Raw genomic sequence first — 72,089 nt, forward strand, 5'->3', positions numbered from 1 at the left:
TTTTGCCGAGGTACGGGTCCAAAGACTAGGTTCTTTCGGGGTCCAACCACCGGTATATGCTATTACTTTATTCCACGATGGACACCATTCACCCCTATAGGTTTGCCTAGACTGGTACGCCTTACAAACACTGTCCATATTCCCGTCCGTACATACATATACCTCGTACCCCCTCCATGAGCTATTTTTTCCCCCACAATTTATGACAGCACATAGGTCGAAAGTAAATGATGTGGTCTTACCCCAAACATAGTTAATTACGAGTTGTTCACATGGTAACCTCGTATCGGCTATGGCTCTTTTGTAACTCGGTTTCGATATGTTGTTGTTGCTTTCCTGACCCTCAGTTATGCTAAAAATTATTCCTACTATAACCCCTGAAATTATTAATAGGATCCCTGACAGCTTACAGTTTTCCCACAGCTTCATCTCGTTAACCTCTCTTGGACTTTAAAGGAACAATAAACACACTCTTGGAAATTTAAATGGTTAAACACACAGTACACTTAATGGGAATATGAAATTAAGAAAAAATATATGGTTAAACTCCCAAAAAATAGAAATGTAGGGAATAAATGGTTATACGTTAATGAATATGACAATATAAAATCACAATAACAATATAAAAATATGGAAAAATACTGAATATGAAATATGAAAACTGTGAATATAAAAATATGAAAAATAGTAAATATGGAAAATATGAATATTAAAATTGAAGAAGAATCACAATAACAACAATATATATTGATTATAAAGAATTAGAAAGATAATTAAGATATAGAGATTACGATAAAAATTAATATGAAAATGTTGATAACCCTTGATTATAATGAGTATATGGTTATCACTATCTGTACTCCTGTGAACACCTATCTCAATATACTCTTGACGAAAATCTAAATCTAAATTGTCCAAACCACAGCCTTTTTTGCACTAGATTGATGCCTGTGTCCCACTTTCTGCTCCAGAGATACCCTCCCCCTCTTGGACCTGAGCCCTCAGGTCCACAGCAGTCTCTGACAGCGACCTGTTTGGTGGATCACAGTTAACACAAGAAGACAAGTGATACCAGGTGTCGCCCTTGCCAGATAGACGGACACAATGCGATGTCCTTGCTGTCACTTTCAGAGTTTCCGTCCAGCGTGGCTCATTCCACTTCCTTCGAAACTTCTTCAGGCGCACCCACTGTGAACAGGACTCAACAGGTTCTCCAGCAATGTCAGAGGGAGTCTGCTGAGAGAAATGTTGAATCATAGCAGTCAGTTTGTCAAAATATACACAATGTGACAGTGGTACACAGGTGTCCGGCTTCAGCGGCGTCGACGGTCCTGGAAAAGATCTACCTGTATGCAATTCAAAAGGTGTAAAGCCAGTGATTCTGTTAACAGAGGAACGTACAGACATTAGAGCCAACGGAAGAGCTGATAGCCATGATAATTTGGTCTGTGCACAGATTTTAGCCAATTTAAGTTTCAGCGTTAGGTTCATCCGTTCGACCTTAGCTTGCGATTCAGGATGATAGACGGCTCCAAACGCATGCGTTAGACCCAGCGATTTCTCTACGATTTTTAAATGCTCATTTTTGAAGTGCGTTCCATTATCTGACCGGATACGCCGGGGGAAACCATAATGCGGGATGTACAGATTAATGAGACACTTAATGACTGCAGTGCTGTCTTCTTTCCCACAAGGAAAAGCCTCAGGCCAACCTGTGAATTGGTCAACTATCACCAACAAATACCGTTTCCCTTGCACCCTCTCTACCATGTCTGTAAAGTCAATCACGATTTCCTCTCCTGGGCCTCGCAATGGCAAAAATGTGCCCTTTAACTGTTTTAAAGTTGGTTTGATGTTATGTTTTTGACAAATGTCGCATGAAAGTACAAAGTTAGACACCATAGCCGTCAAAAAAGGATGCCACCAATATTGCAATGTTTTCATCATCTGTTTTGAACTCACGTGCGACATAGTGTGTGCTTGGTTCATGATAGAGCGTGACAGGCTCATGGGCAATGCTGGTCTGCCATCTGGGGCCTGCCACAGACCATCTGGTGTACACAGGGCCCCATACTCTGTCCACGTTGACAGTTCTTCTGGTGTGCATTTCCCATGTTCGGCCACAAGTGTTTCTCTGCTGAAAGATGGTAACAGTTTCACATATGAACAGTCAGTCTGTACCATCATGGTCACCTGATAGCCTGCAGCTGTTTTGGCAGCCAAGTCAGCAGCCTCATTTCCCCGTGCTACAGCACTGTCTGTTTTACAGTGGCCCTGACATTTTATGACAGCAACAGCTGCTGGAATTTTCAATGCGTCCAACAGTGCACGTGCTTCTGCATCATGTGCTATAGGCTTACCAGACGTAGTGACGAACCCACTCCTTTGCCAAACTGCGAGTTCGACATGGACAGCACTCACGACATAAGCTGAGTCACTATAAATGTTGACTTTGCCAGACCCTGCAAGTTTTAGTGCTTGTGTGACCGCAATTAGTTCTGCTCTCTGTGCCGACTGTTTGCCTTCTATTTTCTCTGCTTCCCTAGTAGCGTAACCGAAGTCTGTTTGCTGCACAACAGAATAAGCCGAGACCAAAGAGCCATCATGAGCTCTAAAACAGCACCCGTCCTTGAAAAGTGAATCACGTCCGAGGCTTCAGGGATAGGGGTTGCAGTTAAGTCCTGGCGAACACGAGATGCCAGGTCAGTGATTGGTGCACAGTCATGTGGTTCCCCTTTGGTGAACAAATCTGCCATGTTAATGCCGTCGTGTTTATATGTTATGTTTGGCGCCGTTAAACATTTGGACAGTTTTCTCTGCCTCAACGGTGAAAATGTAAATGATTCAGAATTGACAAACGACATGACAGAGTGCGTGGTCAGGACCGTTAACTGATGACCCATCACAATGTGTTATGTCTTTTCAATAATCTTTGCCAATCCTGCAGTGAACCTGGCACAAGCCGGCTGGCGTTGTTCAATGGTGTCCATTAGGACACTGACATACATGAGCACACGTCTAGCACTAGACTGCTTCTGAAAAAGTACTCCATGTGCGCTATTCCCTGTTTCAGAAACGTCTAGGAAAAATGCCTTGCTGTAATCAGGGCTATGCAGATATGCTGCATGTGACAGCTCCCCTTTCAATTTAATGAACGCGGTTTCTGCTTCAGGGGTCCATGTTAACTTCGCCTGCACATTTCTCATGCCTTGTTCCTTGACCATGTCTCGTAATGGCTTGGTGACCGCTACATTCATAGGGATATAATTTCTGCTGAAACCTGTCAATCCCAGAAAGGAAAGCATGTCCTTCACATTGTGTGGCTTCGGGTGTGACAAAATGCCATCACGTTGGCGATCAGACAACGTTGTGCCTTGGCCCGTGATTAAACGGCCCATGAAAGTAACAGATGGCCTGCTGACCTGCAGTTTTTCTTTACTAACCTTGAACCCAGACGCATGCAGCTGTCTCAGAATGGCGCCCGTTGCTTTTAAGCAATCTTCGTTGGTTACGGCTGCTAGCAAAAGATCATCAACATACATTATTAGAACGCAATCTACAGGCAACACACAATTTATCAGCTGATTTTTTAGGACCTGATTGAATATCCCTGGCGATAAAATAAAGCCCTGTGGAAGTCTGTTATAAGAATATTGACATTTTCGGTAAGTGAAAGTCAGGCATGATTTACATTCTTCTGAGATTGGTATACAGAAAAAAGCGTTGGCCAAATCAATGCATGTGAACCATTGGTGAGCTGGGGTCAAATTTGAGATGGCAGTATATGGGTTTGGTACGGCCATTGTTGGTGTCGTCACCAGGCTGTTTACTCGACGCAGATCATGGACTAATCTATATTTGTTTGTGCCTGGTTTTTTGACAGGAAAAATCGGGGTGTTCCATGGCGATCGCCATGGAATAATGACACCTTTCTCCACTAAACCTTGAACAGTGGGCGCAATGCCTTCCTCTGCCTCCCTTTTGTTAGGATATTGTGGGACCCAAACTGGTTCTGTCGATTTTAACTGAAATGTGACTGGCTCAATGTTACAGAGGCCAACGTCCGTTGGACCTTGTGACCAGAGGTCGTCCGGCTGGCTGTTAATTAACTGCTCAGCTCCGGGACCGTCTGTCAGTTCGCGACCATGGCTTCTTGTAATTTCGAGATGAGTCAATTGGCCCCTATCGGCCGTTTTTTGTGGTACCCAATATGAATCTGTCATACGCGAATGCAAAACCCCAACAATGCCAGAGGGCTCCCAATCGGTCACCAAGCGCAACCTTTTTGTCATAGCTCCTAACTCTCGAGCTTCATGGCCTGGATGCAGTGCCATAGAAATGTGAGGTTCAGCTGTGTCTGCCATTTCATACCATATCTGTTGTTCTGGTGTCAGTGTAACTGGAACTACTACACCCTCTTGTCCTAAATATAGACCCTCCCCTGTGAGTGTCCACATTTGGCCCTCAATGTCATGGAACATTTCCTGGTATGTGACAGTGTCATTCCGGTCATAAAACATTGTACAATGCAGGGGGTCGATGGGAGGCAAATAGACAGCTAAGTCTTTAATCCAGGGCCACTGACTCTTATACAGTGCTCTGGCTCCTGATTGTGAATTATCTAGTTCCACCCAATATATGTCTGCCATCTCTTGCAAGGGTCCTCCCAGCAAAACCTGCTGGTGGCCCTCTCTACTGTGTGCCTGTGAACAGTCGACTTTAGTGCCGTCCGGGAACGTGACTGTGACACCTTCTGGTGAGCATAAAATATTTGCACCCAATTTAATCAACAGATCTCTGCCCAATAGGGGAACAGGTGCTTTTGTGGAGTATAGAAATGAGTGTGACAGGGACTGATTTGCCACTTTTGTGGTAAGAGGAACAGTAAGATGCCAATGTTCTAACCCTCCAGAGAATCCCATAACTCCAACAGTCTTATCACTTAGATCTTTGTCAGTGATTGTGCCTCTCGTTACTGTGGAGTATGTTGCTCCGGTATCTACCAAAGCCGTTAGTGGTCTGTTGTTAGCCACTAAAATCATGTAAGGCTCAGCCAGACCTCGCATGATTGTTCTCTGTTGGCCTCGTCAATCCGCGCCTTCCCCCTGGCCCCAAGATGGGTTCAAGGGCGCCTGAATCGAGTGGGGAGGTGGGCCTTGTTGCTCCGGGTATTTTGGAGTTTGTGGTCCTCTGCCACGACCACTGGGCCCACCTCTATGAGGATCCCATCCCCCCGCAGGTGGTCCCATATACTGGCTGTTCCCTGCCATGAGACAGTCTCTCCACCAATGACCAGTCCCCCCACACTGTTATCATACCCCCCTGTAGCGCACCTCTTCCCCATTTGGTTTTCCCCTAGCCCATCCGCTATTGCCCCGCGGCCTATAACCTCCCCGTGGTTTCATTAATTGAAAATTAGGGACATGTCCTCCCTGAGCATAGCCAAAAGTTTCAGGTGTGACTATGGGAAAAGTTTGGGTCTTTACTCCGGGCTGCCCGTCAAAGCCGCTGCCCACAGGACGTTGTGACATTTGTTTTGTTTTTTTACTATCTAACTTAGCCATTTCTAATTGTGGTTTTAACAATTGTTGCTTTGTCTTTTCTAATTCCTCCTGTTCTTTATCCTGCTTATCGACTGATCTGTCAATATGGAACACTAGATGTCTTTCCCACATTTCGTTGCTGGCAACTGGAGTGTCAGGTTTACATTCCATTGCCTGCTTGACACCATTGGGGGCCCCTGTCGTTACGGCAGTTCTAAATATATTACGCGTAATTGGATTATTTAGACTATTTTCTTCTACCATCTGCTCCCATTCAGCTGCGCATCTAAAATAGTAACTTGCTCCAGTCTCACCAGGCTTAATGCGGAACTTAATGTTTTGGTATACGGTTGGGGGTGTTGGAAATTTTTCTCTGAGGGCCCTGGCGATCGCTGTACTGACAGTGGTATACCGTGCGTCATTGGGTTCGTCTTCAACGTTTGCATCCTTCTCAAACTCTGCCATCTGCGAAACAGTAAAAACTTGGCCTAAAAGGCATCTTATGTCTCCTACCGCCAAGGTGGTGCCGTGGCACAATGCCATCAACTTTATAAGCCATCTGCCTCCACAAGATGTAATGGGGGGCTATTTTGCCAGCACAGCTGTCATGTCACTATGGCTCCAGGGCTGGTACTTTGGTACCCCTCGGTTGCCCTGTAACAGAGGCATGTTAGTTGCCCCTCCTGACATTAGTTGGGCGTTTGGCACATTAACATTCCTTTCATCATACTCACTACCTGGGCGACACATGCTGTCCCATTGTCTCTCTTGAGAGGGAGTGAATTGACAGGCTGGAGTGGATTGACAGGCTCTGGTACGACTCCTAGTACCCTGTGACACTGGGGTAGACATCATAGTTCCTTTAATAACTACGTCCCTACATACCTGCAGTGGCCCTCCATCCTCACTGTTATTACATGCTTCCTGTCCCTTCATGTCTCTGCCTTCCTCCTCATTGTGCACTACTTGTGCTCTTTGGTTTGTTATGCTATCCTTTCTTTGTAAGGTTTCCTGTCTATTTACCATTAGTTCTAATTGTGCTGTCAACACGTTTATTTGATCCTTTAAAACATCTAGATCTGGCATGTCTACCTCCACCATCGAATCTTTCACATTCACTTGCACTTGCTGTGAAGCTGGTATGTAGGGCAGGGGCAACAGCTTATTCAAATCAGGATATAAGGGGGCGGTCTCAGTATGACGCGAGATACTGGCTCCTGCACTTCCTGACTCTCTCACCATTTCTTTCTCTAACTCCTCCGACTGCACATGTCCTGTGCCCCCCCTAGGGGAACTCAAAGCAATTGCAGTCAAAGCAATGCGTGTCCACAGGCGTAATTCTTCTCTCAATCTCTCTTCCTCCTTTTTATGCTTATTTTTATCTAACCACTTCACATCTTTTCCTCCTTCTACATGTTTGTTTAAACTTGCATGCGCTTTTTCCTCCATTTCCCTGATTTTTGGAGTGATCTTAATCAACACTTTCTCAGATTCCTTCCACACATTCTCCATGCAAATTTGACTCCATTTTTTTTTCCAGATTTTCCTGTCCTTCTTACGAGTTTTCGGCTCTGATTGGGCCATTAGCATATCAACAATCTTTTCCCACTGCATAGCTACAGGGGAACAGCCATACTCCGCACATTTCCTCTCAAAATCAGACATTTTACACTATAATATTACAGTATACAATACACACTTAATACAAAATTTATCACCTTTTTTATACTTTTAAAAGTAATATTCAGTACACAATATACTATTAGTATACACAGTTTAATCGGCTTTTAGCGTACTATGGTGTCGGTCACCCACACGCTTTTTAACGCATTTATCCCTGTTTATTCACTTTTATAAAACAGCAAAGGCTTCGATACTTGCCGTAATTTTAAAAGCGCCCTTTCTTACGCCGCAAGGCTTCGATACTTGCCGGTGGTTTAAAGGGATTTAATAACTTATTCACTTTTATAAAACAGCAAAGGCTTTGATACTTGCCGTTGTAGCACTAGTGCTATCAAAAGAAAACACGAGGGAACTGCATGTGGTAACTCTCAACGCAGTACGTTTATTGAACTCAAAAACATCACAAAACACCAGAACACCACCGAACTAGAGACCCGGCTCCGCCTACTTAAAGGGGCCTAAAGCTTCTCTCTCAGTGAATACTGTAGGTGAATTATGTCAGCAAGTCCATCGTGTGTGTGGCGCTTGCATCTGCCACTACACCGTAATTTAAAAAGCGCCCTTTCTTACGCCGCAAGGCTTCGATACTTGCCGGTGGTTTAAAGGGATTTAATAACTTATTCACTTTTATAAAACAGCAAAGGCTTCGATACTTGCCGTAATTTTAAAAGCGCCCTTTCTTACGCCGCAAGGCTTCGATACTTGCCGGTGGTTTAAAGGGATTTAACAACAATAGTTTTCGTAACTATCGTGACGCGGGTCTCTCACCCCGTCTTCCAATATATATATAAAAAATATCCTTTTATTCTGATCAACAAATATCAATGATTTTACTTTTTTTTTTTAATCAAGGGTACGAATATACTTCAAACTCAACACATAAATTTGGAATATCCAATCTGCAGAAGTTTGATTTAAACAGGTCTCTGCTCACCTTATTTTTCTGTCGACAGTGTGTTGAATTAAAAGTTGTCTCGTCCCGATTTTCGGTCAATCCCCGAGTATGGTTCTCTTTAGATGCCTTTTTCTCCAATCGCGTCCGGGGTCACCATCTGATGAACATTAAAGCAATGTTCTGCGCGTTCAAAAATTGGAGAAAGGCCAGTTCAGAAAACGTTGAAATTTATTGATCAGAAGTCTCAAACAAACAGCTGTTTCGGTGGATTCTCAGACTCAAAACAGTCTTAACAAAGAATCGACCCCGAGAAACAGTCTCACATGGTATATATGTATTTCTCGTCGAGTCTGTTCTTTAGCTGGGGTCCAATCAGATCGCCTTCCCTTTGTCTGCATTCCAGCCAATCAGCTCACTGCCTTGTTTTTCAAACCCGACATCTGTAACAAATTTGCACACAAGACCCTCACCCATTCCATGGGGCTCCCCGTGTAATCTAATCTTTTCACACACACATAGCAATATCCTGTGGAAAAGCCCCACAGTATTCAGCGCTAAATTCTTAGTTAATTCAACTAACACACTGGTTATATTTTCAACATATTATGCATAGTTAGTTAACAATAATAAAATTCTAAGCATATTAAATGTAAAGGCACGTTTAATACCACAATAAGATCCTTCAGTGTACACATTTCTTCCCCAAAAATAAGATGTGGTTCTTGTTACACACACACACATAAGCAGATCATGCAACCCCCCACTTACTGACCACATTCCGATCTCTGGCAACATCTAGCAACTGTAGAACTCTCAGATTCAAGCTTTTGTTCACAATCATGTCATGTAGGAAAATACATCTGATTTAAACAAAATCAATCATCCATTTTTATGTCGATCCATATATTGATCTTAATTTCCCACAATATCTAGAATCACGCCATATGAATGTCCTTCTTGAAAGTAGTGCTGAACAGACTCCATTATTTTCTATGAAAAAACACACCTGACTGTTTATCTTGATTGACAGGGGTTCCGTCCAATCAGCAGTAACTACCCGGTCACACAAAAGACCTACCTTTTCCGGTTTGACCGAATTGTCGTTGTGTTTTCTGATTTGTTATTTTGTTTCCGGATTTGTCGTTGTGTTTTCTGACTTGTCGTTGTGTTTTCTGATTTGTTATTTTGTTTCCGGATTTGTCGTTGTGTTTTCTGACTTGTCGTTGTGTTTTCTGATTTGTTATTTTGTTTCCGGATTTGTTGTTGTGCTTTATGGTTTGTTAATGTGTTTTCAGATTTGGTGTTGCGTTTTGCGATTTGTTGTTTTGTTTGGCACTTCACGGCTTCCGTAAAAATGCATTGGTAAAGCGTACGGGCTATCACGTGACGAACGAACGACCCGAAGACTTGTCATATAGAGGTAATCAAAGATTCAGGTAATAAAATCAATTACTGCTTTGTTTGTTATAGCATTATAATTTTGTATTGTTTGTAGTGTGATCAATGTTTGTGTAAGTAGGCCTAGTAGATGTGTTTAGGGAAGTAACACGTAACATGTAAGTTTTATTTTTCTAAAATGAACGAAATGAACTAAATGACTCAAAAAAAGATTCGTTAATTTTGCTGAACGAGACTCAAAGATCCGAGTCTATAAACTGATCCGAACTTCCCATCACTACCAATAATTAAGGGATTAGTGGAGAATTAATCCTTCACAACGCCCCTTCCCTGAAGTTGGATGCCTGCTACTTCAAAGTCCAATAATGCATACCTCACATAAGGGATTTCTGGGCCATTTGCAGCTCTCAGTGTCAACAGAGGGGCATCACCCAATCTATGGCTAGGAAAAGTTTCTTCTAGCATACTCTGCCGCATTAAAGTTACTTGCGACCCTCTGTCTAGCAGCTAATAACTGCATTAACTCATCTACTGCACTGTAACTTTAATAACTGCATTAACTCATCTACTGCACTGTAACTTTAATAACTGCATTAACTCATCTACTGCACTGTAACTGTAATAACTGCATCTAATAACTTTATGAGAAAATACTTTGTCTTTGAGATTAAAACGCCTTATCAATTTGGTATTTTAATAAGTTGTCAGTTATAATCATCACAATTAAAATAAAAAACATTTGAAATATATCAGTCTGCGTGTAATGAATTAATATAATTTACAAGTTTCACTTTTTTAATGGAAATAGTGAAATGCATCAACTTTTTGATGATATTCTAATGATATGACCAGCACCTATGGTTTCCGTAAGCCTGCCCTCTAGTGGTAGTTCTTATTTTCTGCACGGTTGCGCATGGATCTGCAGTTGCGTGTGTGTGGGATTGTCCAATGCAAACCGCGAAAAGAAAGTCTCAAACTCCAAATGAACCGAACAGGATGTATGAACGCGCGTCACAGGATCCACAAATGCACAACTTCTCATTGGTATGAGAAATCAATATACATGAACACAAAATAATACATTGCGATCAGTAGAATTTATTATCAGATGTAAAAGCTTCTTTCCAGCTGGGGTTGCCTCTCAACATATATATGAGCGAACAACTGAAAAACACACTTCCGGGTTACAGATATTTATAATATATGTGACGTCGATTCTCTCTTCAGGCTCCTCCCCTTCCTTGGGCGGGCGTTCAATCCTCTGGAACCAATCACCTCGGGACATGTTAATCTGACTCCATTCTCCCCCAACCGTTGGTTCCCTGCAAAACATTTTGAAAATAGCCGTCCTGCCGAAAAATGCGATTTACGCACACACACACACACACGTTATTTGAAACTCAGCTTCCGCATTCCTCAAAGCTCTCGTTTCACACTCCTGCCAACTAGTTTTCAAGACAAAAACCCTATATTTGACAGTAAAACAACAGTAAACATAAACTTATAATGCATAGAACATCGTAACCCCAACAGTAGGCCTATCACGTTCACGGATGACTGTGCGTGCATTTGTTAATCATTTTGAGTCGAAATTCATCCCATAGAAATTCATCCCATTAGCCATTCATGGTCAATGCATTGCAGTATATTGAATAATATAAGCACTAGTTTCCCATATATGGAAATGCATTATGTAATATATCGCATTACATTTTGAAGTATATTCCCATATATTTTTGTTCCGTAGTAGCAAGGATACTCGACATTTAGATATTCGCTTCTGCTTCAATAAGTTTGCTTAGATATGAATATGTTTCTAAACATATCGAAACCAGACATTTACAAACGTTATTTTATTATCAATGTAAGGAACACAAGTAATATGGTTATGTGCAAGAACAACAAGTCACTTATGAGATCAAATAGTTTTTTCTTACCTTCGACAAGAGTAGGTTCTGTGCCCAGCAGCACCGCAGGCGGCTACAGTGTTTGGGTGTGCCGCTTTAATTTACCCGTGTAGAACGTTGAGTCGTATTAATTCCGCTTTTGGCGCTCGCATGTAAAATCATAATTAATTTATACTTATTTTTTGGTCAGCACAGGGGTGGCCAGGGACATTTCTACAGAGGCACGGGCCTCCCTAGGCCTCCGTGTAGAACCGCCACTGGTCCAACTTAAGTTCAGGTTTCATATGAAAGATTCGTTCAAAATGAACGAATCGTTCATGAGCGACACATCACTGTGTATGTGATTCGCAACAACTCAGTTGCTAATCCATTTGATAACGGTACGTGTTTCCTTGCTAGCGAAGATCATGGCGTGCTCAAAACCTGAAAAAAGTTGAAAAGTCGATTCTGAAAATCGCGAATTTATATCAGAGTGTACTGACAGTTATGCATTTGTGCTGCCGGTGGAGAGCACAAAACCAATGTGTTTAATTTGCAACAAGACGGTTGCAGTTGTCAAGAGTGGTAACGTGAAACGTCACTATGACTCAAAGCATGGACACTTTGACAACAATTACCCCCCTAAATCTGAGGTGAGGGCCAGAAAAATCAAACAACTGCAATCATCGTATCAAGCAACATGCAGTGTAATAGTTAGATCAGCCACCCAACAAGAGCGTGCAACTGAAGCCTCATTGAGAGTGGCATGGGTCTTAGGAAAACACAAGAAACCATTCTCTGACTCAGAGATTGTGAAGGAATGCATGAATGAAATAGCAAATGCCCTGTTTGAGGGAACTCAAAAAGATGACATCATACAAAAAATAAACCAAATATCTTTGTCTGACTCCACTGCTGTAAAGCGAACTGAAGTCCTTGCTGATGATTTGCTTGACCAAATGAAGTCTGCAATAAAACAAACCATGGACACACAAGAGGGGATAATATTTATGAAGCACTGATGCAGATGTTGAGAGACAGAGAGATAGATCTGAAGAATGTTATTTCCATTGCTACTGTAACCGAGCGTTTATGTGGGTTCGCCTGAAACTTGTGGTTTATAAAATAAGAAAACGGATGCTTTCTTCTGGTACATAACTCTTTGCCTTTATTAAGAGATCGCACATGTAATAACCTCACACTTCAGTTCCGAATGCGCATGCCCACTCCCCAACTACGGCGAGCCCCGAGGGGAAAACAGTATTGCACACACACACTTACTACAATGCGATTGGACTCAGTATTCCAGAATAAGAACACTCAAATAAAATCTGTTACATATGTCCCCCCCTCCAGAATAAACGTCCTCGTTTATATTCCAGAACAACAAAGCATAAAAACATACATGGCCTATAGAAACAAATAACAACTCAATGCACCTTTTATAAGTAGTACACATTACATGAACCAAACACAGCAGTGCAACATGACACCATGAGAATTATGTAAGGCACCTTTTCTTTTTCCTATTTTAACTGAAACAAACAAAACAAAAATTTCAAACAGTGCTCAACATAGAACAAACCCTGAACATGAGCACTCACAATGAGCATAACGTTAACCTCAGTACATAACAAAGTCCCTGAAACGGCCAGGAGGTTTTAACATCCTCCCTACCTACATATGTATCTGACCTCTTTAATGAACAAAGGTCATCAGGTGAAACCCTCAGGTCTCTCTGAGGAGACACACACTCAAGTCCATCTGATGTTCCAGCCTCCAGGGAGGAGGACATTGGCAGAGAAGTGGGCACGTTAGAAAAAGTCTGTTTTTGCGGCAGCGAAGGAACAGGCAAAGTATAAGGCCGCAGCCTATTATAATGCACTATCCTCCCAGTCCTACCTACATATGTATCTGACCTCTTTAATGAACAAAGGTCATCAGGTGAAACCCTCAGGTCTCTCTGAGGAGACACACACTCAAGTCCATCTGATGTTCCAGCCTCCAGGGAGGAGGACATTGGCAGAGAAGTGGGCACGTTAGAAAAAGTCTGTTTTTGCGGCAGCGAAGGAACAGGCAAAGTATAAGGCCGCAGCCTATTATAATGCACTATCTGCGCTCGCTCCTCAGAGTCCAAAGCATTGACAATCTGATACGTTAGTCCCAATTCACCACATGAATCCATAACTTTCACGATCTTGTACGGTCCCTTCCAATGGGGTGCCAGTTTCATGCGACTTTCCACAGGATTGTTCAGCCACACCCTAGCACCCACAGCATACGGCTGGTGACGCACTCCTTCGTCATGGTACATTTTCTGACGGTCATGAGCTGCCTCGCTATGCATGCGTGCACCGCTAAAGGCCGAGTCCAGCTTTTTCAGTAATGAAGCAACAAAGTCAGCATGAGATACCATCATCTGCGAGTCCAGAGCATGTGTAGGTAACAGAACATCAGCCGGGACCCGTGCCTCCCGACCATGAGTCAAAAAGTATGGTGTGAAATGAGTGCTGGAGTGGGGTGATGTGTTATAAGCAAATGCAACATGTTTCACATACTCATCCCATTCTCCACCATGGGTCAGAAGTGTCTTAGCCAACTGATCAATCAGTGTCCGATTGAACCGCTCAACCATACCATCCGATTTTGGGTTGTAGGGAGTGGTACGTGTTTTGTTGATTTTCATCAAGTTACAAAGGATCTGGATCACCTGCGCCTCAAACTGACGACCTTGGTCTGAATGCAAAGTCTCTGGAACACCGTGAATAAGAACATAGTCCTCAAACAGGCAGTGTGCTACAGTCTGTGCGGTCTGATTCGGCAATGCATACAAATTGACAAATTTAGTCAAGTAGTCCTCCACAACCAACACATAACGATTACCTTTGGAGGTTGTAGGCAGCTCTAAAATGTCCATAGCCACCCTCTCAAATGGCCGCACAGTTTGTGAACCGCCCATAGGTGCTCGATGGGACGGAACTGGACCACGACGAGTCTGGCATGCCTTCCATTGCTCACACCACGTTCTAATGTCCCTGTACATAGAAGGCCAGTAGCTGAAATTTCTTGCCCGCTCCCATACACGTTCAGCAGAGAAATGTGCAGAGGCTGGGGCCCCATGCAACTGCAAGAGCAGGTCAGAAATCATTGCAGAAGGAACAACAATTTGGATCCTGGGCTCACCCGTAAGAGAACAGATGACAGAGCGACACAAGAGTCCATCAATGATAGTGAGACGACTTAACTCAGTCCAAAGTTTTCTTAAGCACTGCGAGGCTCCTTTTATCTGTCCCCTTGCCGGTCTTTGCAAAAGCTCCACCCATCTCAACACCGTTCTGATGTCAGGATCGGCCTGCTGCAAAGCCATAATGTCAGATGTGGTGAAAGACAGGGATTCTAGAGCAAGCATGCAATCAGAAATGTCTGGTGAGTTTGCCATAGTCACTCCCTTAGGAGGATCAACACTATCAGAGGAACATGGAAAGTAAGTACATTGTTGATTTGAACTCACCACATTAACTTTTACCACCGCTTTGCCCCCCGATTCAACTGCACTCCAGTCGAGTGTCACAGGGCGCCGTGAAAGGGCGTCTGCATTCTTATGCTGATTTCCCTCCTTGTGCACGATGACCCAATTCAGTGGATCAAGCTCCATAATCCATCTCCCTCTTCTTCCTGTCGGGTCATCTTCAATAGACATACGCCGCAGAGCTAACAGGGGTCGGTGGTCTGTGATAATGGTGAAAGAAGCAAGTCCGATGTAGTGTCGGAACTCTCTCACAGCCCACACAATGGCCCACAGCTCCCGATCAAAAGTAGACCAACGCCTCTGTGTGCCATTCAATGCCCGGCTGGCATATGCGACCACATGTTCGATGCCGTCCCTATCCTGGGCCAGCACTGCACCGACGGCCACATTGGATGCATCAGTGAAGATTTTGAACGGCAAATGAAAGTCGGGCAGTATCACTACAGGCTCAGATGACAACAACATTTTCAGGAAGTTGAAAGACTTGTCACATTCAGGAGTCCACACAAAGGGAACATTCTTCCCAACAAGTTGGTTCAATGGAGCTGCGTGCTTAGAGAAGTCTCTGACAAAACGTCTGTAATAGGAACATAGTCCCACAAATGCCCTGACCTCTGATGGAGATTGGGGAACTGGCCAATTTAAAACCTTCTCTGTATTCCGGGGATCGGGCTGCAGTCCCTGTCGAGAAATAACATGGCCAAGAAAAACAACATGATCTCTGGCAAGGTGGCATTTCTTTGGGTTCAGTCTCAATCCGGCAGACTGAATTCTTGAAAACACTTCCGTTAGTCTAGACAGGTGTTCCTTGAATGATTTGCTGTAAATCAAGATATCGTCGAGATATACCATGCAGACATGCCATGGGAGCCCCCTCAGGACCAGCTCCATCAGACGTTGGAATGTCGCAGGGGAACTAGAGAGACCCATTGGCATGGATCGCCACTGATAGAGCCCCTGTCCCGTCGTGAATGCCGTCTTTTCTCTATCGTCTTCGGCGACTTCCACCTGCCAGTAGCCAGCGGCTGCCAGTAACACAGCGCCTGACAATGCATCCAGAGGATCGTCCACGCGGGGTAGAGGGTGAGAATCTTTCACCGTAACACTGTTCAAGCGTCTATAATCGATACAAAATCGCCACGCGCCACATTTCTTTTTCACCAAGACCACTGGCGGTGCCCAAGGGCTGCAGCTCTCCTCAATGACACCCTCTTCCAGCAGACTAGCCACTTGTCTTTCTATTTCAGCACGTTTTTCAGGAGATACCCGATACGCACGTTGCTTGATAGGGGTCTGCTCTCCAGTTCTGATGTTATGTTTAATTAAATTGCATTTGCCTATATTTTGCTCAGAGGAGCTGAAGATATCTTTGTATTCCAGCAGCAATGCTGACAGTTCTGCTTTTTCAGTTTCTGAAACAGTTGAGTTTTGCAATGATATAGGGGGGGCGACTCCTGATGCAGTTGTTGCAGCTACATCAACGGGAGCATGAAGCAGTTGAATACCAGTGTCATCCACAGAATAAAATTCACCCAGGTGCAAACCTTCTTTCAGTGAAATGTGCTCTCCAGTAGGGTTCAAGACCCGAGCTTTTGTCAGTCCATCGTGAACAGTGGTTACTGTGTGAGCCACCACTAAGCTGGAAGAATCTGCCACATTAGGTTCCAAATAGCCATCAAAGTAGGTAGACCACTGAGTCACATAAGGGGAGGATACCCTAACTGGCACAACTGACTCACTGAGGGGCGGTAAGGTCATTGTGGTCGCCAGGGACACATTGCAGCAAAGTGGAACAAAGTCTTTGTTAGTGAGTAGAGGAACTGAGATGTCCCATAGTTGTAACTTAGCCCGGCTGAGTTCTAACGAGGCGTGATTCTTCAACGTGAAGTCCCACCCCAAGTTCTAACGAGGCGTGATTCTTCAACGTGAAGTCCCACCCCAACAACACAGACTGTGTGGTTTCTCTCAACACATGAAAAACATGCTGCCATGATTCAGTCCCCAGCTGAAATGTTATTGTCATGGTGCCCAGCGTATCCAGAATCTGTCCATTCACGGCTCGAGCCGCCACATAATCCTTTTTCAGAGGGCGAATGCGAAGTGCTGGAATTGGCATGCGAAAATCTGCACTAATGAGCGACACATTGGAACCAGAATCGACTAACATTTGAACCTCCACGCCTTCGATTACTCCTCTCACATAAGACACGAGCAGGTCTGTGTTGGTGTTTGTGACTTCATCAGAGTCTTTGGAAATTGAATTACTGGTAGTAGTGTTGTCAATGCGAGGGCCCATGGGCAACATAGCTGGCGTTTGGGCCTCAACATCAGCTACAGTCCGTTTCCCGGCCCACTACGTCGTTCTCCTGTAACAGGAGACATAAAACGTACGCCATGCTTCCTTGAGTCACTCCCATAGCTATACTGTCGCCGCGGGCTGGGACTAGGGCTGCGTCTTGAAGAAAACTGCACAGAGTACGAGTCCTTGGAATCACGATAATCTGTGCCCGATTTATACCTGTCACTGTGTTGGTGTGATTGTCTGTCTGGTGAACGGCCTCTCCGTGCATGGTCAAAGACTCGTGACTGGCATCCACAGCCACCACAGCGGCACCGACACGTTCCATTCGACTGCGAGTCACACTCCTCCATTGTTCTAGAGCACGCTTTGGTTTTCAATATTTGGTTCTCCTCTCCTAAACGTCTCAATTCCATTCTCATCTCTTTCATTTCTTCTGCTAATTTATCTACTGCTCTGTGAAGTCCAACATTATCCTTTTCAAAGCGAACAGCAGCCATTGCTCCTTCCCCACGAACACTGTGAGCAGCATTAACAGCCATATAATCAGTCTTTATCGACTCTCTAGCATTTTCGCACCGACCTGCAATTGTGACGGCTTCCTCTAAATCCGTAGCTCCTTGTTCCTGACATTTGGTTCTGAGAACCGGGGCCTAGACCAGCCAAGAAACGAGGAAATTTTTCTTCCTTTTGAGCATTGTCACCATATTCAGGAAAAGCTTCGTCAACCAACCTGCTGATCTCAGCCGCATAAACTTCCAAACTTTCCCGCGGAGCTCGAGGGCGGGCCAAAGGCTGGTTCTGAAGCGCTCCATAAACTGTTTTCGCCCGAATGCCTCTTTTAGTTTCTCTTTCGCAGCTGTGTAATCCGCCTGAACAGCACCAGGAAGGCTGTCCCACAGCAGAAACGCTGCGTTGCTCAGACGTGTCGGTAGAATTCTCGCCAACTCGTACTTGTATGAAACACCGTTATCATCCTCCGTGAGTGCTCTGACCGCGACCTCGAACTGACGCGCCCAGCATAGAAAACTCTGCCTCTCATCACCGGCGAACGGCGGCGGCAGTTCAATCCGAATGTGTCTGCTGCTTTTGTCACCATCCCGTCTCGGGTGGAAATCATACTCCTCTTTGCACCACATCATTAAAGCTTTGACCACGCGCACCTCACTTTCTAAAACTTTTGGAGCTAAACTAACTAGTTAAACACCCGTCGCGCCACTTGTACTCAAATAAAACAAAACAAAAACACCGCTGCCACCAATGTAACCGAGCGTTTATGTGGGTTCGCCTGAAACTTGTGGTTTATAAAATAAGAAAACGGATGCTTTCTTCTGGTACATAACTCTTTGCCTTTATTAAGAGATCGCACATGTAATAACCTCACACTTCAGTTCAGAGTGCGCATGCCCACTCCCCAACTACGGCGAGCCCCGAGGGGAAAACAGTATTGCACACACACACTTACTACAATGCGATTGGACTCAGTATTCCAGAATAAGAACACTCAAATAAAATCTGTTACACTACTGATGGTGCTCCTTGTATGACTGGAAGAGAGAGGGGATTAGTGGCACGCTGGAGAGCTCATCACCCTGACCTCATTGCATATCATTGCATTATTCATCAGATGGTTTTGTGTACCAGTCTTGAAGAAAAGTATGCAGAGGTCATGACAACAGTAATGAGACTTGTGAATGTTTTGAGGGCATCATCTGCTCTGCAGCATCGCTTGTTGCGCTCATTCCTAATAGAGGTGAATGCAGAATTTTATGATTTGCTCCTCCACAACAATGTCCGTTGGCTTAGTAAAGGCAAGGTACTGGAGCGCTTTTGGACATTACGGAAAGAGTTGGAAACCTTTCTGTTGGATCAGAAGAGTGCAAAAGCAAAACCATTTGTGGAATTCATGCAAAATGAAGAAAGAATTGAAATTGTTGCATTTCTCTCTGACATTACCGCCCATCTCAATGATCTGAACATGAAGCTTCAGGGAAAAAATAACACAGTGTGTAACCTCACATCAGCTGTCTGTGCCTTTCAGAAAAAACTGGAGCTGTTCAAGTGTGACTTACACCAGGACCTTATTCACTTCCCAAAGCTTTCGAATCAAACAGCAGGAAAACATCAACATCACAATCATGCTGAATTCCTGGACAAGCTGATTGAAAAATTTCCAAATTCGATTTGGAGATTTCCCTCTGGGGAAACAGGTCTTACTATGCATGGAAAATCTATTCCTTGTCAAAAAAATCGCAGAATTTTCAACTGAAGCCCTGAAAATCTGCCCATGGGCTAGTGCTGCTCCTCTTTAATCAGAGCTAATTGAGCTTCAGGCAGGAGTCTCTCTGTGACCCTACCACCTTCTGGACTAAGATGGTCTCTGCAGCAGGTGTCCCTTTCTTGCAGAAGATGGCCCTTCAAATTCTCACCATGTTTCCCTCAACATACTGTTGTGAGTCTGCTTTTTCAACCATGAATATGGTGAAAAACAAATACAGGAACAACCTCAGTAATGAACACTTACATCATTGCCTCCGCCTGGCACTCACACCTTTTATGCCAAAGTTTAAAGAACTGGTGGCACAAAAAAGGTGTCACTTTTCACACAAATAATGCCAGACCACATCACCTTTTGTACATAGTTGAACGGATTTACCGCCTTTTTTGTTAGAGTTCTCTTTTTGGATTTTGACCATCACTATTCCGGACCCTGGACGTAAGGAAAATTTGGTGAGCGGACCTTTTAGGTTTCTAATTGAGTACCCCTGGTGTAGGGGGTAGAAATGGGATTGGGCCTTAATATTTTCAATTCAAATTAAGTTTAAAAAGTAACTGTCTGTCTGTTACGTTGCTGTCAAAATTCGAAGTGTTCTGAAGATGAACGGCCGTCCTCGACTTGAAGGTGAGTTATTCATTGCAGAATTGAAATTTTTTGGTTGAGTTTCCCTTTAAATGTAAATATCTGTATATAACACCTGTAAATAACAAATCTGAAAATGATTTGTTCCTCTTTCTATATTAGTTTTATTTTTTTGTTATATTTATTTTTGTCTGTCTTTTAATTTAAATCCTTTTATTAATTTAGATCTTGTGATGTCTTTTTTGCCATGTCCGTACTTTTGCATTGGAAGCTCCTGTTGCCAAATTCCTTGTATGTGTAAACGTGCTTGGCAATAAAGCTCTTTCTGATTCTGAGTCTGAAATATATGAAGACAAAACCTTATGTGAGTAAAATGCACATAAATGTTATGCAAAGAGAAAAAAACTGTTTGTACATTATTTGCATTTATTTATTTTCCTTTCTTCATGATCAATAAACAAAGTAGGGACTTGCGACAGACTGCACGCGAATTTGTACAGTATTACTGTCCTCATAATGAAAGCGTCAGTTACTCGATTGTCTCAGTTTATGCCAGGAATTGGTAATTCTGGTTCACACTGTCAACACACAAAAGCTTTTGAAAACTGTTTTTGAAAAGAACATTTCAATAGATAAAATCTCGACATTTTGTCACTTTGTGTTCAAGGCAAGCCGTTTCCTAAACTGATCTGAAGAAGTCAATTGAAGAGATTATATCCTAATTTAAAGTCCAGCTCAGTGCAAAAACTATTGTCTATAAACTTTATGTCACTATTGGCGGTTCCTTGTCAACTAATGTATTTTAAGTCACCCTTATACAATACCTCCAATTTAACTTAAATTACTGTACACCGCTTTCTTTGCCATTTCATCAGACACCAATCTTCATACTCCTGGTTTGGGTACTTGGGTGGTTTGCTCTTCCGTGTCAGTAGGGGGCAGTAATGCGCTACGGTCGCCAAACGTTGACGCACAGGCAAAGCAGGGGAACTCTCGTACCTGTTCCACAGGAAGCAGCACTGGACTACACTTAACTGTACAACAGGCAGCAAATACGACTTCAGGCTGGGCAACGATACGCTACCACGGAGAAGAAAACTCCATCCACCCAGGGGGAAAGTCGAGAAGGAGGGGAGGCCCTGCAACAACGGAGGTGAGCTAATCGCGGAGTTTAGGGGCTCAGACGGTGGTCTTTACGTATATTTTAAGCAGAGGCCGCACTGACAGCTAGTTGGTCATATGCAACATATGGACGCTAATAGTGACGCGACGCGACATGGCTAGAACGCTCCCGTTATAATGAACGCGCCGCAGACCACTTCATTATACGCTTTTCGGGCGGTCACGTCAAGTTGCTCGCTCGTTTTAGCGTCAACTTGCTCGACTCAGCTGTGCCTGTTGACAGCGTATTGATGAAAGCGCAGAGCGGACGGTTTTTTTGGTAAGCTTCTGGGAAACATGAATCAGGCCCGTTTGCATGACACACACCCCTGCTTTAGCAGCTTCGCTAGCGGACTGACATTAGCCGAATCATGGGATGATAACAGTCCAACGACAGCGCAAATTAATTGCTTTTTTATCAACTTAAATTGGTTTATTCTTGAGATTGACGGGTTGGTGACGTTAGCGAGGAAATGCGTCTAGAGAGGAAACTTGAAGTTTGTAACTTGGTCTTGTATAGTTTCACTTTCTTTAATCAGTTTGCTTAATCAGTCGTTTTACTGAAAGATCAGTTAAGCTGTAAATTGTAAGTTAACCAGATACTTATCTGACTGTAAAAAGGACACTGTTTGAAAAAACAATACATGTACTGTTTCCATTCAATTATCTGTTTTCTATTAAACCGTTACGAAATTCTTTCAAGTAGTGTTTTAGGCCCGTGTTGGTTCCCATATGGTAGATAACATCCATTACAATTTGTGTTATGAATATTTTATTAACAGTAAATAACATACTGTAACATTGTGTGAAATGCAAATGTCTGCACGTAATATGCTTTTTGCGTTGTTAGCCAAATTGAGCATTTAAAGTTGAAAACCATTGACGCAATCAAATTAAATAAATGTTAATTTAGGAAAAAAGGAATAAAATGAACTGATTAAACAAAATATTTTATTTAAATTAAGTTAATATCTGCTTTATTTTCATTTAATTAATTTTAGCAAACCTTTTCGGCAGATTTTGAAAGTGTGTGGATCTCTTTTCTATTTTTGGATATATTTGCTGTGGATTTATGCACCTAAAGTTACTTGATATGTTGATACTTGGACTAAAGTTTGGCACAACGACGTATTTCAATATTTACACATTTCTTTATTTCCATCTGAATATGATGTGATGCTTTTACACATGAGATCTCTAGTACAATGATAAACTTAGGGCCCTATGATTTCTGTTTTTTGTATGAGGCGCCTTATAGCATATGTGTGATGACGTTACGTTAGTAAGGCGCGAATTTATGCCATATTTATAAACATTTATTCAAAATTGAGTGACGATCATGTCGAAGAGACCATCTGAGACTGTGAAGTCTTCCAAAAAACTGAAAAAGTTTTCTCATAAAGTACTGCAAGCAAGGAGTATCGTTGCATCAAAATGAAAGCATCCTTCGTCAAAACACACACATGGAAGCCGTGCTGAAGATCACTGGGAAGAAAATGTGTTTTATGTTTGATGAAACGACTGACATTCGAATATACAGTCCTGTGTAGGAGAAATTAAAACGGAAAAAATAAAACGGGCCCTATAAACTGAAGCATGCCTATGCAAGCACTGCCTCGATAACTTCTACTTTGCACACAGGAATGTACAAATAAATTGAAATATGGAAATAAATGCTTATGATGAAAAAGAAACACAAAATAAAAGAAAAAAAAACTTGAGTCATAAAAAAGTTAAAAGTAAGTGAAATAATAAAGACATAAACGAATACAAAAGGATTAAGGACTACATCTAAAAAGCATTGTTTGGTTGACTATTTAATTTTATTTTACTGTTTTAGTGGTAGCGAGTAGAAATGACATTTTGATCATCATTCTAGCAAATGCTTTTTTTGGGAAGCGTTGGATAAACTTGCTAACTCTACAGTCCTAGTTGATCTAGCTTTAATTATCAAGATATTTAGATCACCAGAAACTTTATAATTAAGATTTTCAAAGAACAATATCATTTGTACAGTTAAACCACATCTAATGTGCTCTTTTTTTCACATTCTTCTCAGCTACCATGGTGGGTGAGCGTCGTAACGGCAACCTGCTGGTTCAGCTGGGCCCAAAACAGCAAGCCTACCCAGAGGAGCTCATCCGTCAGAGGAGGACTCACGATGGCCAGACTGAGTACCTGATTCGATGGAACCTGCTGGCTGTGGATGATAGCAGCACCTCGGGCGGCAGCAATGAGGCAGGCGGTGGCGGAGGCAGCAGTTCGGGTGTCGGTGGGTCTAGTGGCTCCACCTCAGGAGAAAGCAAGACAGAAAGCATCCTGATGTGGATGTCTACAGAAGACGTGTACGCCAACTGTCCAACTCTGCTAGGCAAACGCAAGGCAGACTCCCAGAGGCCTATGCTGGAGGAAGAGGAGCGGCCAAGCGGCCAGTTCCCAACCAACGTCACTTTCGACGAGGGCGAACTTTCAGACATGAAGGATGACGTGAAGAATCTCGTGCAGCGTGCACGGAAGCAAATGGCTAAGAACAGCGACTTCGGTATAAGCATCACGCACACCATCCACGTGCTGAGCGCCTATGCCAGCATCGGCTCGTTGGTTGGAGTCTTCAAGGAAACGGGCGCTCTAGATCTGCTCATGGAACTGCTGTGCAACAAAGAACGACAGACCAGACGCAGCGCTGGCAAGATGCTGCGGGCATTGGCTTCTCATGATGCAGGTAAATGCTTCATTATTATTCATAGGTGGGTTCCTATTTTACATCTAAGTACAAGGTCTCACTTCCTAAGGTATTTCCCCAGCATGTTATAATGATGAAATGAAAGCAACCATAAACCATTCTCTGAAATTGTATAATTGCTGCTGCTAATACTTACTACATTAAACTGTGTTGCCCAATGCAATATTGACTTCACATAAACTATTCCAGAAAAAAGAGCGGACTGTTTTTTTTGTAAGCTTCTGGGAAACATGAATCAGGCCCGTTTGCATGACACACACAAATCTGTTTTTTTCATGGATGAATTATGACCACTTCAGTCAGGATTAGTTTCCTATGTGTTTTTCTAGCCCTGACAGAAATAAGAGAATTTGTGAGTTTTGCCCGGAATATGCTTATTTAGATTTTAGCAATATGCGTTCAGATTTCACTGTCTTGCATAGTGACATGGGACTTTCAATGGGCATTTACTCTCATTTTCTTTCTCTGAGATCCATTTTACATTTGATCCTTTATTGATCAAATATCTTTATTGTAATATAGCGAACTTGAACAAAATGTATTTTCACAATTGCTTAGCAGCTCTCCAAATGCTGTGCTGGTGAATGGAAGTGCTGATGTGAGGTTTGATGAGTACAGAAGGTGTGACCCTCACATTCCCTTCAGTGACTCGTGAGATATTGGGGATTGTGAGTCATCAGTAAAGGGCTGCCTGTGTGTCATAGAAGAGGCTTTGTATTAGAGCACATCTAAGACAAACTTTCTCGTCTGTGTTTTACAGATTTTTTCTTAAGTATAGATCTGCCTTCTTATAAGGTGGGGGCTTTCAGTTCCTCTTATCATTCATTGACACTCAGGATGTACCCATTAAGTTTTAGTTCCTCACTTTTTAATGCCCAGAGCTGTTGAGAGAGAGTCGCGTTGACTCCAATGAAGAAAAAAAAAATCACAGCCGTGATGGTTCATGGAGCCTCTCAATAGTTCCCGGAAGTTACTAGTAACGAACGCATGGAGCTGCGGCTGAACAGACCAATTGATGTAAACTTTGAACACATTCACTTTTACACAAAATGTTTTAATTTAAATTACTTTCATTTTAATGTTTAGTTTAAAAACATTTAAAATTAATACATACTAAAAAATATGTTTGAAACGATTATTTAAAATGAGAAATTATTAGAAACTAATAGTCTTTAAAAGTGTATCAGAAACTAAAGGTCAGATTTAGCGTGCTTTTCCTTTGTGCCAATTGCAGCACGCTCAGAAATGAGCACTTGAAAGATGAGTTGTAGGGGTGTTTTGAAGGAGCAAAGCGGGTAGGTTTTAAGCAAACTATGTCATATCAAAGTGGCATAATAATAATTGCGGTGAATGCGCACTCAATGCGGTCACAACAGCCACAGAAAGCTCAGAAAACCTTACGAACAAGTGTCACCACGTGACACAACAAGAACGTAAAGTAAATAACATTTAAAGATAGCTGACATCCAGGGTTAAGTAACATTTTAATAATTTATATTTAATAATTATTTAGTTTAATATTAGTTGCGCTGTATTTAAACAAACGTATTTCACACAAAATACTTTTAAATAGTGTGTATTTCCTATTTCTGTATGTATTTTAGTATATGTTTGTCCAAGTCAGCCTTGTAGCTCTATAAATAAAGGCACGTTCAACAACACAGCAGCTGTATAGCTACATGACATACCAGAACCAGTCACACTGAAGCATCCAGATGTCTCCAATACTGTGTTATTTAATAAAAGATGTGATCAGGTTAATTTATATCTGGTTTGGGTATAATTTTTTATTTATTTAATTTGATTGCAAAAATGTTATTGAACTTTTAGGAGAACATAAAAGGGATTTTATATAGGCTGCATATTTAGGTACAGACCAGTCAAAGCAAACAAATGCTCATTGCGTCACTTCTTGCAGCTGCTAAAACGACCCAGTCAGGGTTGGCGCATCAGCAACTGCAGAAATATTAATGATCCAAACGTAAGGAAAGTAGAACACATTTGCCAGTTTAGCGACATTAAATATTGGATAGGAACAGTTTGATTAATAGCCCATTCTTTAAAATGTATTACATAGGCGCTACGCAAAAGTCCCTAGTTGTGCTGTCAACATTAGTTGATACACCATGAATTAACATGAATAACTCTACAGATAGGACAGAAACATACAAAACAGCAACAAAATCTTTCTACTCATCTTGTGTACGAAAGTAGGAGTCCGATTCATATTTTAATATCACCTCTGCTTTAAGTAGTAGTATTTTAGCTTCAATTTTAGTTTATCAGTGTTTCCCACAGGATTTTGCGAGACTATGGCGCAAGGTGAATTTTCGTGATAATTCTCATATTCGTTAAGTCATCACATCGTACTTGCATTTACTTTCTGAATTGTTACATACGGTTCTGTATTTTATTACAACTGAAAGCCAAACAAAGCCGTGTTTGTTTAATGGTACATATTTGTCGTTTTCATATGTTTCTTTTGACCAAAAGTATACTGTTTGAAGTTGATGAAAATGTTTTGTTGTTGTTGTTTTTACAGGCAGTCGTGCATACGTGCTCCTGTCTCTCAGTCAGCAGGATGGCATTGAACTGCATATGGACTTTGACAACCGCTACACACTGCTGGAGCTTTTCGCAGAGACAACCTCCTCTGAGGAGCACGGTATCTCCTTTGAAGGCATCCATCTACCCCAGGTACTCCTCTATTCCTCTCCAGCCTGTGTTATCTTCTGGTAGTATCCTTTTTATTGTTTGTATCTATTTTAATTATGTTGTATCTTTTAAAGATTCCTGGCAAGCTGCTTTTCTCCCTGGTAAAACGATACTTATGTGTCACTTCACTGATGGACAAGCTCAACACGGCAGGGGTGGAGCCCGCCTCTGAGCGACAGGATGTCGGCCCTTCATCCTCCACGGCCGCCTACCAATCAGAACATGCACGCGTTCAGATAGAGTTTGAGTTCACCATGGCCATGGCCAACCTCATCTCTGAGCTGGTGCGTGTGATGGGCTGGGACCGCAACCGCCAGCCGCCGCTCGTCTCGAGCACATCCAGAAGTGCTCAGAACATAAGCAATGAAATCCTGAAACACCCGATTCGCTCCATCTTTCAGCCACGATTCTCCGGTTCGCCTTCCATCATGATCACGTCAGCAATGGCCACGGTCACGCCACCAAAGAAGAAGAAAACAGCAAATGGTTTCAAGACGCGCTCAGACTTCACTTCACGTTCGGCTTACGTGGAGTATGTACAGGACAACCTGAAGAGCGGGATGACGGTTCGTATGCTGGAGGATTATGAGGAGGTCAGCTGCGGGGATGAAGGAGAATTTCGCTACAGTAATGATGGTTCACCACCAGTGCAGGTAAGTGTTGTTATTTATTAGATTAATGTTCTCATGATCATCTTCTGTTTGGTTTTAATTTATTTAAGGCCCCAGACTTTCTTTGGCTCTCTGTACTTACAGTGGTTTACTGTATTTGGACACTTAAGATGCACTTAAAAATGCATGGCACCCGTGACATTTTTAAGACCATGGCCAGTTCATAGTTGAAAAACACTAAAATCACTTCATTTAAATTTTGAATCTGCATTTATGTGTACACCACACTCTTAATTTATGAATAACTCCCAAATCTATTATTTATTTGTTTTTAAAACACTATAAAAAAATTATTCAACCTAAAATAATGAGGCAACCTATCACAAGCAGGTTTTTGAGTTAACTCTGCAAACAGAGACAGAACATCAATAGAGAATATAGATTGGGACTATATAAAAAGTAAACAAATGTGTTTGTCTTTTACTACAACTGTACATGTTTTATGCCTTAGACAGACCACAACTTTGATCAAATAACTGTCTAACAGTTTTTGTTAAATACATTTTTACCGGTTGTGCCGTTGTGTCATGCACTTACACCTCAACATTGAACACACAAACCTAAACCATGGTAACTGTCAAAAGCTATCATTCATAAAAAAAACTTAACACACTAACAACGATAATAAAGCACAAATTAAACCTGCAAGCACATGTTTTTAACTTGCAAACATAGAATTTAGTTATGAAAATTGCTTGTTTTTGTGGTTGTTTAGGCGGAAAAAATGTCTGTACAGAGTACATGTGAACTTTCGAGAGGTATAGCTAACATTTTCTGATAAGTTCTGATTGTTTTATAGCCCAGCCCTATATACAAGATTGCAGTAATATTTGCACTCAGTTTGGAGATGCAAGTATACAGTCTTTGATCCATGTTGTGTTTGGGCTCTTCAGGTGTACTGGAACTCCTTATCCAGAACATACTGGGTGCACTGGCACATGATTGAGATCTTGGGAAACGGCAGTAGTGCTCCGACTGAGAAAGAGACTCAAGAAAAGGCCTCGTCCCTCACAGAGACTATCAAACTCACTAATGGTAAGACATACAGACACCTGTGTGAAAGGTGTCAGTTCTAGGGTTGTCCACATTTAAATTACCATAATTAATTTGAATATTTAATTGTTTTTTGTTTATTTATTATTCTCAAAATCATTGTTACTTCAATGATTTTAATTAGTTGGTAATCAGTTTCTTTAGTGTCAAAATTATTTCACTATTTATTAATCAAGACTTGTGTCATTTAAAAATGTCATTTTTACATTACAGTAATGACAAGGAAACTATAATGATTGTAATCAATTAAAATAGGATTTTGAGGTTTTGAGGGCATTTGTGAATTTATTTCCTGTTGTTGGACTCTCCTCTCTTCTGAATGTTGTAGTGAGTCAGACATTCTTCTTGAAGCCCCCTGGAGGGCTTTACTCGCTGCCATACCTGATTGAGGGCTCCCTGGACCACGTGGGCACCCTGAGCCGAGCCGAGTGGTGGGAGGTGCTTTTCTTCGTCAAGAAGCTGGAATCCAAGCAGCAGCAAGAAGTGTACGGCATCCTGCGACAGAGCCTTGATGAGCCGGTAACAGCATCCTTCTCCTGCGCTCTATAAAGAGAATTATATTTTTATATTTAATATTATTTAAATATATATTTATATTGATATAATTATGAGTCAATTAAATGTGCCCATGTTCTAAAGTATTGCTTTGGGACAGATTAATCGGCCACTATTTAACCATTTTAAGATTATTGGCATTGCCAGATAACGTTTGGCTAGGATATTTTAATTTAAGTGTTTTCTTCCCCTTGTGTCACTTATTGAAATCTATCATCTCCCTTGCAAGTGTATATTATGTCAATTTGTATAAAATAATTGTTACTTTTAAATACAGCAAATGTTGTATACAGGCGGTGTTTGTGATTAAATCTGTTTTTGTTTCCGATCTTCCTTTCCCTTGTATCTTTCAGATGATGGAGCTGGATGAATCTACTCTCATCCAGCTGTCTCTCTCGAGCGAGGTGGCTCAGAAGATCCTTCACTACCTGAAGCAGAACTTGCAGGCCTCCTGTCTGGGCGACCTGCTCTGCTCGCACACTTTCATTAAGCACTACCTGATCCGTGGAGGTGTCGGCCTGGAGGATGAGGACATGCTGATGGACAGCTCCCTCGGAGGACAAGTAGCTTCATCATCGTCATCTCTTTCGTCGGCCACCGCTTCATCCTCCTCCTCGGCTTCTTCCTGCACCATGGGATCGGTGTCTAAGAAAGCGAAGAAAGAGACCCCAGCAGACGTGGCAGGCTGCGGCAGTGAGACGGAAAGCGAGCTTCCAAGCGAAGATGACACCAAGTATCCGGATGACTTGGAGAAGATGAAAGGCAAGGCTTTTTTGTCCCTTTACTTGAACCCACAGAGTCATGATGATGTTAGCAGTGCTGAATCTGTTAAACAGGAAATTTCACAAGCACTTCCTGTGAGAGCTCAAAAACTGTATATGTTTTGTATTAGAATATTTTATTTGAAACAGTTTTTTCTTTTCTTTTTTTATGGTGTGGTCTATTTCTTCTAAATGTATACTTGGTATTAGTCTTGTCAGGCTGGCATATATTTAACCTCAAACTGTGGTACGCGACAGAAAATAAAAAATTCTTTACCTTTCATAAATACAATGTCAAATGTTTAATACATGATTGACAAATACAGAATACGTCTCATCCTATGTGCAAATATAGTTCTAATATAGTTGTATGAATTATTGTTTATTATACCACAGGGCTGTTGAATGATTAAATCTGATTAACCTTCATTAAATACACACCTATGAAGGTGTTCCAGGTCTGCCGACCGCATTACAGTTCGATATCACTTCACCAAGTTTAAACAACAGAAATGTTATAGTGTAGCTTTTTAACTTTACAGTTAATACTGAAATGTGTGCAGTTAAGTTTCAATAAAAAAGCATTTCAAAAACAATACAGAAATACACATACTGAAATCGCATAAACAAAATACATTAATAAACCCAGATAGCCTACTTTTTCATTTTCTTCTTCATGATGCTGCTTATAATATAATTTGATAGCCATACTCAAAAGTTTGGGTGTTTTTTTTTCTTTCTGCTGATTGGTAGAAACAATATATAATTTATTATCACTGTCTTCTCTGTCATATTACTGCAAACATGCAGCAGGCGAGCACTGCGATTTAGTTTTTAAGCGCCACTTTGACTAGAGCCGCTGCAGTGTGGGTCTCTTGTTTGTTATATACAACTGTTCTCTTGATATTTAAGTATACCTTTATTTATTTCTCTTCAGTGTTATATATTCTTTCCACATTGTTTGTCTTTAGTATATGTTTGTAGTCTTTCTGCGAGACCCCAAAAAGTTAATAACTCTCCATTTATAGTCATTTACAGAGCCCTTTTTGAGCACTACAGAGCATTAAACAATAGGAGAAAATGAATAAGGGTCTTATCTAGCAAAACGGTCGGCCATTCTCTAAAATCTTTATTATGTATATACTGTTTATTTGACTGTTTATTCATATTAAACACTCAATTATTAAACCAACAATATTTTATACGGTGTTCATTAGGTGGTACTTCGAACAACTCATTTTATTAAAGGTTGTACTTGATCTGAAAAGTTTGAGGACAACTGATTTAGATGATGGATCCATGTTAAACAATACTGAGAGAAGTACGAAGAAGTACAGCAGCGTTCGGGATGATGGTTGTGTGATTGTCTTGTGTTTTTGTGGATTGTTTCAGTGTTCAGCAGTCCAAATGTTCAGGGTAAAAAGAGTTCTCTGGAGAAGATCGGGGAGGCGGTGGACATCATGAGGAAGAGCAGCTCAGATACAGGACTGCAGCTGGCCGGCATGAAAGTCATCAGCAAGATTTTGGAAGAGGAGGTACCTCAGGAGAGAAGCACCCTCAGATCAGACTCGGCACAGAGCGTCCGGTAAAACCCCAAATTAATTCATTTGGGATTACAAAACTAGAAAAGCCAGGATATTGTTTAATATAACTCTGAGAAAATTATATACACCTAAGGGTAGCGTGAAAGTGAGTATATAATGGGGTCCTTTTCATTTTAAATAATCGTTTGAATAAATTACTCATGGGCAACACAACACTTAAAGTGAGTGCTTAGATTTCTTTTTCACGTGCAGTGATAAAGTGTTAAAGGTGCTGGTGGAGATGATCGGCAGTCAACCGAAGCAGAATGCCGTCACTGCGCTGCTGCTCACCCGCAGTCTAATGCTGAAATATGAATGGAGGGTCTCCTTCGCCACAGAGGGGGGTGTTAAAGTCATCCTGTCCTGTATGCAGGAGTATCCTGCCTGTATACAGGTGCAGCAGATCGCACTGGCGGTGAGCGGCATGTCTTGTGTTCATTCTGTCACTTAAAATCACAAGCGTTGAATGAATTTAGAAATTGATTCCTAGTAAAACCACAGTGCATATGCAGTCTGCTGTAAAGGTGGGATTTGAAAACTGAACAACCGTGTTTCGCCCTCTCGCAGACTCTGAAGGTCATAACAGGTGCCAGTAAGCATGACCCTCGCAGCGTGGGTGCCTGTCTCCCGCTGTCTGAATCCGGCACTCAGATGATGCTGGAGATCTTCGCAAGCATCGGCTCGGCCACGCCAGAGGGCTCCAAAGGTCTCCTGTGTGCCATCCCCTCTGGTATTGACCTCATGCTCAGCACAACAGGGTGAGGTGTTTAAAGTGTGTTTGTCCTTCGTATTGCACCTGCTGAACGTCATCTTATTTGAATGTCATGGTTTTAAGCAGCTGTGGCTTGTCCGTGAGGAACGGGCTGCTGGTCATCATCATGCTGATCTCCAGCCACAAGGCCCTGGCAGAGCAGCTGGTAGCCTGCAACGTCAGCGGCACGCTGAAGAAGTGCCTTTCTGCTCAGAATCACAACAGCATGCTAGCCATCATCGCTCTCAACAACATCTCCATGGTCCACAAACTGGAGAAAAAAGGTATCTCTGTCCATCTTAAATCCAGTTTCTTTTTTTATTGTAACACACATTGTAGTGATTCTTTTAAATATAAAATTCTGGCTTGTGAAACCGTTGGCTTTGTATCGTAGCGTAAAAGATGCTTGGGCTAATTAATCACATCCAGAATAAAACTTTGTGTATACATGTTTGTGCATGGTGCATATCTATTTTGTATTTATTTAAGAAAATAAAAGTGGATTATATTTCATAGAATATTTAGAAGTTTTGTTTAGAACATACCTTATTTCGGGCGATTAACCAAAAACCCATAGCGATGGGACCGGAAGCCCTAAAATGCTAACTCGCTTCTGGGGTTTGCATACAATAATCTGTCATCTCTGAGCCTCCCTATATTAACAAGATATACCACTGTTATTCATCTGAATGTGTAATACAATAATAATTGACAGTCTATAGACTCATGAATAGATTTAATTGAAATGTCTGGAGTGCAGGATATTGATTTAGTAATGCTGAAAATGTCTTCGTATGAAGGATAAATTAACATTAAAGGGTCGAGAAATTTGTTTTTGAAATTCAATGAAGTTGGATGTTTGTCACATGGGTGTTTTCCCGTGTGGTTGTTAAAGTGGCCCTAACTCACACAGTTTCTGTATATCTCATGTTAATTTTGAATACTTACAGAATAGTATTGCACCCTTTAGTTTGATCACATTTATAAAGACAGATGCGGTTAATTTCTGGCAACTTTTAGTACTGGGACCGCTGCTCCATCTCAGTTTCAAAGTTGTTGCGTAAAGATTTTTCATGTTCGAAAAAAACTTTCGGAAACCTGCACGAACACTGGGTGTACGAACACCGCTTTTTGACAAGTTGACCGTGTCAACAGTGGCGGTTCTACATTGAATTGCACCCCGGGCGAGACTACCTTTGAGCAAAAAATAAACACACACACACACACAAAATGATGACAACATAAGTGAATGAGAAAATTATATTTCTCAATTGCACAAATTGTTTTTTTTGTTTGCACCTGATGGCTTTGACCTTTTCCTGTCCATCTCTGTTTATTTGGCACTCGACAATCAACAGATTTCCCCTCGCCCCCAAACACTGTCACTCAGGAAACGAGTCACGGCCATAATTGTTTTGTATTACTTATTTTTTATTAGCCATTTCACACAATTCAGAAAAAGGAACTAAAGGCCTGTATTCATTGCGTTATTTGGAAGAAAGTCAAGGTGGTGTATGACTGACTTTAGCCTACTAATTGAATTCGTGTCATGGGAGGGGCTTCTGCCCATAATCATTTCTTCCAAATAACGCATCTTGTATGACAAAGTCTATCGCTTATTGCTCCTCGAACTCTTTGTAAGTCGCTTTGGATAAATGCGCATCTGCTAAATGACTAAATGTAAATAATCACGGCCCAACTAGAGCAAGCTCCTGATTGGCAGCGAAAATTTTCGCCAAAGTTCAGATTTTTCAACTCGTGCGAATCACGCGAAAGCTCAATTCGCCTCATTCGCACGAATCGCACCGCAAGTAGGTCATCGCGTCTTTGCATTGACTTAACATTGAAAATCACTCGCACTTAACGCTTCATTCGCGTTCGGTTTGAACACCTAGAGGTGAACTATCCCCTGCGCGCCCCTTTCCCCTTCACACACACGGCACCTTCTCAGCATGCAGGGGTGCCAATTTGCCGATTCCCCACACAATGAATGAATGATAGATAATAGAAAACTGCTTCGCGGCAGCCCAGAGTTTTTTTTTACTGCTCGTGCCGGTGCCGCCCCCCATGTGACATGAAAAAATGCTGCCCCGGTTCGCCCGTGCCTTTCAAAGCTACAGCAAACAGTAAATAAATGTTAAATAACTCAAGTCGTTTCAAAACTGTTTTCAACATAACACAGTATTTTATACAAAGATATTTTAAAGAATGTGGAATATCAAACTGTTCTTGGGCACAATTACCTACCATAGTAGATTGTCTTTACTATGGGAGTCTATAGTGCCCCGGAACTGTTTGGTTACAAACATTCTTCCAAAAAAAACTTCTGGTGTTTAGTAGACTAACAAAATGTACACAGGTTTGTAACAACAAATCATGACAGAACTTTTCTTTTTTGGATCCCTTTAGGACAAACCCGCTTATGTCTCCATTTTAGTGCATAGGCGAAGTAATATAATATACCAAAACAATGTAATCATATGATAAAAGAATATAATAACAATAAATGAGCCGTACTTGGTCACAACCAAATTTGAAGCACATAGGATGCTTTTCTTTTCGTTGATTTGAAAATAAAATAAAACATGTATTCTGAGGAATAATAATGGTGATCCTCATATTTACAATAATAATGTAATGAGTGTCTTAGGGGTACACAGTCATTTCAGTCGCAGTGATTTATTTGCTCTTTTAATTAGCCACGTGTTAATTAGATGTTTAATGATGTCTAAGATTGGAAACAAGAGGGTTTGGATAATAATTGTAACGGGCAGCTCTCTTTGTGTCTGTAGAGTCTAAAGATGAGCATGACTTTAATGACACAGAGCTGAAGATGCTGGTGGTGAGTCTGAAAGAGATGCCAGCCACTAAAGAGGTCATACTGACCCTGGAACAGCTGCTATGTGACGACGCCTCACAGCTGGAGGACGAGAGAAACGAGGTGACTCGCAGCAGGGACACCTACCAGGATCTCATCCGTCTCATGGACCAGCACAGAGTGGATCGGGCTGTACAGCTCTCTATCCTCAGGTCAGACCTCAACTTTTTCATTTTTCAAATCTTCACGTTAACAATTTGTGTATTGAAAAACAAGGCGGATTTCTTTTTAACAGGATTTTGAATAAGTTTCTAGATAACTACCAGGAGGACCTGCTACCGTGGCATGAGAGCATTGAGCCGTGTCTGTCCTCTTTAACGGCCTTCATCAGCGACAGAGAGGTGCGTTCATCGCTGTAAAGCATTACGTCATCATTTTACGTCATACTGACTTCATTTCATGCCCCCGTCACCCCTCTCAGGTCGTACAGCAGTTCATTCGCTTCCTGTACCGAATCGCATCTTTGAACAAAGACTACGCTGTCGTGATGTGCCGTCTGGGCACCAAAGAGGCTCTCCTCAAAGCCCTGGACAAACACAGCACCAACCTGCTCATGGTCACAGAGCTGCGAGATCTCATCAACGACTGTGAGAAATACGCTAGTCTCTACAAGAAAATGACCACCAGTGTGCTGGCAGGATGCATACAGGTACAAACCAGCATCTTCAGGTCAGATGACAAAACATGATGTCATATGAATCCATCCTCCGGTACCTGTGCATTTGTTCATATGCATTCAGAAGAACGAAACTTGAGATTGTCTTTTTATTGTTTTTAGATGGTTCTTGGTCAGGTTGAAGAGCACCGCCGCAGCCATCAGCCGATCAACATTCCCTTCTTTGATGTGTTTCTGCGTAACCTGTGCCAGGGTTAGTGTCTGAATGACTGGTCATTATGTAGATGTGTTTGTAATAATAAAGGATGCCTTGACTTAAATACAATATTTTGTTGTTCTTCAGGCTCCAGTGTGGAACTGAAAGAGGACAAATGCTGGGAGAAGGTGGAGGTCTCCTCCAATCATCATCGAGCTAACAAGCTAACAGACAAAAACCCCAAAACCTACTGGGAATCCAACGGTTGCACTGGCTCCCATTTTATCAACATTTACATGCACAAGGGCGTGGTCATCAGGTATGCTCCTGCAAGCATTTGACATTTAAATCTACACATGCTAGTATCCAATAGCAGAGACCAACATGTTGGGGTTGTGCCCAATTGCTTAATGGTGCTTTACTGGAATGTTACATGTATCTTTGTTAAACAACAAGTTATTCAGTTTACGAGTATGTCTCTGTGATGGATTGCGGCTTCATTTGTGTCATCTGTAAAATCGTTTTGTTTCTTGTTTTGTTCTGTGACAGACAGCTGACGGTGTTGGTGGCCAGTGAAGACTCCAGTTATATGCCTGCTCGTATTGTCGTTCTGGGAGGAGATGATCCCACAAACATTAATACTGAACTCAACACCGTGAGTAAACTCTTGACATTCATCTCAATGAAGAAACAAAGATGATGTGAAAGTGATGAGTGTTTCCCACTGCATTCTGTGACACTGTAGACAGTTGAAAGCAACAACACGTTACTGCGCATGCATCAACAAATTGTTGATTTTTCCCCCTGTGATCAATAATTTTATCCCTTAAACCACCAAAATTACATATTTCAAAACGTTTCCTTTGAAAGATTTTTTCCTGCCTTAAAATGGCTAGAATAGCTTCATTGAAGGGATAGTCCACCCAATAAAAATTTAAATTCTGTCATTTACTCACCCTCAGATTGTTCCAAACCTGTAAAAATGTCTTTCTTCTAAATTTCTTCCTTTGTGTTTAGCAGTACAATGTAAGTAACCAAACAGATCTCATCCCCCATTGACAGCCATAGTATTATTTCCCCTACTATGGCAGTCAATCAGTTTGGTTTCTGACATTCTTCCAAATATATTTCTCTGTTTTCATCAGAACAGGAAATATATTTGTATATAGATTTGGAACAACTCGAGAGTGAGTAAATGATAACCGAATTGAGATACATGAGTATGCAAATTTGCTCCGCCTCCACTCAGTCGCACTCGCAAAATTCAACAAATTGTTTATGTAAGACAAATTATTATACAATTAAATAAGGATAAATTAATGTACATTAATTGCATATAATACAGATCAACAGACACAATAAGTTAACTTCGGGGAAGGCGTGTGCACCCCCTGAAACCATCTATAATGAGGTGGGGTGCTATGCGCTAAATACCTTTTAATGATGGCATTGCTGCTGTTGACACTTCACATTCTGTATTTTTATACAATCAAATAGCCAATGAAGTCGTTCTCATTTAAATATTTTCTGTTGTCAAAAAGTCACAAGATTTATTGTTGGATTTATTGCTTGTTACCCAGATGAAGGCTAAATCTTGTGACTATGTTGCTGAGTTGGCTGGTTTAGGAAACACTGTCAACGCCTCATACTTTTTTTTGTTTTGAACAGGTGAATGTGCCACCTTCTGCCAGCCATGTGGTTCTGCTGGAGAACATGACCCGCTTCTGGCCCATCATTCAGATCCGCATCAAAAGATGTCAACAGGTCAGATGTCTTAAATGAGAAGATCATTCAGTGTTAATTTTTCTAAGCTTTGTTTACTTCACTCTTCGTGTAGTCTACTTTAGAGTAATCCGTAGTAACTTCCCTGTATATTTCTAATGTTTAACACCAAACGCGTGTTATTTCTTCCTGTGAACAGGGTGGCATTGATACGCGAGTGCACGGTTTTGAGGTTCTGGGGCCAAAGCCCACATTCTGGCCTGTGTTTAAGGAGCAGCTGTGTTGTCGCACGTATCTCTTCTATACTACAAAAGCTCACACCTGGTGTCAGGAGATCCTGGAGGATAAGAACCAGCTGCTGCAGCTTTTCAACAAGTAAGACCTTCTACTTGACATCATTTATAGATCAGTTAAAGATAGCGAGAGATGTTCTTGTTGTATATTTGCCAGCACTATTAAACGATGGCCATTCCTGATAAATAAGTACTAAGTTACATGTTACATGCCACCGGGCAGATGGTGAGGGTTTCTTTCTTTTATATATATTTTCTCTGGGTTTTAGGTTAAACAGTGCACTAAGACATGAGCAGATGTTTGCTGACCGTTTCTTGCCTGATGCTGAAGCGGCAGAGGCGTTAGGTCGGACCTGTTGGGAAGCTCTCATCACACCTATAGTACAGAGCATTACTATCTCAGGTAACAGCCAATCAGATAGTAGTAGTTTTAATTTCTGTTTTTGTATGTCCTATGTACATTAGACTAAGAATGTTTTGTTGGTAGTTTCATTCTGAAGTTTGTTTGGGATTGATTTGATGTTCTGTTTAATAGAGACGTCCACTCTGAGCCCTCTGTCTTGGCTGCTCAATGAGTACTTAGAGAACACTAAATCCTCAAAGCGAAATCCAGCCTCTGTCTTTAACTCTCGCGTGCGGCGTCTCACTCATCTGCTCGTTCATGTGGACACCAGTACGGTTGATACAGAGGAGCTCAAACCTCCCATCAAATCCAGTGAGTGAACACAAAACACAAATACACATGTCACAAACTGCTGCTGCTGTGTGAAACATGAAAATATATATATTTTTCTTTTTACTGTTTGACTTGATATTATTATTGGTAACGGTATGTTACATCAAGATTTCTTCATTTTAAGGTCTTTTTCTTGTTTTCAGAAGGTATCAACAGAAGCAGAGATTTAAAAAGTAAGTAATAATGTAGACTTTTATGTATTTTGACATGATTTGATTTATTTTGCAGCACCCATCCATCCGCACTGCTCAACTCCTAAGAACCATAACAAAATGCTGATCCCAAATTTGTTTGTTTATTAAATTATTTTTGCTGGTAGGGCTGCACAATTTGCACAAAAAAATATTAGATATATTTAGCAATTGTTGTCACCAAAATCACAGTTTCATCTAACCTTGTTTACATTGTACCTATGTAAATGTTTTTAGTCGTTTAGTTGCGAATATGTCTTTGTACACAGTTCACTTTTACAGTTGAGGTTTTTCTTCAATTTAAGATAATATACAGCCGTGGAAATAATTAAGAGATCATTTAGAAATTATTTTAAGTTTTCTAAATCTCCTAAACAAATTTCAAATTAAAATCTCGTTTTTATTTGCAATAATTTGCCGAAAACCATAGAAACAGGTGAAAATAGTTTTTTTGTCAAACCTCAAATAATGCAAAGAAAACAAGTTTATATTCACGTTTGTGCTTTTTTTTACAGATAGCAAAGATGGGAAGAATAAGGAAACAACTACAGTTAGCTCATCTTCATCCTCCTCTAAACCCAAAGTGAAGAACAGCAGCAGTATCGCAGGCATCGCTCTGTGCTGGCAAGGTGTCGTTCAGGGACAGGTAAACCAGTTTTAGCCATATATCCACACACACGCTAAAGTCTTTTGCAAGTAAAACAGCATTTTAAATTAAAATATTGGGCCGTTTCCAGGTAAAGAGTTTATTGGATTCGACAAGCAGTCGTCCTGACTTTGTGGAGTGCTACAGGAACATGTTTTTACGTCTCAAGAATGCAATGGAGGAGCTGTTTGGTCAGCACACCGCTTTTGTCCTCGCACTCCGACAGGGATTTTCTGCAGCCCTGCTCCAACTCTCCATCCTCACTGCCATGCATGTACGTCAGTGTCTGAATACAAGAAACAAATATTACAAAATTCTAATTACACAAATAACATTGAGACATGATTTATTTTCTTTGAGGTGAGTGAGCGGTTCGCACAGTACATAGATAAGATGATTCAGGAGAGTGGAGTGGACTCTAATGTGGACACCCTGAGTCAGCTGCAGCAGTTTCTGGAGCCCATGCTCTTCCTGTCGGGTCTGGAGCTCGCAAACACCTTTGAGCACTTTTACAGGTATCTTTAACCTGCATACATTTTCGATGTTACCATACGAGAATCGTTGCGAGTTTCTCATGTTCTCCATCTTACCATCTTCAGGTATTATCTGGGTGATCGCCTGTTGGGTCAAGGGAGGGTGTGGCTGGAGAGCGCTGTGGTGGAGCAGATCGGGACCTGCTTTCCAAACCGCTTTCCCCAACAGATGCTCACTAGCCTGAGCGAATCGGAAGATCTTCAGCAAGAGTTTCATCTGTACCGTCTACAGCAGCTGGACAAAAATCTGGACAACTTTGAGGAGGTGAGAGTGACACAAATCCAATGTGAAAGCAGCTCAGGAGTGCGTCCGCTCCCATTGTAAGCATAGAGTGATGTGAAGCACCAAACGTATTCTTCTCACAGCGTTTGTCATGTTTTTTTCAAACGTGTGTTGTTGTCAGATGATGGATGAAGATGTGTCTGAGCCCGATGAAGAGAGCGATGTCAAAGTGTTGGTCTTATCTCCACGTTGCTGGGTTGTGTCAGCTCCATGCTATCTTGAGAATCCCATCAAACACTTCCCCTCTCAACTCTGCAGTTATCTGGCCGAGTTTACAGAATTCTACGGCAACAGTTAGTTCAAACTCACACTGCACCGATAGTGAATGTCATGTGATGTCTACCGTGATTTAGCTGTGAGTCATGAGATGTCTACCGTGATTTAGCTGTGAGTCATGAGCGTGTTCCTGGATCCACATCCTTTGTTGAGCCCTCAAAAAGCATTTCTGATCTAAAAGTCACAGCTTTAACCTTAAAGGACTAGATCGCTCAGAAATGAAAATTCTGTCATAATTTACTTAGCCTCAGCCTCAGACCTGTATAAATGTCTTTATGTTAAAAACACAAAGAAAGATATTTGTAAGAATGTGAGCCATTTTCCACTATCATAGTAGGAAAAAACATATTGTATTTTTTTTGTTCTGTTGAACACAAAGTGAGATATTTTGAAGAATTTAGGAAAACAAACATTTCTGAGGCACCTTTGACTACCATTTAATTCTTACTACTATGGCAGTCAATGATCACAGAATAGTTGTTCATTGCTAACATTCTTCCAAATATCTTTCTAATGAAGTAATTTATACAGGTATGAAATGACATGAGGCTGAGAAAATGATGACAGAATTTTTGGGTGAACTATCAATTTAACTCTTAAACGAAAATGTGCTGTTGATTTAGTCACTCTCAGGCCACCAAAAGTGTATGTGTGGAATTCTCTGGAAATCTTGGCTTCCAGGGTGTCCATCATGATTTTTTTGCATCAACAAATCACCTTTTAGGCACTAAAACAAGGTCTGTCATGTTTAAACACATGAATTCCAAAACTTTAAAACATTAAAAGAAAGAATCTCATTACAGCAATTATCTAAATATGCACATTTCCTTGCATCTTTTGCTAATTATACAAAACCTGACATTAATGGAAGTTTATTTTTGTAGAAAATGGTTAATTTACATTTTTAAATGTGAAAAACAATGTATAACTGTAATATTAACCAATATAGATACTAGAATTTCTTTTTTTAAGAAAATATTATTTTTACTGGGTAGCCATTTGCAAGGTAATGGCAGAAGTGTAACTTGTGAATATCTTTGTGTGTCTTTTAAAATGTTGCGGAGAATGAGAATATGAGTCATGTTCTTTGTTCCACTATTTCTTTATTTTTTATCATTCATCAATATTTTCTTAATGTAGATTTTCTTTTTTGTCAATCTAGAACAGGGGTGTCAAACATACGGCCCGCGGGCCGTATCCGGCCCGATAAGGCGTCCAATACGGCCCGAGGGAAGATTTGAAAAATAATACAAATATGAAATAAAAGTTTATTATTATTTTAATTAATTTAAAGTTTATTAATACAATCAGGTTTTCGCTGCCATATTATGTTTTGTTTCGTTAAATTTTTTATTTTATCATTGATCATTTAATTGGGCTTCTGCCGGAACCCCTAACAAGCATGCGCATTCTAAAGCGCCGCCTACATTTCGAAAACAAAGTCGGCTAAGTTGTGCGGAAAGTACTAGTGATTTTAAAATGTCCAAATAAAGAAAACTGACGGAAGGAGACGTATTTCTTCTGTGAGTTCAACGGTAGGCCGGTATGTTTAATCTGCTCACAAGCCGTGGCTGTGCAAAACGAGTAGAATATTAAACGGCACTATGAGATATACGCAGAGAAATATGATAAATACACTGGACAGCTTCGAAAAGTCAATAATTTAACTTTAGCCTCGGAAAAAAGCAGTCAATGTTCACAAAAAGAACAGAGACTGATGAAGCTGTAACGCTATTTGATTGCCAACGAAATCGCAGCGGGATCAAAGCCGTTTTCAGAGGGAGAATTCATCAAGAATCGGTCCAACCTGCGCTCTCGACTCACAAACAGACAGCTAAATGACATCATGAGATTGATGTAGTTGAAGAAAAGAGATGTCAGGAATTAAAATCATAATGCAGATGCGATCTAGATCTTTTGTTGTTAAAGGAAATTTCTAGTATATATTTAATGTTCATATCCAAAGTGAAGTTGTACTACTGTACTAATTGTTAAATATGTTAAGGCAGTTTTTCCTAATTAGTGAATTATATTGTATAGCTTGTATGGTTCATATTTAATGTGACCGTCTGTACACAAATAGAGTCTGTTGCATTTTTGTCATTACTAGTTAAAAAGTATCTGACAAAAAATATTCATATTCAAAGGAAAGGGTTTTGATTGCCTTTACCTAAACAAAATAGTTTTTTCAAAGAGGAATAAGAGTGTTATTGAACCGTTCTGAGGATTTATTAAATGCACCTTTTACAGAACAGTATGTCTTTCTAGTTTTTTTGCTAATTCATTTGTAATTTGGTGCAATATGGTTTAAAAAAGGTGATTCGGCCCGCACATTGTCACTTTTCTCTCCATCCGGCCCTTACCCTAAAATGAGTTTGACACCCCTGATCTAGAAGGTCAAAAACTTCAGTTTTACTGGTTAAATTACAACATAGCACGACTTAGACCTAACTTGATGCTTTACTGTAATGAGATTTTCAGCAGAAAATGCAATGAAATACAAAAATAATTCATTCCTATATTAAAATTTCTATTTGTGTAAGGCAGATATCATTACTGTCATGATATTTTGATGGTTTTGTCTAAATCGCCCATGTGGCATTGTTATTTAATCAGTGGGAAAGTAAAGAAGATTTTTAGCTGAAATCCTTTTGTTTTGCGATTCAACAAGTGCATTTGAAAGTAGTTGTTATGTTCATTTAGGAACTGAATTCTCATCTCGCTATCAAAAAGTTTTGGTTAAATTTGTTAGTTATCTGCATTACTACATCTGTGTTTTTCTTTTTTGTCGTATAGGTCAGTGCATGTACAGCCTGACCCACAGTAAACCCCGGCGACTGCAGTGGACTTGGCTTGGTCATGCAGAACTTCAGTACGGCTCCTGCACTCTTTACGTCTCCACGCTTCAGATGTACATCCTGCTACAGTTCAACCAACAGGAGGTACTTTCTTAAAAACACACCACAGCAGATCCTCAAGAATCCCCACTGAAAACCTCAGACTAATAAGAAGCAGGTTGGTGTATGCTTGCTTCAGAAGTAAATTTTCTGTTGTGTAGGATGTGAGCGTGGAGGCTCTGCAGCAGGTCACTGGTCTCTCTCCATCCATGCTGACTCACGCTCTTAAACCTCTCACGGCAGAGAAGAGCGTTCTGACTCACAGCGGCTGCAGTCAGGACCCTGGGAAGGGTGAGCACACCTCTCTAACCCATAGTTAACACTGGGTTTTGTGTTGGGCAGTAATGAAAAATGTTTATGCAATTCTAATTTATTTTTGTAGCACTTTTTACAGTTTTTCATGGTAGCAAATCAAATACACAGGGATCTGTATTCAGTCTGATTACTTTGACTACATGGTGTACATAGGAAAACTATAAAAGGCATAAACTGCAAAACCACAGTGGGATCTGTATGACATTCACTTTGCAGGCATCCTGAGACTGAACAAGAGGTTCCTGTCGCAGAGCTCGGACAGACACCTTTTACTGCTTCCTAAGCAGACGTACCTAAATGTGGACGAAGATGCTGCTCTCACACTGGAGAGGAAGAGGAACTACACCTACTGTCTGATTGTACAGATCATGAAGAATGAGAAGGAGATGCATATCGACAATCTGGTTTTTAAGGTAATGACTTGATCAATGATGCAAGTAGGGTGTTAACTGTCCATTTGTGGTTACTGTCCTTGTAGTTCTTACAGTAGTTGTTAAAAGTTGTATTTGGGTGAATTTGATAAAACCTGGAGAGCATAAAATATATATAGTGTTCTTTAAAAAATTATTCGGTTTTTAAGACAGAACATTGTATTTTATTGCAACATTTAAGACAATCAGACAAATTACTTGTAACCATAATGCAGAAATAGTTAATTGATTTTACTGTATTGTGAAAGAAAATGTATATCTAAAATATATTTATTGAAATGTTGATAGTGATGTGTGTATATCATGGCAGTGCAAGTTCAATTCTGGTAGGATTTAAAAATCATTCATTTACAGTGTTATAACCATACATTTATGCATCTATGGCTTACAATTGACAATGATATATTACAAAAGCATTCGATGTCTGAATACATTACATGAGGATTTTTCAAACTGTGGCTCACGCAAAGCTACTTGGTACTTTGTGAATGAAACAAAATACATATTAATCCAAATAATGACAAGCAATTACTGAATGAATGGTTTTGATATCTTAATATTAGGTACTTAATTTCACACTTCAAATAATTTTTCGTTCCTGCAATGGCAAGAAAAATAAGGAAAACTGCTCTTTTCCAAATGATTAACAAATGTTTTTCTCCTTGCATGAAAAATATTTCTGTGGTCTTGATTGGTCCTGTAATCACTCCACAACATTAATGCCAATTTTGTGCAAATATTGTTGCAGGTGTTGGACAGATGTCAGAAACAGGAGACGACTCGAGCTCCCGCCTCAGTCCGCTTCAGCTGCAGCACCACTGATGTGCTCTCCTGCATCATGCACGTCATCAACAAAGGTTACCTCCGCCGAAACGAAGAGAGTCCACACATCGTAGAGTTCTTGATGGAGGACCCCACCACACCGCGCAAGGGCCAGGCACAGTTTTCCTTTAAGATAGACATGAAGAAGAACTCCTCAGGCGGCAGCGACAAGTCAGACACCAGGTGTGCTGTTGCTGATGACCCTTAAAGCTGCAATCCCTTACTTTAATAACCAGGAAATACGATTCAATCCGCTATTAAGCATTATGTAAATGTGTTAGAAACTGCCTTACCTTACCGCAGTGGTAAGCTTGTAAACTATAAGTTATGATTAATAATTTTATATGAAAATAACTTTTAAAATAACCAGCAATTTAGAGATGGAGATATAAAGGCAAAAGTTACGTGTTGCAGCTTTAAACTTTGATCTTTGACCCCCGTGTGAGACAGGAAGCAGAGAGCAGGATGTGTGTGAGGCAGGAGATTCACATCTGTTTGTTTGTATAAATTTCTTCAGTTCTAAGAGCGGTTATAGGTCGGTCCGTTACACATAAACGCACTTAAAATGAACTTGCACAAGGAGGATGGAACGTTTGTATTCCTCATGGGTCAGTGTGAATATTGGCGTAAATTGATCATCATTGGAATGAAGGGGTCACATCGGGAGGTTTTTACACCTGCCCTTGTCTTCCATTGTTTGGAAAAACACGTTACCCTGCCTAGAAATCTCATCGTTGCTCACACAAACACACAGAGACAGATACAAGTTCTGCTAGTAGAAACATTTGAAGTCCAGCCTAATGGGAATTACAAATTTTTATTTTTTATTTTAAAATAATAATACACAATTGTTTGATACAGTGCAACATTTGGGCTTATATAATAATAATTGCAAAAAGCAACTTAAACCAATTATGTTTCAGATTGAAAAAATAAAGAATATTTAATATTTGAAAATCATGTTTGTTGTTCATTTATTTTGTGCACAAGGACAAACGTGTTTGCTACAGAAGCTTTAAAACATGTTAAATACAAAAAAGAAATATTAATAAGTACTAAGAGATAACTTTGTATTTGATGTATTTTTAGGTTTTAACTTTTTATATTAATTGTTGATATTAAGCCAGTCCACAGATTTCTGCACAGTTGGAACGGATGTCATGCACAATATTTTGCACAATCCCAACTCCTTAATGTTTGTTTGTTGAATATTTTAAAGCATATTTATACTAAAGCATTGATGTACCAGTAATATATTAGTCTAGTAGTCTTGGATATGTAACACATTTTACCGGCAGATTTTACCTGATGGTTGTCATTGTCCCTGAATATCACACCTTTTATAAGCTGTATCCTGTATCTGTCTCTGCAGTCTGGGAGGTGTTCTAGATCCCCCACAGCACATGGATGATGGCGTCCTGGAGGCCGTGCTGTTCTCCATGGGTCGCACCATGACTCAAGAAGAGGTGAAGCAGCTGATGCAGCGCACCGTACAGCAGGTGGCAGGAACTCTGAGTCTGGATTTGGACCGGGCCGAGCATCTGCTCATGCACTGCAAATGGAATGTGGATATATTGATCCAACGCTACACAGACGACTCTGACTCCCTGGTGGTGGCCGCCGGCCTTAAGATCAGAAACCCGCAGCCAGAGCCTGGTCCTGTGAGCCAGTGTCCTGTGTGCCTTTCCCAATCCAAAGAGAGCGATCCCCCTCCAATGCTTTGCTGTATGCATTACTGCTGTCGGGTGAGTGTGCACATCTATGCAAATGCGTATTTAAATTGTTCTTTGAAAGTGTGCCTGTGACCCTTCCTTCTTTTCCCGTCAGTCATGCTGGCAGGAGTACATCACCGCTCGTATCGAACAGAATCTGGTGATGAACTGCGACTGTCCCATTACGGACTGTCGAGCTCAGCCCACCTCCAAATTCTTTCGCAATATTCTCACTGATAAGGACACCATTGCCAAAGTATGTACACGGCCCACACTAACATCATTGAATGGAGAATTATTGTGCATCCTGACGTATTGTGTGTGTTCTCTTTCAGTATGAAAATGCTCTTCTGCGAGGTTTTGTGGAGTGCTGCTCTAACCTGACGTGGTGCACCAATCCTCAGGGCTGCGATCAGATCCTGTGTAAAGAGAACATTGGCAGCATGGGCACCTGCTCCAAGTGCTGCTGGTCCTCCTGTTTCAGTTGTAACTTCCCAGAGGTGACTCATTGAATAACAAGAAATAAAGCAACTTAAAAAGCAATTTATCATGATTTTTTATTTGCTTTTCGTGAAGATATACATCACATGATTGGGTATCTTTATGCATGGGGACCAAACCACACTAAAATCATTGTAAAAGCTTAAACAAAGTTTTTTTTTATTTTGTGTCAATAAAATACATACATACATACATACATACATACATACATACATACATACATATGTGTATCATACAGCAACATAAAATAAACAAATAAATAACAAAAGCATATAACAAAATTGGACTTTAACAAAAATCAAGCTAAAGTTAAACATCTAAAAATAATGCTGATTTAAAATATGAATAAAAAAGTTGTATTTTTATTGCATTTCATTTTGTGCTGTACTGTAAATGGTTATGTGTATGTGTAATCATGTCTCTGTATTATGAACATATGATTTATCCACTATCAGGCACATTACCCAGCCAGCTGCAGTCACATGTCTCAGTGGATGGATGATGGAGGTTATTATGAAGGAATGAGTATGGAAGCACAGAGTAAACATCTGGCCAAACTGATATCCAAACGCTGCCCGAGCTGCCAAGCCCAGATTGAGAAAAATGAGGGATGCCTACAGTGAGTATACACACAAAATATACAGTACCACTCAGTTACTCATTACCACACAAAGATATCTTATTTACTCATTTTCTTAAGTCGTTGAAGAATCATACAAAGAATAATTTTTACACTGTAGTATGACATGTGCCAAGTGTAACCATGGATTTTGCTGGAGATGTCTGAAGCCATGGAAGCCAACACACAAAGATTACTACAACTGCTCGGCCATGGTAAATATCCTTAAATATTGAGACATGTTGCTTTAACCAGTATTGTCTTATTTGAAATCAATCCGATTTGAATTTAAATAAAACTACAGTAAAAAGGTCATAAAATAAGATAAAAAATAAGACCCATTTTAAATGCTTTTTTCTCTTAAAGAACTCATTCGCAATCACATTTTTATTTCCACCTTATTGACAATACATCATAAAGACATATGCACCTTTACTTACATAACTAAATATTTGTATTTTAATATATTCTTTTCGTATTAAACTCTAATAATATATAAGTAAATAAAAAAATTTAAAGCACTTCTGTCTTGTAAAATCTCATGCATGCAAGTCATGGTGAATTGTAAAACTCAAAAAAAATCAGTTAGCAAATAAAAACTCTTTTGGAAAATGTGTAAATATACACACGCAAGTGCGAACTGTCGACCTCACAGAAATGTGTTCATATATGATGACAGGTCAGCAAAGCTGCAAGGCAGGAGAAGAAGTTTCAAGATTACAATGAGAGATGTACCTTTCATAACCAAGCCAAGGTTTGTTGTAGACATTAAGCCGGGGTGTCCGATTTCCAAATTATGCTTGTTTCGACAAAATCGGGCCGAGTACCAAAACAAACTTGTAGCCAATAAGCAGTAAATTTGCACAGGACAATAGACGAGCCGAGGGCTGACGAAAGCGAAAGATGGGGCAGGGATGTGTTTGTTTTGGTGATTTGAACATCAACAACGGCTAAGAGAAATCGGACACCCCACCTTTAATCATTAGTTTATTCTTCCGTCATACAGACATTTTCTATATTCATATTTTAATGTTTTTTTACAGGATTTTGCAATTAATCTAGAGAACAAGGTGTTTTCTATCAATGAAGCTTTACAGATGAAGTCTTTGACGTTTGTGATTGATGCCTGTAAGATTCTTGCTCAAGCTCGAAAGGTGTGTTCCTCTGGTTAAATGCTTGACATCTTGCATTATGTTTCTGCAGTATTTTCAGTCATTTTCCTAACATTTGGACTCATGTTGTCATGTAGGTTCTGGCTTACTCGTGTGTATACAGCTATTACAATCAGGATACTGAGAAGATGGATGTGATGGAGCAACAGACAGAAGCTCTGGACCTTCATACTAATGCCCTGCAGATCCTTCTCGGTTTGTATTAGAAACCACTGTAAAACTAAATCCGGTTAACTTCTCTAGAGACATTGTTCAAATCATCCTCAAACGTTTATTGATTATTGTCAAAAACAATTATTGGAAAAATTCAGTACATGGGATTTTTAACCTAGAAACACGATCTGCCGTTTCACAATCCTGATCCTTTTTGCTGAAGTTTTTGCTTACTGTTAAAATGATGATAAATGCTGTAATTTTGTTTTTCTTCAGAGGAGACACTGTTGCAGTGCACTGATCTCGCCTCCTGTGTCCGACTCCTAAAGCCAGAGCATCTTAACACCGGCTTGGAGCTGATTCGCAGAATTCAGGAGCGTCTTGTGGCCATCCTTCAACACTCCACTCAGGTAAACTCACTCTTTAATATCATGAACAATGGTATTAAAGGCGGGGTGTCCGATTTCCGATTACACTTGTTTAGACAAAGTCAATCAGCAGTAAGGTGGACAGAAGTCTCAACCTCAGACGTCGAGCCCACGATACGTTGGCTAAACGTCTGATACATTTGGCACACCTTTTTTGGAAACACTTTCAACACGTTCAAAGTTGTCATCACATTGGCACGGTAGACGTGCGTGTGCATTCTTTAACGGACCGCCTGGAAACGACACAAAGCCATCTGGTCTAAGAAGTAAGCTGTCGTGTTTAAAACGGTTGCTATAAGAATTAATCACGATCGACTAAACGCTTAATTCTTAAAAGTATGCGAGGTTCCCGGCATAGACGCATAATAATTTTGTTGCTGTTAACTTTTGACACGTTAGTGAATTTACCGGTCTGTTACTGCGGGGACATTTCAACGCCTCTTAACATTAACGCGGCTCAAGACGAAATGTGATTGTTTGCTTTATCTGTCAGTTGGGCGGGCCTTGGCCAAAGAAAGCAGCTATAAGTTACGCGAGACTAGGTGCACAGGACGGACATTAGCCGAGTGCTGACAAAGCGAAAGATGGGGTAGTGGTATGTTTGTTTTGGTGATTTGAACATCAACAACGGCTAAGAGATATCAGACACCCCGCCTTTAAATGATGAATGCTACCTCTTCTGTGTTCATCTATGTAGGAGATTTTATCAAGACATTTTGTTTATCACCTATAGCTAGCTCCGCCTATAGAGAAAACCCATTGGTTTTCAATCCCACTCCACATAATTGTTTATTAAACATTAAATCATGTTACCAACCTTTTTGGTTTACATAATCAGATGTACAATTTCAGAGTGTTCAACAAAAATACATGTTTGTGGTGTTCTGGGGAGTTGAAAGAAGTAATTCTTCACGATTCAATGCAATAAATTTGCTCTCCTAAAATAAATCATCTTTATTGGCAGGACTTCCGTGTCGGTTATCAGTCCAAGACCGGCCCAGACCAGGAGACTGCTCAAGCCTCTAATCTGGCAAACCACACAGATGCCAACAAAGAGTGAGCCACTATATATTTACAGAGGCGCACCACTGACGCTTGCTCATGCTGGAGAGAGAATTAAAGTCTTATTTAATTTCAGGTCCAAATCAGAGGGAGGATCCGAATCTGGAGACTCTGACAACAACAATAACGCCGGCGAGGAAGCGGAGGAGGATGACGAGTACGACGATGAATACGTACCGGAATGGCATGAGGATTACGATGAGGAAGATATAGATGATGACGACTTCTTTTCTGATGACGATGAATCTGAAAACCTCGAGAGGGACTTTGGCCCTTTTGACTAATACGTAGCGATAATTGCGTACAGAATGCCTACGAATATAAAAGTAGACAATACAAGAGCCACACCCTTATAACAATGAATAACGGTCTGTTAAAGGAAATTCAGAGTTCAAGCGTTTGACTGTAACATGCTCTTTGCTCTTACTTCAAGCCCTAGTTTATGCCACAAACAGTTTATCTTTAAAAATGGTAACTTTGTTCATGCCTGACGAAGGTTCAGTGAAGTTCACTTCAGTCGCTTTGCTAAATTCAATGAAGGATCTTAAAATGTCGTTGTTATATTGTAGAGGTGAGACTATTTTTTCAAACTGTTCAGTTTTGTTATTAACAGGTATTGTTTTGGTTGAAAATTTGAAAAGGTGTGTGTAAACATTCAGAGACAATTTTGTTTTAATCTGATCAAAGACATTGGGATGGTGTATTATTTAAAAGAAAACAGCAAAAGTACTCCGGGCCTTTATTCCATTTTAAATTCCTTTAAATGCCTTCATGTACCGCATATGTCGTCAGAGTTTCATTTCAACAAATATAAGCATTGAAATAAAAATGTTTAAAAAGTTGAGAAAGGAGATAAAGGTCTGTGTTTAAGGACTGCATGATTTCTCAGACAGCAGTCCGTGACGGTGTTTCATTCACCAGAACATACAAACTCAAAGGTTTCACTTTAGCCTGCCTCTTTAAGATGTAATGGCAATAAATATAAAAAAGTGTTGTAGCTAGTTGCATTATTTGCTAAGCAAAACAGCTTGAGCTTTGTTCATTTTTTGTCGACAATTTATTTTTGTTTGTTTTTGGACACATGTTCAACTTGTATAGATGGGGAGATATAAAATATCTTCCCAAATCCAGTTTTGAATTGAGATAAACCTATATATTCATATACAGCCCATCTTCTGAAATGTTTTCTTGGTTCAACTTAAGGACGTTTCTTGACTTCAGCTCACAAAATAAACGCTTTTCTTCAGCTTGAGTGGTCCTGTCATTTTGCAAAAACCTAAATGCACAACCCCAGATCCAGCTGATTTGGTTTATTCTGTGAAGCACGTGGCTGATTTATTCACATTTATATTCTGTTTAAAAATCGATTTATTGACATGTTTATGTTAAGATGCCGATACCATAGAATTCTTTATATAGCCACTAATTAAAGCATAAAATTCATAATCATGCTGATCTATAAATTATTAGAGTGCAATGTGCTCATCAGACTTTATCGAGACAACCAAAGTATTTCTCCAAGATGCTCTCAACATCGTGTTCTGTGTAGTCCTTCACCTGGAAGAGAGAGTCTGATGATGCCCCTCTTATCATTGCAGACAACACTAAAAGATAAGAAGAATGATGTTTGAATTTCGCAGAGTATTGTGTAAAGCTGTACTGGCCTGTATAATAAAGAATATTAAGATATATAAATCGCAATAAATCTGCAAAAAACAGGTCTTTCAGAAGTTCTCCATACCATTTCCAGAAGAAGGTCTAAAGAGACAGAGAACCTTTTTTTTCATGGCCATAGCCTGGCCAAGTTCATAACCCACTCCTAAAGACGGTTGAGTCACCTCAGCCACTATCACTGATAAAGATCAAAACCTGTAAAAAGTATGTTTTGTTTGTTTGTTTAAATGGCACTTGACTTGATGACATAATCTCTCACCATCAGACAGCATAAGCCACTTCATATCCCGATCATGAATGGCTTTGTCTCCATCCTCACCTGAAGCAGAAGTACAAGTTTACATGCAGTTTTACAGAAAGTCACGTGTGTGAGGTCGCGAAAGCGCTGTACCTTTCTCAGACAAACTATCATAGCTGACGTGCTCTGTTAAAACGTTGCCATACTCCTGTAAACGCTTGACTATTCTCTGATAAATATTCACATCCTGTCTCCCACCACGGATACTTCCGCAAAAGTATATGTTCATAGTTTGGAAAATATCCTGAGCGTAATAATGTTGATAACAGTGCGCCTTTTTTTCAATGCAAGATTCGGAAATTGCGTCACCGCAGCAAAACTTTACTTCCGATAAAGCACGAGAGTGCTGTATCTAAAATAACCACAACGTTTATGTTTTCTTTCAATTTAACAAAATCCAAATAAACAGAATACGCAAAAATATCTTATTGTAAGAAGTAATTATCAAATAGCAATTTTCTAATGAACCTTTTTGCAAATCAGACGTATAACTTTAATAAAGTGTCTTATTATTTCTGATAAAATTGTATTTGAGTGCTGTCATATTTCTGAAACTGAGGTCACTTTACACAAGGAAATACCAATTATTTAATTAATAAGGTCAAAGGGAAACTTCAGTTGTATTAATTTTATTTAATAATTTTAATGTTGTTGTGTCTGTAATATATGCATGTAGGCCTAATCACATTTGTTGAAATTATTGCAAACTATAATTCAGATTAATGTAAGTATGCCCTCCTGTGGTGACTTACGTGAATCACCTAGAAATGTTTTGAACATTTTGTGACATAAAATGATTTGCATTGATCGTATATTTTGCGCGTTTCTACATATTTGTCAAAATACTCACATGAATATATATATGAAGAGATCCAAGCCGTTTAAAAAAATCTAAAATAATTGTTTTATTGTGCATTCCACAAAAAAAAACAAGCTGCAGTTGTTTTTTTTTATTTCAGCCATAATAACTGAAAAAATGCAGCTTAACTAACACAATAAAATACGCTTCATATATACTATGTATCTTATAAAAATCTGTACGCCTGTGATGATTTAGATGAAGTACATCCAAAGTATGTATTTTATAAGGTGGAACAGGGAATCAAAGAAATACCCTACTTTTGTATTTGTATAGAAATAGTCATCAAATTATACATGTAATTTATTTTGTCTGTATTTTTTAAATAATAACATGAAAATAATTTCTACAAGTCCGTGGTGTTCTACTATTGAAGACATCAAACTCCGTTGTTCTACCTAGAAACGTAACTACTGTAAACATGAACCACACGAGGAACCTCAGCCAATCATTAATGACAGTGGCAGGCGTCACAAGTTTTGTGATTGTTTCCAGTTATTATTGTCCACAGTTTCTTGCCACAATTTAAGATTTTAATATGTTGTAAGATTATTACTTTTGTCTAGGTAGAAAGTTGAAGAGTCTAGTCGATGGAACACACAAAGTTCCAAGCCTGGGGACCAAGAATGACAGACACAGAAGTGCAGTTCACTGAAAGTCAAAGGTTTATTTGGGAAAGGTCCAATATGAGAATAAATGAGGAAGTGATGTAATGCTCTGATCCAGACACTTCGGTACATGGAAAATCACAAGACCTAATTATTAATACTTTCTGCTTAGGTTAGCACTACGTTATTTCCTTGTCATCTAACATCTGGAACCTACTGATATCTGGTACAAACACTACAAGTTGTAACTCTCAGTGATACTTATACATGAATAACATTATAAGCAAGTTATAATGCATAAAGCAATATGGGATACTATATGTGGGACACAGGCAAACCCCAAATACTCACAATGGCCATTTTAAGACCAACAGTATTACAAACAACCCTGTGTCCCTTAAAAGAAACTAAAAATACCTTTAAATGTATTAACACAAAAATTATATATATATATATATATAAACTATTGACATTATCATATTTTTATTTAGTTTTCTGTTTGCAAGCTAAAAAAGTTTTGGAAATAAAGAAATAAGGAAAATAAAGAAAAAGAGAAATTACTCCAAAATACTCCGTATTTATCTCTATTAGGGAGGCTTCAGCCTCCTGCAGTATCACCCCCTACCACCGGTTCTTGTTTTAACTCATACGTGTGAGCATAATCATCCCCATCATCATCATCAGTATCAAATGCAGATTCCCACACTCGATAATGATCCCCCTGATGAAGACCTTCTGGTGTGGTTAAGCGCATAACACAACTACTAATACACTGTAGAATACAAGGAACAATCATTAGGAGAGCTGAGATAGTAACAACAATTGGGATCACAGTACTGATAATCCAGTTTCCCTATCCCCCCAAGAGTCCGTTCATCCATTCGACTCATGTTGCATCAGCTTTCAGTTTCTGGGATGGATTGCTCATGTGTCACAATATCTTTTATGTTGTCCGAACATTTAAAAACAACTCGATACTCCTAACATCTTGCACACTTGTTTCTCTGCTGTCAATATATCCAGAGCAAATCTATGTTGGACAACTGCGTCTTTCATTTTCTTCTGAATAGTGACTAGATATAGTGCTTGTGCTGTATCATTCTCTAAAGACAGAATTTACCATGCTAGACCATTGATTTTGTTTAAGGCAATGCTAGTCCCTATGCCTGTAAAGTAACCTGCCACAGACCACCCCATATTTTCTCAAGGAGTTGTCCATGGATCCCTATTCTTATGACCATTCTAAAAATCAGGTGAGGGTTTAATCTCCCATCTTTGTCTATTCAATGACTTTTTCTCATCTTTAGTCTCTTTCTCCTTTAAGATAGTAGTTCCTGTAGACATAATAGCAGGATAACAACAGCCTTTCCAGTCTCCTTCGTTTAAATGGTAATATGCAGTTTCCCCACAGATGGTGAAACTGCTGGTGCGCTGTCTAAATGTGAGAATGGACCCTCAAACCCTTCAGCGGTTTTGTTCGACAAATTTTTCAATCGGACACAGGGAACACAGCCCCCCACCTCATGAACAACAGCAAAGAGAACAGGCTATGAGTCACCATGCAGAACAATTGTATACAGGGCTACAAGCGCCATTATTGGCCAAAAGGACAGGGGTGCAGTACCAGCCTTGGTCACACAGCGACATGACTGCCATTGCTAGTAAGCTTCCACCTATTACATCAGGAGGTTCTAGGTGGTTGAGTAAACTTTGGCTTTGGGTGACATAAGGTGTCTGTTGGGTCAGATTTTGACAGCCTCTCAAATGGGTAGTTTTGAACTTGAAGCCCAAACCCTTAGAGCGCCAAATGACACACCCTTTTCAGGAGTGCGCACAAGCGTGGGTGTTGCACTTAGACGATTGTATCCATTGCCGCCCACCATATACCAAAACATTAAGTTTCGCATAAAGCCAGGTGAGACGGGTGCTGCTTATTATTTCAGGTGCGTGGCTGAGTGGAAACAGATGGTGGAAGAAAATAGTTTGAACAACCCTATCACACGAGACATATTTAGAGCAGCAGTTTTGGCAGGGGCCCCTAATGGCCTTAAACAAGTGATGGAAAATAACCCTGACATTCCAATTGCCAGCAACGAGGTATGGGAGAGACATTTAGTCCACCACACAGATAGGGCTGTAGAAAAATCAGGCACGGAGGAACAAGAATTAGAGAAGGTAAAGACACAGCTGTTGAAATTGCAGTTAGAAAAGGCCAAAAATGAGGGGGGGGGGGGGGGGAAGAGTAAGCAAATGCCACAGCAATCTCATCAACCACCCTCTTACCCATATGAAGGCCCACCCTATGCAGAAGGTAATTTTGAGGGACCCTGGGAAGCACCCAAAAAGTACACACAAGCCAATGCAGCATGGGGAGGGGAAATAGACAAAGGGGTAATTGGAGGAGTAATAATAGAGGGAGGGGAACTTTTGGAGGAGGACAGCAACGCGGGGGAAATTGTTTCGTGTGTGGTAAAGCAGATCACTGGATGAGAAATTGTCCATAGGCACAGGGTCAAAATGACGGTCCCCTTGCGGGGGGATGGGGTCCCCGAGGAGGTGGTGCCGGTGGTCGCGGCAGGGAACCACAAACCCCATACAACCCGGGGCAACACCATCCACCACCCTCCAACCTCCAGGCACCTATGCACCCAACATGGGGCCCGGTGGTGGCGCGGGGGTTTGTTGAAGGGGCCTTCAGAGAACTGACAGGGGGGGGAGGGCTGAACCTTTCATGACTTTAATGGTAAACAACAAACCATTAAAAGCTCTGGTGGATACCGGAGCCACCTATTCGACTGTCACAGGCGGCACAAAACAATCTGAGTGACAAAACTGTGGCAGTCGTCGGATTCTCTGGGGGGTCGAAAACTGGCCTAAGACAAAACCATTTAAAGTATAAGTGGCAAATCAATGCTTATCACACTCGTTCCTTTTCTCCAGCAATGCTCCCATTCCTCTTTTGGGGAGAGATCTGTTGATAAAATTAGGGGCTAGTATTCTGTGTTCGGCAGAAGGGGTTATAGTAACTTTTCCAGATGGTACAACTATTAACTGTTCCCTCTCAGCTAACACGACAGACAGCCAGTGGATGCTGACCTCATGTGCTGCCAGGTGGGGCACAGCAATGGAATTGTATAATAATTACCGATCATGGATTTCCATGTTAGACATCTATTTACCCCCAATAGACCCATTACATTGTACATTGTTTTATGACAGAAGTTACATAACCAATTATGAAGAAATGTTTCAGGAAGTGGAGGGCGACTGATGGGTATTGGAGGGAGCAGGACTTTTCGTGAGTAAAGAAGGAGTGGCAGCTCCAGTGAAGCTGACAGAAGAGCAGCTTAAATGGTATGAGATGGCAGACACAGCAGCACCTCACATATCGTTAGCCTTACACCCAAGCCATGAAGCCAGGGAGCTAGGTAAAATTACAAAAATATTACTGGTCACCCAGGATTGGGAGCCCAGAGAGAAAACAAATGTTAAATATTCACCTAAGAACAAAGCCTATTGGATAGGGGGTTATACACGAGACACTGGAGTTCTAGATCATGTGCAGGTTTCTAGATTCCATGGCAGAGGGCTGTCAGATAGTGAAGGGGCAGCAGACATCATTAAAAATTTACCTGAGGATCTTTGGTCCCAGGGACCAACAGATGTAGGTTTTTGTAATATGTCTCCAGTTTACTTTCAGCTGAAAACACCTGACCCCATCTGGATTCCACAATACCGCAACAAACCTGAGGCGGACGAGGGTGTGGCCGCAACAGTAAAAGGTCTCCTAGAGAGAGGTGTTATTACACCATACAAGTCTAGGTGGAACACACCTATTTTTCCGGTGCCCAAACCAGGCACAAGCAAGTACAGGTTGGTACATGATTTGAGAGCAATCAATGCTGTTGTGGCTACACCATCGTTGACAGTGCCTAACCCGTACACTGCACTTTCTGTGATAACACCTGAACACAATTGGTTTACATGTATTGTCTTAGCTAATGCATTTTTCTGTATCCCTTTAGCGGAGGAATGCAAGGCTTGCGTGGCTTTCACTTACAGGGGTTGTCAATACTCTTACAACAGGTTACCCCAGGGGTTTGTTTTATCCCCAGGAATTTTTAATCATGCACTAAAACAAAAGAAGACTGAAGACTGTGTGCTGATCATGTATGTTGATGACCTCCTCTTGGCAGCCAAAACAGAGCAAGGATGCCTGGAGGGGAGCGAAGCTGTGTTGAGACAATTACACAAAAGTGGCTTCAAGGTAAGCAAGGAAAAGCTGCAATTGTGCAGACCTTGTGTCACATTTCTAGGTCGCATGATCAACTCACAAGGCTCCACGCTAACTGCAGCCCACAGACGAGGAATTTTGAGTCATCCAAAACCAACCACGGTTAAGGAGATGTTGTCATTCCTAGCCCTCACAGGGTACAGTAGACACTATATTCCAATGTATGTTTCACTAACAGCCCCTTTGAGAGATCTTGTAAAACAGCAGGGTATGAAGAATCTGAGAGCAGAAATGGAATGGACACAGGAAGCTGAACAGACGTTCATTGACCTGAAACAACAATTGGCACATGCAGCTAATCTGAGCTGTGCTGATTACAGATTACCGTTTTATTTAGACGTTTCTGAGACAAGTTCCAGTGCGCATGGTATACTTTACCAGAAAGACCAAGGGGGTAGAAAAGTGTTGATGTACGTTAGCATGTTGTTAGACAGTGTTGAGCAAAGACAGCCTCGATGCAGTAGATTCATCGCAGGATTGGCAAAGATAGTGAAGAAAACCTCTCACCTCTCACATTGTCATGGGCCACCACCTTGTTGTTTTAACCACCCATTCAATCGCATCTTTCGTTAATTCTGAGTCATTCACATTTTCCCCTTTGCGCCAGCGACGCATCGCAGCAATTTTGCTCGCGGACCATATTGTGTACACACACGATGGCATCAACATGGCTGATTTGTTAGAAGACGGTGAACCGCATGATTGCGCCCCAATCACAGAGAGGGCTTCTGGGGTCAGACCAGGTCTGTGTGCGAAACCCCTGGTTGGCCCTGAACCAGTGATGACCTTGTTCACCGATGGATGCTGCTTCAGGGCAGAGGATGGAAGTTTGAAAGCAGCATATGCAGTAGTAGAGCAGGTAGGGGACGCTATGATTACAAGGGATGCAGCAAGGTTAGAAGGAAAGCAGTCAGCACAGAGAGCAGAAATGGTAGCAGTGATCAAAGCCTTGCATCATGCTGGTGAGCACCGTGTAAACATCTATACTGACTCTGCTTATGTTGTTACAGCTGTACATGTTGAAATGCCCTTATGGCAACGATGTGGCTTTATCACATCCTTTGGTCGACCAATTACACATGCATGTGAAGCCAGAGACCTTTTAGAGGCTCTGATGATCCCCACGGAGGTGGCAGTGATTAAATGCACTGGTCATTCTAAGGTGGATAGTCCTTTGAGCAGAGGCAATGATGCAGCAGACTTGGCGACAAAGGCTGCTGCTGGTTATGTGCCCTCGCAGATGCTCTGTAGATCAGAAACAAAACGGAGTCGTCCGCGCCTCTGATGGACTTTGGCAAGCTCCGGACGGACGTCCAGCGCTTCCCGCGAGTCTGTTATTCTATCATGGTAGAAGCTCATGGAGTAAGCCATGTAGGAGACAAACAGATGATGAGAGCTCTTGAGCACTGGTGGCATCCTTTCTTAAGAGCTATGGTCACCGCACATGTGAGAACCTGTGAGATTTGCCAGGAACATAACGTAAAACCCACGATTAAGCCAACAAGAGGTTCGTTTCCTTTGACCGGTGGTCCAGGAGATGAGATCGTGATTGACTTCACAGACATGATCACCAAGGTGCACGGGAAACGGTATGTTCTGGTAATTGTTGACTATTTCAATGGATGGCCTGAAGCTTATCCTGTCGGAAGAGAAGACAGTACGGCAGTGATTAAGTGTTTAATAAATCATTATATACCGCATTATGGGTTCCCCCGCCGTATAAGATCAGACAATGTAGGACATTCTAAATGTGTCCCTGCGTGTTCAAAATTGGAGGGAGGCCAGTCAAAGTAAATCTTGAAATTTATTGATCAGAAGATTCAAAAATACAACAGCTGTTGGGTTGCCTTAGACAAAGTGTCTTTACAGAAAACAACCCCGGAAAACAGTTCCGCATCATATTTATAGTTATTTCACGCCGTCTATCTTCTCTGTGGACCGGTGACGTGTTGTCTGGTATTCGTCCAATCAGCTCTTAGTCCGTTGTTCTCTGAGTTTCTGCAAAACATTAAATGACAACCTACACAGCCCAATTCTACCCAGCAACAACATAGTTTAAAAGGTCAGACAATGGAATATATGTGTGTGTGAGCATATTTATCTTTTTCAGTTGCATGCATATATTCTGAGACCTCAGCTGTCTCCTGCCATTTCCTCTTATCTTTTGCATGCGACACCCACGCCCCACTTCCTCTTTCAAATACACTCAATATTAGCCCTTAACTTTTCATGGTTAAATCCAACACATTATTTGAGGTTAAGGGTTATTGTACGCAAGTAATAGAATAATAAAATACTTCTAAAAGTAATGATGCATATAGAATAATACTGCATATGAAGCATATGAATGAATAAAAGTAATAATGCATATGAAACATATTAAATGTAATAGCACTTCTAAAACACATTAAAATCCCCACAGTCCCTCTCTTGACCTTTAAAAAAAAAGGTCACACATAATTGCATTCATCGTTGTCATCACCCTCATCATCGTCTATCAATTGGTTGTCTGACAAAAGTGGCATACTGTAAGGGAGTGGGGTCAGGTCTCTCTTTTCAATTGCTGCCTACTATGACTCCTGAAATTATTAATAGGATCCCCAACAGCTTCCAGTTTTCCCACAGCTTCATCTCGTTACCCTCTCTAGTACTTTTAAAAGGAACAATAAAAACACTCTTGAATATTGAAATGGTTAAACACACGGTATGCGATTAAGAAAATATATATATATATGGTTAAAATCACACAAAATGTACTTGACTGTAAGGAATAAGTGGTCATGCGTTAATGAATATGAGAATATAAAAATCACAACAGCAATAATGAATATAAAAAATAATTGCATAAAATGATTGAATATGAAAAATGATTGTATAAAGTGATTAAAATATGAAAAATTATTGTATAAAATGATTAAAATGATTAAAATTTGAAAAATTATTGTATAAATGATTAAAATATTTGTACCTCTTGATTATAATGAGTATATAGTTATCACTATCTGTACTCCTTCGAACACCTGTTTCAGTATGTTCTGGACTTTTTGAAAATCTAGTTTGTCCAATCCACACCCCAGCCGGGGTACGGACACACTCTTCACCTTATGTTCAACACACCAATTTCTCATCTGTGTTAAGCTTTTTGTGAGATCGTCATAGGTTGGTTTGTCCGTGCATTTTGCTTTAGTGACTAAGTGGAAAATAGTTCTACCGTCTTCCTCGTGAGTTACTGCACAATCACCTGTTCTTTTGTTTTGCTGCTTCACTTTCTCCACTCCGTACCTGTTTTTAAATGTCACTGCAATACCTGCTCCGTATGCACAATCCTCACTTACACAATGTGCCAGAGGTTCACCCTGTGGGCTTGAAAAAATGTCACCTTTTTTGCACAGAATTTGTAATGGCCCTGTGGTTGGTTCTGCTTTGCTGTTATCTGCTTTGCTGTTACCCTCCCTCTCTTGGACCTGAATCCTCAGGTCCACCGCAGTTTCAGCCAACGACCTGTTTGGTGGATCACAATTAACACAAGATGACAAATGATACCAGGTGTCGCCTTTCCCCAATAGGCGAACACAATGTGACGTCCTTGCTGTGACTTTCAGGGGTTCAGTCCAGCGTGGCTCATTCCACTTCCTGCGAAACTTCTTTAGGCGAACCCACTCTGACGGGGCCGGAATGGGCCCTTCGGCAATGTCAACTGGAGCCTGCTGGGAGAAATGTTTAATCATAGCAGTCAGTTTGTCATAATAAACACAGTGTGAAATTGGTGCACAGGCTTCTGGCTTCAGCGGCGTCGATGGTCCTGGAAATGAGCGACCTGTAAGCAATTCAAAAGGTGTAAAGCCAGTGATTCTGTTGACAGACGAACGTACAGACATTAAAGCCAATGGAAGAGCTGCGAGCCAATGTCAATTTGGTCTGTGCACAGATTTTAGCCAATTTTAGTTTTAAATTAAGGTTCATCTGCTTTTGCTGCCAGATCTTCAGCATTGTTACCTTCAGTCAAAGGACCTTCTATCTTAGAGTGGCCAGTGCATTTAATTACGGCCACCTCCCTAGGGATCATCAGAGCCTCTAAAGGTCTCTGTCCGCATGCGCATGCTTAATTGGTCGACCAGACGATGTGATAAAGCCACATCGTCGCCTTAAGGGCATTTCAATATTTACAGCTGTGATAACATAATCAGAGTCAGAATAGATGTTCACACGGTGTTCACCAGCATGTTGCAAGGCTTTGATCACTGCTACCATTTCTGCCCTCTGTGCTGACTGCTTCCCATCTAACCTTGCTGCATCCCTCGTAATCATCTCATGTCCTTCCTGCTTTACCACTGCATAAGCCGCATTCAAACTACCGTCTGTGAATAATTTAATGAGTGCTGTGACAATTTTTTAATTTGGGCAGTTCAAGTTAGCTGCATGGGCCAAATGGAACTCAAGGTATATAAACGTGCGTTCTTTTTTTTTTAAATGTTCAATTTAACACAACCTTGAGATTCTTCATGCCATGTGGCTTGATGAGGTGTCGCAATGGGGTTGTAAAAGCTACATATTTTGGATTTAATGTCTACTGTATCCTGTCAGGCCCAAAAATGGCAACATTTCTTACACCGTGGTTGGTTTTTGGATGACTCAGAATACCCTGCCTTGTGTTATAGTAAGCGTCAAGCCCTGTTAGGTGATCATGCGACCTGGAAATATAACATTAGGTGTCAGGTCTCGGGTCTAGCACTCCCTATGGTTGTCTATGTTTTATTATCTTTAGTTTTTTCTGGCACGTGATGTGGGTTTTGACAGCTATCACGTGTCTGAGTCTTGTGTGTTTTTCTTTCTCCCGTTTGGTTCACATTTGTTGTTAATTAGTCGATTGCCCTCACCTGGTACCTCCTCTCCCTCAGCATTGCACACGGGTGGTTTCCCATTCACTCATTAGTTCCAGTTCCTTTATAGACTATGTTTTTCCTCTTACCCATTGTCAGACCTTTAGTGTATTAGACCTCACCTTGTCTTGCTCCTTGTATTGAAAGGATTATTTTTAGTTTTTCAGTTATCTGGATTTCCTAGTTTTTGGCGGCGTATCCGGTTACTCACCTTGTCTCACCTTCTAACTCCAGGCTCTAGCGCACTTCCGGGGTTTGTTGGGGTTCCTTATCTACTGTCCTCAGCGATCGTTGCCTTCTCTCCTGACTGGATTATCCGGGTTCTGCTGAATTCCATCGGAGACGTTTACGCCCTGAAGTTCGCGGGTGCGTCAATTCCGGAGGAAAGGACAGAGCTATTTTGACTACAGTCTGGGATTCGTTGCCCGGGTGCGTCAGTTCCGGAGGAAAGGACAGAGCTATTTTGACTACAGTCTGGGATTCGTTGCTGAGCTTCAAACCCACCAGAAAGCCGCCGACTAAGGACTCTAACCTTTCTGGATTCTTACACAGTGGATGACACTACAGAACGCCTTGCTCTTTCTGCTGTGGACTTATTGGAATTTCTTGTTCTTGTTTTCTGGATGATATTCAGATCATTTTTTGACTTATAGTCCCGGGACGTTTATGACGGTAGCTCCGTCAGAGGGTTTTGACTTTCTTTTCTTTTGATTGAGTTTGCCAGTTGCAGTGTTTGTTGCCTGAAGCGCTCTATTTTCTTGTATTTAATAAACCTGTCAAATCCTGCACCTGACTCCGGTAACTCTCATGACAGAAAGGTCTGACCAACAGATGGAGTCAGCAGGATCCGATCCCGTGCACTCAGCCATTGCACATCAGGGGGCACTGTTAGGCCAGCAACACAATCGTCTCAGCGCCACTGAACAGGAGGTGGGGGAACTTAACAGACAGTTATCACAAATGCGTACTCGACTCGAGAGCCTACAGCTTGACCCAGGAGAACATTTGAGACATCCAGAACCTCATGCCAACAACCCCCCGGTTTACAGTGGAGATCCGAATTCATGTCGTGCCTTCCTCTCACAGTGTGCTCTTGTTTTTGCTCTTCAACCCCGTCGATACCCCACGGAGAATTCCAAGGTGGCTCACATCATCACCCTGCTGTCTGGGACTGCTCGGGATTGGGCGGTTGCAGTGTGGGAGGCCAAGAAGGACTTCTGTGCCAATTTTGAGGACTTTAGAGAGGAGATGATCAGGCTCTTTGATCGAACGGCACAAGGAGATGAGGCGGCAGCTATTCTGGCTCGTCTAACCCAGAAGGGAACTTCAGTGACCGAGTATACTGTTCGTCTCAAGACCCTCGCGGCAGCCTGTGATTGGAATGAGAGCGCCCTTAGGGCCCGGTTTTTGGAGGGGCTCGATCATACCATTGCCGACGAACTGGCCCCACTCGATTTGCCAAGGGATTTGGATTCCCTCATTTCTCTCGCGGTTCGGGTCGAGAGCCGTTTATCCCGCCGTCGTCAACGTCGACCCTACAATCCCTTTGTGAATCCGTTTCAACCCCAACCTCTGAGTCCTCCTACTCCAGTCCAGGACAATCTTCCCGGGACGTCGGAACCCATGCAGTTGGGTCGCATGAAACTCACCCCACAGCAGAAGCAACTTCGTCTGTCCCAGGGCCTGTGCCTTTATTGTGGAAAGCCGGGTCACTTTGCAGTCCATTGTCCACTAAAAGCCAGAGCCCACCCGTGAGACGGAGAGTCCGGGTGGGCGTGATAAGTTCCTCAAACTCTCCTCTTCTCCGTACATTACTGTCGTGTCAAGTCCGGTTCCAGGGAGACCAGCACCAGGCTCAAGCCCTCCTAGACTCTGGAGCAGAGGGCAACTTCATCAGTGCCCAAGCCGCCCAAGAGTGGGGAATCCCAGTCCTGCCACTCAAGGAGCCCTTGGATGCCAGGTCGCTGGGAGACAGACCACTTCCCCCCATTACTCACGTCACTCCTAGTGTAAGTCTTTCTATTTCGGGAAATCATCATGAGAGAATTGTGTTGTACGTCCTTGATGCCCCAGGGAACCAGGTTGTTCTCGGCCATCCATGGCTTGTACAACACAATCCTCACGTAGATTGGCAGTCTAGCTCTCTTCTAGCCTGGAGTCCTTCGTGTCATGTTTCTTGTCTTGGTTCCGCTTCTCCTCCTGTTTCTGGTTTTTGTCGTCCTCAGGTGCCACCTGCAGATTTGACCGGAGTTCCGGTGGAATACCACGATCTTGGTGAGGTTTTCAACAAGACCCGAGCCACTTCTCTTCCTCCGCATCGCCCCTACGATTGTGCCATAGATCTTCTCCCGGGTACTTCTCCGCCTAAGGGTCGTCTGTACTCCCTCTCCGGTCCTGAGAGAGAGGCCATGGACAAGTACATTCAGGAGTCCCTTTCGACTGGTCTTATTTGCCCATCTTCTTCCCCGGCGGGTGCGGGTTTTTTCTTCGTTGGCAAGAAGGACGGCTCCCTCCGCCCTTGTATTGACTATCGAGGTTTGAATGACATTACTGTAAAGAACAGGTACCCCCTACCTCTCATGTCTTCTGCCTTTGAACTCTTACAGGGAGCCCAGGTCTTTACTAAGTTAGACCTCCGCAATGCCTATCACCTCGTCCGGATCAGGAAGGGCGATGAGTGGAAGACTGCGTTTAATACCCCTTCGGGACATTACGAGTATCGGGTGCTTCCCTTTGGTCTTACCAATGCTCCTGCGGTCTTCCAGGGCCTTGTCAATAACGTGCTGGGAGACATGATAAATAGATTTGTCTTTGTATACCTGGATGATATTCTCATATTTTCCCCTTCTCTCCAGGTTCATACCCAGCATGTTAGGCGGGTTCTTCATCGCTTACTCATGAATCAGCTCTATGTTAAGGCGGAGAAGTGCGAATTCCACACCGAGTCTGTTACGTTCCTGGGCCATATTATTTCTTCTAGCGGTATCCGGGCAGATCCAGCCAAGATAAAGGCTGTCACCGATTGGCCCCTCCCCGACTCTCGCAAGGCCCTCCAACGATTCCTTGGTTTCGCCAATTTCTATCGGCGGTTCATCAGGAACTTCGGCCTTATCGCTGCACCCCTTACCGCATTGACCTCCACTAGAACGATCTTCAGATGGAGTAAGGACGCTCAGGTTGCTTTCGATTCATTGAAGTCCCGTTTTGTCTCTGCACCTGTTTTGTCTATTCCAGATCCTGAACGTCAATTTATTGTCGAGGTGGATGCATCAGATGTCGGGGTCGGTGCAGTATTGTCTCAGAGATCTCCCGTCGATGGGAAGGTGCATCCGTGCGCCTTTTATTCCCACCGCCTCAGCCGTGCCGAACGTAACTATGACATCGGAAATCGAGAGTTGTTAGCGGTAAGATTGGCTCTGGGTGAGTGGCGTCATTGGCTGGAGGGGGCGGCGCTTCCTGCCTTGGTCTGGACGGACCATAAGAATTTGGAATATATCCGTTCAGCCAAGAGACTATGTCCCCGTCAGGCCCGTTGGGCACTCTTTTTTGGCAGGTTTAACTTCACCCTCTCGTACCGGCCAGGTTCTAAGAACCTCAAACCCGATGCACTCTCGCGGCAATTCGAGACCCCAGAGAGGGAGGGGAACACTGAAACCATCCTTCCGAGGAGGATGGTGATCGGGGCTCTCTCTTGGGGTATCGAACGGCGGGTAGTGGCGGCTGGACGAGGGGTGCAAGTGCCAAGGGAGTGTCCAGAGGGTCTGCTATTTGTCCCTGTAGCGCTGCGCCCCCAGGTCTTACAATGGGGCCACTCATCCAGGTTGGTCAGCCATCCAGGAACTCAGAAGACGCAGGCCGCCATCCGCCGGCGTTTTTGGTGGCCGTCACTTGCCACCGATGTCAGACAGTTTGTGTTGGCCTGTCCCACTTGCGCTCAATGCAAGACACCCAATCGCTCGCCTGCTGGTCTTCTTCGTCCCTTGCCCATCCCTTCCCGCCCTTGGTCTCATATTGCTCTTGACTTCATCACAGGGCTACCCTCCTCCAATGGGAACACCGTGGTTCTCACAGTGGTGGACCGCTTCTCCAAGGCGGCCCATTTTATTCCCCTTCCCAAGCTCCCGTCTTCCCGCGAGACCGCTCAACTGTTGGTGGACCACGTCTTCCGACTCCATGGGTTGCCGGTCGACGTGGTTTCGGATAGGGGTCCACAGTTCTCGGCTCGATTTTGGAAGGAATTTTGTAGACAGATCGGGGCCTCTGCGAGTCTGTCTTCCGGTTTTCACCCCCAGACCAACGGGCAATGCGAGCGGGCCAATCAGGATCTTGCCAGAATGCTCCGCTGTCTGACATCCAACAGTCCGAGTTCCTGGTGCTCTCAACTCTCATGGGTAGAGTACGCCCACAACTCCCTTCCTTCAGCCGCGTCAGGTATGTCCCCTTTTTTGTGTTCCATGGGTTATGATCCACCTCTGTTTCCATCACAGGAACCCGACGCTGCGGTTCCGTCTGCTCTGGCTTTCGTCCAGCGCTGTCGCCGCACCTGGAAGAGAGCCAGAGAGGTTCTGGTCCGAACCAAGGGACGGACCAAGGCAGCAGCCGATCGTCACCGGTCCTCTCCTCCTACCTATGTTTGTGGGCAGCGGGTATGGCTTTCCTCCAAGGATTTGCCTCTCCGGGCGCCTTCTCGTAAGCTGGCTCCCAGATTCATTGGGCCGTTCCGCATCTCCAAGGTGGTTAATCCGGTGGCGGTCAGGCTCAGGCTTCCCCCCCCTTATGGTCGGGTCCACCCTGTCTTTCATGTTTCCAAGGTTAAACCCGTTTTCTCCTCCCCTCTTAATCCTGCCGGCAATCGTCCTACCCCCCCTCCCCCTCGTCTGGTTGAGGGGTCACCTGTCTACACGGTCAGGAAGTTACTGGACGTTCGTCGCCGTGGCAGAGGCGTACAGTTCCTTGTGGACTGGGAGGGCTATGGCGCAGAGGAGAGAAGTTGGGTACCATCCCGGGACATTTTGGACCAAGCCCTGATCGTGGACTTCTACCGGAATCGAGGTGAGCCCCCTCCTAGGGCGCCAGGGGGCGCTACTGGGGGGAGGCTACTGTCAGGTCTCGGGTCTAGCACTCCCTATGGTTGTCTATGTTTTATTATCTTTAGTTTTTTCTGGCACGTGATGTGGGTTTTGACAGCTATCACGTGTCTGAGTCTTGTGTGTTTTTCTTTCTCCCGTTTGGTTCACATTTGTTGTTAATTAGTCGATTGCCCTCACCTGGTACCTCCTCTCCCTCAGCATTGCACACGGGTGGTTTCCCATTCACTCATTAGTTCCAGTTCCTTTATAGACTATGTTTTTCCTCTTACCCATTGTCAGACCTTTAGTGTATTAGACCTCACCTTGTCTTGCTCCTTGTATTGAAAGGATTATTTTTAGTTTTTCAGTTATCTGGATTTCCTAGTTTTTGGCGGCGTATCCGGTTACTCACCTTGTCTCACCTTCTAACTCCAGGCTCTAGCGCACTTCCGGGGTTTGTTGGGGTTCCTTATCTACTGTCCTCAGCGATCGTTGCCTTCTCTCCTGACTGGATTATCCGGGTTCTGCTGAATTCCATCGGAGACGTTTACGCCCTGAAGTTCGCGGGTGCGTCAATTCCGGAGGAAAGGACAGAGCTATTTTGACTACAGTCTGGGATTCGTTGCCCGGGTGCGTCAGTTCCGGAGGAAAGGACAGAGCTATTTTGACTACAGTCTGGGATTCGTTGCTGAGCTTCAAACCCACCAGAAAGCCGCCGACTAAGGACTCTAACCTTTCTGGATTCTTACACAGTGGATGACACTACAGAACGCCTTGCTCTTTCTGCTGTGGACTTATTGGAATTTCTTGTTCTTGTTTTCTGGATGATATTCAGATCATTTTTTGACTTATAGTCCCGGGACGTTTATGACGGTAGCTCCGTCAGAGGGTTTTGACTTTCTTTTCTTTTGATTGAGTTTGCCAGTTGCAGTGTTTGTTGCCTGAAGCGCTCTATTTTCTTGTATTTAATAAACCTGTCAAATCCTGCACCTGACTCCGGTAACTCTCATGACAATTAGGTCTGCATATCTGCAGCTTATAAAAATCCTTGGGTTAGTCTGTTGTAATAATATTGACACCCCCGGTATGTGAATGCCACACAGGGTTTACATTCTTCAATGGATATACAGGAAAAAGCGCTTGACAAATCAATACATGTGAACCATTTGTTAAGTGGAGTGACCATTCATTATATAGTTTGGCGCTTCACTATGGTCTAATACTACCCAATATATGTCTACGTCCCTCTCTTCCCCACATGAGGTGTGTTACCTGAAAGGTAACAATTTGCTTTGGTCCCATCTGGCTTCTGCTGAACACAATATACTAACTCAAATATAATTTAATCAGTAAATGTTTCACTAATAAAGGGATTTGGGCGTTACAAGAATACAGGAATTAATGCGACAGACACTGACCTGAAACTTTCACTTGTAATGGTTTTAGTCATAGGCCATCTTTAATCACAACTTTCTCTGTGTGCCCTTTCAACATTGCTCCGCCCCATTCACCGGGCCCCATGTTAGGGTGCATAGGCGCCTGTAGGTTGGAGAATGACGAGAGATGTTGCCCCGGGTTATTTGGGGTGTGTGGTCCCCTGCCACGACCACTGGACCTACCTCTTTGGGGACCCCATCCCCCCTCAGGTAGTCCGTTTTGCTGACCTTGACCTTGTGACCAGTTGTGGACAATGTCTTGCCCAGTGTCCATATCTGCCACACGCATAACACTGATCCCTGCTCCGCCCGCCTCCCTGTCTTCCCCGTTCCCTCTTCAATTACCCCTTTGCCTGTTGTTTTGTCCCCATGATTGGTTAAGGTTTGTGTATGGTTATAGTGCTTATGGGTACCCCTCATAGGGATGAGCACCATAGGGTGGGCCTGTATGTGGGGGTGGCTGCTGGGACATTTGTTTCACCTTCTGACTTGCCAGGATAACAAAGTCTGTAATAACAAAAATAGATTTTGACATTCACTTTTTCCAATACAAAATTATCAGAGCAATTTGATTCTGATGTTTTCCTTGGGGTCAATTTTATTCCACCTAAAGAATTTCAGGGAAATCACCCCAAAAAAAATAATTATTGACAATTAAACTGAGAACTTTGAGTTGCATGACCTATAACACATGATGAATGAGCAAACTATAATAAAATATAATACAATTAATCTTTGCAGAAGTCAAAGTGTTTGTTTAAGAAAACTCTTTCTCTCTCTGTATACTGTATATATGCTCTCAGAACACCCATTCTACCTCTTCATCCAGCCACTGGCTTTATACATTAAACATACACCTAACTCTCATTGGTTTCCCATTAACACATACACAAATGCCTAAATGTTGCTGTTTTCTGTCTTTCGCTCCCTTTCTGGCACTCTCTCACTCTCCCTCTCTCTCTGTCTCACGCACACACACACACGTCTCACACACACACACACACACACACATACCCCTCCCCTACACTGTCTCAAGCACAGCCACACACTCGTTCTGTCATGCGCACTCTTCACATAATGCTCCATTTAGCTCTTTCTGCCGCTGTTTAAACTTGCATGCGCTTTTTCCTCCATTTCCCTGATTTTTGTTGTTATTTTAATTAATACATTCTCCGATTCCTTCCATACATTTCTGACTCCATTGTATAATTACCGGGGAACACCCGTATTCCTCACATTCTCTCTCAAACTCAAACATTCTACAAAGTGATATTCAGTGCACAATACACAAGCAATATATACACTGTAATTGTCTTTCACTATTCTTTTAAAATAATATTCAATACACAATACACTCTAAATATACACAATTTACTTATCTTTTACTATACTGGTTGTAAAATAATATTCAGTACAGAATAAACTCTCGATATATACAGTTTACTTATTTTCTCAATTATCTCACTTTTATCATGCCCTGGACTTTTTATACCAGCGGGTGATTAAAAGTATTCCACAATTATCTTTTGGCGTACTCACGACTGGTTACGTGTAGGCGTTTCAAAAGTATTTTCCAACAATAATTTTATCTTTTGGCGTACTCACGACTGGTTACGTGTAGGCGTTTCAAAAGTATTTCCCAACAATAATTTTATCTTTTGGCGTACTCACGACTGGTTACGTGTAGGCGTTTCAAAAGTATTTTCCAACAATAATTTTATCTTTTGGCGTACTCACGACTGGTTACGTGTAGGCGTTTCAAAAGTATTTCCCAACAATAGTTTTATCTTTAACTATTGTGACGCGGGCCTCTCACACCGTCTTCAAATGTTCAAAACCAACAATAGTTCTCTTCTTAACTATTGTGACGCAGGAATCTAACCTCGTCTTCAAATATTTAAAACCATCCTTTTATTCTGATCAACAAATATCAACAATTTCTATTTTGTAAGCAATGGTACGGATATACTTTTAAATTCAACACATGAATTTGGAATATTCAATTTGCAGAAATTCGTTTAAACAGGTTTCTGCTTACCTTGTTATATTGTCGGCCGTGTGTTGGAATCAAAGTTATCTCGTCCCAGTTCTCGGTCAATCCCCGACTTTTACAATTCTTCTAAATGCCCCTTTTCTCCAATCACGTCGGGGTCACCATCTGTAGGACATTCTAAATGTGTCCCTGCGTGTTCAAAATTGGAGGGAGGCCAGTCAAAGTAAATCTTGAAATTTATTGATCAGAAGATTCAAAAATACAACAGCTGTTGGGTTGCCTTAGACAAAGTGTCTTTACAGAAAACAACCCCGGAAAACAGTTCCGCATCATATTTATAGTTATTTCACGCCGTCTATCTTCTCTGTGGACCGGTGACGTGTTGTCTGGTATTCGTCCAATCAGCTCTT

General features: G+C 41.8%; 2 protein-coding genes across 3 annotated transcripts; one reads left to right on the forward strand and one right to left on the reverse strand.

Annotated features, from left to right (window-relative positions):
• Positions 1-21,105: 21,105 nt before the first annotated feature.
• Positions 21,106-51,816, forward strand: cul9 (cullin 9). Of its 2 annotated transcripts, none has more exons than XM_079473325.1 (42): positions 21,106-21,246; positions 23,314-23,976; positions 26,540-26,694; positions 26,787-27,365; positions 28,277-28,418; positions 28,765-28,955; positions 29,345-29,753; positions 31,145-31,337; positions 31,549-31,750; positions 31,903-32,093; positions 32,174-32,370; positions 34,879-35,116; positions 35,200-35,305; positions 35,386-35,613; positions 35,743-35,833; positions 35,924-36,095; positions 36,326-36,431; positions 37,445-37,540; positions 37,698-37,873; positions 38,061-38,194; positions 38,327-38,506; positions 38,671-38,700; positions 39,234-39,364; positions 39,456-39,638; positions 39,725-39,879; positions 39,964-40,162; positions 40,302-40,473; positions 43,253-43,398; positions 43,515-43,644; positions 43,885-44,081; positions 44,848-45,104; positions 46,294-46,666; positions 46,749-46,889; positions 46,969-47,133; positions 47,590-47,753; positions 47,875-47,968; positions 48,433-48,507; positions 48,797-48,907; positions 49,003-49,120; positions 49,355-49,488; positions 50,471-50,562; positions 50,645-51,816. In XM_079473325.1, exons 2-42 carry the CDS (start codon positions 23,319-23,321, stop codon positions 50,850-50,852), a joined length of 7,719 nt encoding a protein of 2,572 aa, XP_079329451.1. In that variant the 5' UTR covers positions 21,106-21,246; positions 23,314-23,318; the 3' UTR covers positions 50,853-51,816. The 2 variants fall into 2 exon arrangements, with proteins under 2 accessions (XP_079329451.1, XP_079329452.1); XM_079473326.1 differs by having other exon boundaries at positions 38,674-38,700.
• Positions 51,298-52,863, reverse strand: dnph1 (2'-deoxynucleoside 5'-phosphate N-hydrolase 1). The gene is made up of 4 exons (XM_079473329.1): positions 52,634-52,863; positions 52,502-52,561; positions 52,310-52,420; positions 51,298-52,172 (listed from the first exon to the last, which is right to left on the reverse strand). Exons 1-4 carry the CDS (start codon positions 52,767-52,769, stop codon positions 52,054-52,056), a joined length of 426 nt encoding a protein of 141 aa, XP_079329455.1. The 5' UTR covers positions 52,770-52,863; the 3' UTR covers positions 51,298-52,053.
• Positions 52,864-72,089: the final 19,226 nt, after the last annotated feature.

This window comes from Barbatula barbatula (assembly GCF_947034865.1).
Source record: "Barbatula barbatula genome assembly, chromosome: 14".
Classification (NCBI taxonomy): domain Eukaryota; kingdom Metazoa; phylum Chordata; class Actinopteri; order Cypriniformes; family Nemacheilidae; genus Barbatula; species Barbatula barbatula.

Excerpts from the sequence above, each read along its gene's own strand:
- dnph1 (XM_079473329.1), bottom strand. The coding sequence starts at position 52,769 with ATGAACATATACTTTTGCGGAAGTATCCGTGGTGGGAGACAGGATGTG. Across the intron at positions 52,421-52,501 it reads GTGGCTTATGCTGTCTGATG|TGATAGTGGCTGAGGTGACT; the intron begins GTGAGAGATTAT and ends GATCTTTATCAG. Across the intron at positions 52,173-52,309 it reads TAGACCTTCTTCTGGAAATG|TGTTGTCTGCAATGATAAGA; the intron begins GTATGGAGAACT and ends CTTATCTTTTAG.
- cul9 (XM_079473325.1), top strand. The coding sequence starts at position 23,319 with ATGGTGGGTGAGCGTCGTAACGGCAACCTGCTGGTTCAGCTGGGCCCA. Across the intron at positions 48,508-48,796 it reads CCTTTCATAACCAAGCCAAG|GATTTTGCAATTAATCTAGA; the intron begins GTTTGTTGTAGA and ends GTTTTTTTACAG. Across the intron at positions 49,489-50,470 it reads TCCTTCAACACTCCACTCAG|GACTTCCGTGTCGGTTATCA; the intron begins GTAAACTCACTC and ends CTTTATTGGCAG.